Source organism: Malaclemys terrapin, chromosome 19 (assembly GCF_027887155.1).
Source record: "Malaclemys terrapin pileata isolate rMalTer1 chromosome 19, rMalTer1.hap1, whole genome shotgun sequence".
Lineage (NCBI taxonomy): Eukaryota > Metazoa > Chordata > Testudines > Emydidae > Malaclemys > Malaclemys terrapin.
Genome location: NC_071523.1, coordinates 2,859,737 through 2,920,684, shown reverse-complemented (window position 1 = coordinate 2,920,684; position 60,948 = coordinate 2,859,737). Strand labels below are relative to the sequence as shown.

Genomic DNA, 60,948 nt, shown 5'->3' with positions numbered 1-60,948 from the left:
CTGTTCTTTCTGCGGATACAGACTAACACGGCTGCTACTCTGAATCCTCTGGTAAATTGCCCCTGAAGCCCTGAGCTGGCCACAGTCCGAGCATCGCCCCCTAATAGAACAAATCCACACAACACTGCACAGCTTGTCCTGTGGACTTAATTCTTTCCACACCACACACGGTTTTTCTTCCTTCTCTTGGCACTTTTATTTATTTTTTTAAAAAACAAAACAAATTAGTCTTTCAGACTTTGCGCTGTACACAGAGATGATTTTTTGCTAAGTTTATTTTCTTCCAAGTGTGGTCACTTTAAAAACAGACAAATAAATAAAAAAATACTATTAAATAGCTGTATGTGGCTTTGGAAATGTGCCATGAGCCTCTAAAACAAATGCACTCTAGGGGAGGAGTTTGTTTGTAAATGACAGGGGTTTTTTTGTTTGTTTGTAATATGCTAAGACTAAAATTCAGTGCAACAGATGCAACTACAGTGCAGGTAAGTTAACTATACAAAAGTCATTCATTCTAGTGAACAAGCCTTTCAGTACAGTTGCTATAGAAACTATAAGTCTGTATCTCTACTTTGTTTACATTGTACAATGTGAATATAGTTCAAGAATATTTACAGTACTTTGCTTGTCAATCAGAAACACTATAACTTAATGTCCACTATTAACACCATTGAACAAATATATATATTTATAAATATCTTCCAGTCTATACACAAAGCAGGAAATGTATGTCTCCATTCAACTGACTAATTTCTGAGAGTCTCGGACTTACAGGGTAGTGACTGGGCTAGTGTTTGTATTGTCTCATCAGCCAGTTTATTTTGCCCAAAACTGGCTTTTGCGGCCTGTAAACATACCACTCCTGCTTCTCAGCTAAACCGTCAATGCAAGGGTTGCTTGTGGTGGGAGCAAAGCAAGACTGGATTTCAATTCTGGAGTGTTGGTTTGTTTTTAACAATGAGCCGAGGGGGTAGGTTGCTGCTGGTTTTTCAGTAGTGAGGCTTCCCTGCCCACATACTCTGCAATTGACCTATAAGGCAAATATTGCCAGACAAAAAAAAAAAAAAAAAAAAAAACAACACACCACCACAGTAGTTTTTAACTCTCCCCAAACCCCTCAAAAAACCCAACTCCCAAACAAAAACCTCATCCCACCCAAACTGTACCCATCTGACTCAGAGGAAATGATTCATCCAGGTGAGGGAAGTATATTCGTCTGGGGACAGGTTCAGAAGGACTGAGAAGCTGCCACTGGATGTTCTAAATCCTGGGAGATGTGGTGGTGACCCCAGAAGGCAGGTCCCCCTAGGACTGTCCACGTATCACTACAGCCCTTTCAGAGCTTCTCCTGCAGCCCAGTTCAGGGGTAGCTACTGCTCAGAGTTGTAGAGGAACAGAACGAATCCATTAACATTACAATCCTTGCCCACTTCCCCCCTAGTCTCCTCTTCCCCCAACCCACTGGGGGTTTGAAATTTTAGACTGTTTGAGACATTAAAAATCTGCTTTTTTAAATACTTAATAAAGCAACAGGCTTTCTTCAGTGATTAAAACCCTTGAAAGTATTGACCTTTAAAAACTTCTCGTTAAAGAACCTGTTGCTTCATTAAATAAGGGAGCTGCCTCCAGCTCACAAAACTGGAGGTGGTTGGTTGGTTGAAAACATTAGTTGTAGTTTCTGAACCGATCATCTTTGAAATCCTGGACGTGAAACCAGCTAAAATTGTTCCTAGCAAATGTGTGTCAGTATATTGCTGGCCAACCAGGTGGCTGGTGGGGGACTCTGGAGATGGAATAAATGCACCCGACCCCCCAAATCCCTCCTGCCTGGTTTCTGTACAAGCATTAAAACACTCGGGAGAGAAGTTCAGCGGCTGGAGCAGAGGGACGAGCTGCTGGCTTGTTAGACCTGCGAGTCCGCTCCCAAGCTGTGGAACTCGTCGGGCGTCTTGTCGCTCTGGCTGGCACCGCCCTGGCGGAACCCGGAGGCGATCTCGTCGAAGGTCCGGCCCCTCGTCTCGGGCACCTTGAAGTAGGTGAAGATGAAGAAGAGGATCAGCAGCGCCGTGAAGATGATGAAGACGTATGGGCCGCAGAGTTGCTGAAAAGGAAGAGCCAGAGAAGCGGTGAAGTGCTGACAGGCATTGGCACAGGGCTTGCCTGGTGTGGGGTGCTCAGAGGCAAATCCTTAAGCAGCACCCACTGCCTCCTGATCTAGTAACTATTTCTATGCAGAGAGTGTAGAACACTCTGGAACCCGACCCCGGGCGAACTTTCCAACCCGTCCCTCCCAGTGCAGGGCAACAAATGGCTCTGCTCCAGCTCTGCCTGTATGATGGAGCTAGGCAGCTTTGTACCTAGAGGGCCATGTACAGAGCTGCTCCTGGGGTTAGAAAGGCACCAGCAGCACCTCAGCTCAGTCCCTGCCTCACGAAGAGGAGCTGCACACCTGCATCTCCCCCGCCCAAGTAGCTTGGGGAGCTCCTCATTCAGAGCGAAGTCTGACCATGAGCCTTGTGCTCTCACAGGGCCCTGGTCAAACCCATTCGTGTGGAAAGCAGGAGATTTTCCTGGCTGAGCAATGCTGAGCTGTTCGGGTTGGGTGGGCCCCTTTCAGCAGGTGACCTGGCCTGTGTCTTTGTACCATTCACTGTGAGTGAAACTCAGCTCCGGGCATGGAGCCAGCACATGGCTGAGGCACCCCTGAAGCCTTTGAGGCACTGGGCAGAGGCAGAGCCGTGCCAGACTCCTGCTGGGGAAAATACACATGGGTCTTTCTGGTTAGCTGGAAGGCGGCAGGGTCGTGTGGTGGGCACTGCTGGGGGCTCCGAAGAGCTGGCTGCTATCCCTGGCTCTGCTACGAGTCCTTTAGTCTCCCTGGGCCGTACTTTCTCCATCTGTACAACAGGGATAAGGATAATGACTTTCCTTTGCATGGGGCTTGCAAGAGATCCATGGATGAGACAGTCCTACTTGGCTAGCGTCATCCAACGCGCTGCTGCTCATTGGGTCTTTACAGAAAGCCAAGGAACCAAACTGAGCCAGGCTAAGTCTGAACTTCTGGATGCTAATCAGTCTCGGTCTTACTCGCTCACCCCTGCACTGCCCCAGCAGGTGTCTGCATCCATTAGAGCTTCCTTCTCTAGCCATTTGCCAGCCTATCTGGCTGCAGAGAGAGATGGGCCCAAGCCCCACTGCAGATGTGGATGCAGGGAAATCAGGGATGTGGCTCAAAGCAGCCCCATCTCCTTAGCACTCGCAGAGCTGGAGGAGAGGCAGGGCAGGGGAATTACCTCCACATACTGGAAGCCCATGCCCACGATGAAGTTGGAGGTCCAATTGGACAAGCCGGCGACGGCAAAGGCGGCAGGGCGAGGGCCTTGGCTGAACAATTCTGCCACGATAAACCAAGGGATGGGGCCCGGGCCAATCTCGAAGAAAGCCACAAACCCAAAGATGGCAATGATGCTGATGTAGGACATCCAGGCCATTTGGTCCTAGGACAGGGAAAGAGAGAAGAGTGTTATTTGCTTCAAACGTACGTGGACCCTGCATCTCTGGTACAACCGTATTCCAGGGGCACCGAAACGGGTGTGAGGGGCAGGGGGCTTTGGCCCCACCACTTTTAGGAAGTTTCCTCCACTCCTGCCGTATTCCTTTGACAAATGATCTCAAGGCGCTTCCCTCCAGTGCTGGGCGAGCCTGGCGGCAGGTGTTTTGCGGCGCCAGTGCCTTGCAGCAATGAGCACGGCCATCCCAGGAGCCAGCGCTCTCCAGAATTACGACCCCATGGAGGAAGAGTTTCTTGAAATGACATCAGGGATTCAGGCAGCGCTGATTGGCCAACAATGTGACATCATCCCCGCAAGGTCTCCCTTTCCACCAGCCCTCAGAGTAACCACCCCCTGGGGCTGATGAGTGCTCAGTGCCCCATCCCCTCCTTTCTTGGGTTACTCAGGAGGGGGTTTCCAGGTGGCCCCAAACCAGTTACTCTGAACTCGGCGCACTCACTCACCAGCAGCACCAGGGCGATGGTCATGAGCACTGCGCAGCCAGCCATCCCAGCCAGGCCAACGAGGTGCAGAGTCCTGCGCCCGGCTCGCTCCACCACAAAGAGCTGTCAGACAGAGGGAGGCAAGCACTGTTCAGCACATCAGACCCACGTCCTGCCCCACCAATACCCCACCCTGGGGAACACGCTCATGCTCTCTAACCTGACTGCAGCCCCACCTTGTGCCTCCAACAAGGGGCAAAGTCAGTCGCCCTATAAAGGCACCCAAGCAACTTAATGTGAGCTAGGTAAAAATTGGCAATGCCGTGGCAATGCCAGGGTGCCTAGGATGTGATGGAGCCCAGGAAGCAGCTGGTCTGTTGGAGCGGGAGGAGCCGTGCTTCAGTGGGAGTCTAGTGGAGATGGGGCAGCAGACGGGAGGGAGGGAGGAGAGGAGATTGGCTGGATCAGCGTCTAGCACTAGGGACCTTTGCTTTTTATTGCTCTAGCCACTCTAGCCAAGCAGCGCCTAAGGCAGAGGAGGGCAAACTGCGGCCCGTGGGACCCACCTGCCCAGCCCCTGAGGCTCGCCCCCCGGCCCCTCCCCCTCCCCTGCAGCCTCAGCTTGCTGCGCCGCCGGCGCAATGCTCTGGGTGGTGGGGCTGCGAGCTCCTGACCTGCTGCTCTGTGCTGTGCGCGGCTGCGTGTCCTGATGCTCTGGGCAGCGCGGTAAGGGGGTAGGGAGCAGAGGGGTTGGATAGAGGGCAGGGAAGTTTGGGGTGGTGGTCGGGGGGTGTGGATGGGGTCAGGGCAGTCAGAGGGCAGGGAACGGGGGGGGGGGGGGGGGGGGGGGGTGGAATGGAGGCAAGGGTCCCAGGGGGGCAGTCAGGAAGGAGAGGGTTGCCAGGGCTGGCATTAGACTTGCTGAAGCCCGTGGCTGAAGCCCAAGCCCCACCACCTGGGGCAGTGGGGTTTGGCCTTCGCCACCCACCCCTCCCCCGGGGTGGTGGAGCTCGGGCAGGCTCAGGCTTTGGTCGTGTAGTAATTTTGGTTGTCAGAAGGGAGCTGCAGTGCAATGAAGCTGGAGAACCCCTGATCGAAGGCATTAAACAGCCAGAGGCCGATGTTCTAATCCCAGCGTTGCTGCTGTTTCATTCCATGGCCTTGGGTAAGTCACTCATGGCCCAGTTTTCAGAGGTACTAATGCCAGTGGGACCTGCAGGGCTCGACATCTCTAACGAGGCTGCCATTAACTACACCGTGCCTCAGTTTCTCCAGCTGTGAAATGGGGGACGTTCCTCACCACATTTGGCGAAGTGTTCGGAGATTAACGGAGGAGGAGTGCTAGAGCAGCGTGAAGTAGCATCACATTTGGGTATGTGTTTATCTAATGGGGCCTTGCTCACAGCCATATCCACACACATTAGCACTGGCCCCAATCCTGCAAGGACTTACAGACAGGCAGTGGGAAGGAAGACTATTCAGCAGACACTCACCGAGACAACCGTGAAAGCTGTGTTCACCACCCCGGAGCCTATGGTGGCGTAGACGGGCTGCTCCACGCCCGACTTTTCAAAGATGCTGGTAGAATAGTAGAAGACCTACAAAACAAAGCAACACGCCATGAACAAGCTTTGCAGATCCCAGCCTGAGACGTCTCTGAGCATCTACAGGCACAGCAGGACTTCAAACCGTCTGACCAATGCCATTCACGTGGGGGGTGTGTGTGTGTGTGTTGTATATAGAACACCACAGGGCTTGGTTGTGGTGTTCAGCACAGCCCTGTGTGGAGCGTTGTGCAAAGCTCCACCAATGGGAGGCATTGTGGCCAAGTGGGCAGGGCACTGGCCCCAGGGTTCCATTCTGAGTGGGACCCTGGATGTGGCACTGTGGGTGGAGAGCTCACTGCCCTCCCCTCCTGGTACAGCCCCGTGAGATTCCCCGAGGCCGGTACTCGGCAGCTCTGCACTCACCGCATTGATCCCCGAGAGCTGCTGAGACAGCTGCAGCACAATGGCAATGAGGATCGGCTGCTGATACAAAGGGGAGCGGAAGAGCTCCAGTATTGTGACCTTCTTCTCCCTCATCATCTGCCGACTTTCTTCCTTCATCTCCTGCAGGTCACTGCTGACGTCCGTCGTCCCTCTGAGCTTCTTCAGGACTGAGGGGAAGGAGGTGGAGAGGTGAGGAACGCTGAAGGGCGCAGGCCCTGCACGGCCTTTTCCCGGGCGGGGGCAGCCAACTCACCACTCTTGGCTTTGTTCTCCTCATTGCGATTGATTAGGAGGAACCGGGGGCTCTCGGGGGCGAAGGGCAGGATGATACATTGCAGCAAGGAAGGGACAAAGGTGAAGCCCAGCAGGAGCGGCCAGAGCGACTCGTTCCCCATGATCAAGTCCATCCCAAACACCTGTGGAGAGACAGCAAGCTTAGCCCTTCCTGCGTAACAGCCAGGGGGTAAGGCCAGTTTCTCTAGTCCAGTGGGTCTCCAACTTTCGTACTGGTGACCCCTTTCACAGAGCAAGCCTCTGCGTGCGACCCTCCCTTAAAAATTAAAACCACTTCTTTACATATTTAACACCATTATAACTGCTGGAGGCAAAGCGAGGTTTGGGGTGGAGGCTGGCAGGTCACGACCCCCCATGTAATAGCCTCATGCCCCCCCGAGGGGTCCCAAACCCCAGTTTGAGAACCCCTGCTCTAATCCAACCTCCACTGTATCACCTTCACACTAAACCCAACAACCGATGGGCAGGGACTGAACCTGGCATGTCTGGATCTGAAACCGTGCGCTTCTACTGCCTGAGCGAAAGGAGCAGGCCGAGGGTTGGAGGCAGCAGACTCAAACCTCATTAGGTGGTCAGCAGGGAGAGAAAGCTACACTGCGTTAGAGACAATACTGTCCCCCACCAGTTCCTGCTCTTCCCGCCTGAGCCATGCCATGAATGCAGGAACCGTAGACAATCAGACAAAGGATAAGGTAGATCACATAGGTCTGCAGGACCAGCATGAGAACCTGGGAATTACAGCACCAGGATCACAGCCCTAGGTCTAGATCTCTCGCCCTCTCTGTGCATAGCCACTAGAGAACATCACAGGCCAAGCCAGCACACCGTACAGCACCAGACCCCAGTCTCTCTAGAGGAGCCAGACCACACAGGATAATTGAGCATCTTCAGTCCCCATGGATACCAGACCACAATGAGATGATGTGTACAGTGGACCTCATGAGCACCAAACCTAGATCTGCCCATTATACATTAGCCCCTCAAGAACACGGCCCCATTGTATTAGATGGTGCACAGACACCCCACAATGAGTGCACAATCGACAGTCACGGGGACAGTCATTATAACCATTCTACAGGTGAGGAACAAGCACAGAGAGATTACAAGACTTGCCCAAGTCACACAGCAAGTCACTAGCAGAGCTCAGAACGGAACCCAGAGCTCCTGAATCCCAATCCAGCGCCCTGGCCCCAGATAACCCTTTGTCTCCCAAAGCACCTCAGACAGCTCCAATCAGTGTTGATAAAAACTCACCAACTGGTCAATGCAACGTTAAAAACAAAGGCAGGAAACCAGATGAATTCTTGAGAAACGGACCATTTGTCAGCATACCAGGGACTGGCCAGTGCAGCAGCAGGTGCCTTGGAGAACAACTCACCTGTGCGATGAGGATGCCCACGACTATGCCGAGCTGGTGGACCGTTCCAAGAGCCCCTCTCAGCGCCGTCGGAGACACCTCACCCACATACATGGGCACGAAGCCAGTGGTGAGGCCAGAATACAACCCGACGACGAAGCGGCCCAGGATCAACATCTCGAAGGAATAAGCCACCTTGGAGAACCCCATCAGGATGGCCGCCAGGAAGGCGAGACTGTTTGACATCAGCATGGAGTTCCGTCTGGGGAGGCAAAGACAGGGAGATCAGGACCAGCTGCAGGGCAGCTGTACCAATGCTGCATCCAAGAGGCACTGGGAAAATCACATAAGCCCAAAACAACGTAAGATTTAATTCTTGGTAGAAAGAAAAGAGGAAGGTTTCCAAAGCCTAATCGTGGAAAGAGAATCAGTGACACAGGCAATAGGTGCAGAACATGTGAACGAGAACCAAGTGGAATAAAGAAGTAGAAAATGAAACACACAAAGTAGTTTCCAGTGTCCAAGCTGCATGAAATACAAAAAATTATAAACAACGGATGGGTGAAAAACTCGACTTGGTTTTCAAATACTTGGTTGCAATGATCTGAGGCTAGGGTTGCCAACTTTCTACTCGCACAAAACTGAACACCCTTGCCCTGCCCCTCCCCTGAGGCCCCGCCCATGGCCCACCTCTTCTGAGGCCCCACCTCCTGTTCACTTCATTCCCCTGTCGCTCGCACTCCCCACCCTCACTCACTGGGCTGGCTCAGGGGGCGGGGGGCTCCTGGGTGGGGCCAGAAATGAGTTTAGAGTGCAGGAGGGGGCCTCTGGCTGAGGCAGTGGGTTGGGATGCGAGGGGTCCGGCTGGGAGTGCGGGCTCTGGTGTGGGGCCAGGGATGAGCGTTTTGGGGTGCAGGAGGGGGCTCTGGGCTGAGAGGTGGAGCCGAGGGGTTCCGAGTATGGGAGGGGGCTCCGTGCTGAGGCAGGGGGTTGGAGTGTGGGAGGAGGTATGGGCTGGGGCTGTGTGTTCCAGGATGGGACCAGAAATGAGGGGTTCAGAGGGCAGGGAGGCAATCAGGGCTGGGGCAGGGTGGGGTGTTGGGAGGGCACTCAAGGGTGCAGGCTCCGGGCAGCGCTTACCTCAAGCAGCTCCCAGAAGCAACGGCGTGTCCCGCCTCCAGCTCCTATGGTGAGGCACGGCCAGGTGGCTCTGCACGCCGCCCCGTCCACAGGCGCCACCCCTGCAGGTCCCATTAGCTGCAGTTCCTGGCCAACGGGAGCTGCAGGGGCGGTGCTTGGGTGGAGCCCCCTAGCTGCCCCTACGCGTAGGAGCTGGAGGGAGACATGCCGCTGCTTCCGGGAGCCGCGCAGAAGGTAGCAGGGAGTCTGCCAGCCCCAATGTATAGTGCCGCCAACTGCGCAGTCACTGGCCCAGTCAGCGGTGCTGACCGGAGCCACCAGGATCTCTTTTTGACCGGGTGGTCAGGGTGAAAACCAGACACCTGGTCACCCTCTCCGAGGCCGGAGCCACCCACCAAACAAGGCCTAACACCAGCGTGGGGTAATAATTAAGCTCATGAGCCTTCACACAAAGTATGAGCAAAACGCTCCAAGCAGCTGTGATGAATGGAGACACTGGGTCTGGTCATGAAGGGAGAGATGAAGTTCTCCTTTGACAGCAAGCGGCAACCTGAGGACCCAAGCACAATAAGAACATAAGAATGGCCCTATTGGGTCAGACCAAGGGTCCATTTAGCCCAGTCTCCTGTCTTCCAACAGTGGCCAGTGCCAGGTGCCCCAGAGGGAATGAACAGAACAGGGAATCATCAAGTGATCCATCCCATTTGCCCATTCTGGCAAACAGAGGCTACAGACACCATTCCTGCCCAGCGTGGCTGATAGCCATTGATGGACCTATCCTCCATGAACTTATCTAGTTCTTCTTTTGAAATCTGTTATGGTCTTGGCCTTCACAACATCCTCTGGCAAGGAGTTCCACAGGTTGACTGTGTTGTGTGAATAAATACTGCCTTTTATTTGTTTTAAACCTGCTGCCTATTAATTTCATTTGGTGCCCCCTAGTTCTTGTGTTATGAGTTGTAGTAAACAACACTTCCTTATCTACTTTCTCAATGAAGCTTTGTTTGACAGGAGTGTGCACGCAGAGCTGGAGAGGCCAATAGAGAGACTCTATGGGACATGGAGATTACACACTTTTGGCCCATGTGGAGGAGATTCTGCACTTAGCAGCCCCGGCTCCAGGTTCCCCATCTTCTCAGAAGAGTGAGTGAGGTAGAGCTGCCCGAGTGCAGCTGGGTGGTTTTATGGGTAACGCCAAGGCTTAGGACCCAAGAGCTCAGTGCTCCGTTCCTGCCTCTCTGAGGCTGTGGGTAAGTCAATGAATTCTGCTTCGCTCCATAGTGCCCACTGGCTGCTGGGCGTTTTCCAGACATCGAAGAAGGGCAAGGGAACAGCCACAGGCAGCGGATACCCAAATCAATTCACGGTAGGCAGCTACCGAAGAGGGACTGAAACCCAGCAGAGCAGGGGCCTTGTGGATGAGCTCATGGAGTTGGTACCATGCATGGTGGGGCAGGACGGAAAAGGCAGAGGTGCCTGGGGGGGAAGGAGGGAGGATGAGGCGGCAGGGGCAGAGTTATGCAGTGACAAGAAGCTTAGCTCTGATGAGGAGCCAGTGGAGGGATTTCAAGAGGATTCCAATGTGATGAAATTAACAGACAAGGAAGAGGATTTAAGAGGCTGCCTTTTATACAGCCTGACGGAGGTGATGGTGTGCGCGCTTGGGAGGCCAGAGGACGACGGTACGGGAGGCACGGGGGGATAATGGTATCGCCCTACCACTTGGGGGAGCTGACTGAGATGTACCCAGATACTAAGGTGATGGGCCCCCACCAGCCCCAGGATGGACAGAGCAGTTCCAGCACACACGGTACTTACCGGCCAAAGCGATTGACGAACAGCCCAACGGAGAAAGACCCAACCATTCCCCCTACGGAGAATATGGCAACGGAGAGGGACCACAGGGTGGTGAGGGTGCCAGCGGTGATCGGCTCCTCATAGCGAGTTAGCCATGTCTGGTTGTAGAACTCTTCAATCACCTGCATCAGGGTAGAGGGAAATCCAATCAGTTAGGGACAGACCCAGGTTCACACCAAATGACATTCACCCTGCTCACAGGCCCCACACGAAGCGTAGACAACAATGAAGTCTCACTCCTCGCCCATTATCTGATCCACCCACACTCTGTGCTGAAACTTTAGAGATTTTACACATTAAGCTCCCGCCCCAAACAGAGACTCCTTAATATGGGATAGTCCAGCTAGAATTAACCAGACATTTATCTACCTATGGTTCTTATCCGGCTCTCCTCACTGTAGCAGCTGAGGATCTCACAATCCTTAATGTATTTATCCTCACACACCCCTGAGGCAGGGCAGGGCTATTATCTCCATTGATCAGTGGGGAAACTGTGGCACATAATACAAGCAACTTGCCCAAGTCACACAGGAAAGCTGTGGGAATTGAACTGGAATCTAAGTCCCAGGCCAATGTCCATAAGCACTCCACCATCTAGCCTCTCACAAGCTCAGAGAGTTCCCAGACCTGGCAGCCAGACAGGGCCATCCTTAGACATATGCAGCTGCGTAGGGCACCTCAAAATTTGGGGCACTCCTGGGTCTTAGTGTCCACCCTCCCGGCTCTTCCTATCCCTGTTCTGACCCTTCCTACAGGCTCCAACAACTACCTGCTGCAGCCTGGTGAGTCCTCCTCTGGAGGGGATCTAATAACTTAGAAGTGAAAAAGCCTCCAGCCTGCCAGGCCTATCAGCACAACATTGAAACTGTTGAAGAGCCAGTCAAGGGGTAATGAAGCCATTTGCCAACCCCCAGGTTTCTGAATTTACTGACAAAACCAGTTGTGCGTCACGGTCATATTTACTCAGAACATGTCAGTCCACAGGCCCTTAGTTTAAAATTTGCTTTAAAAATATTTCATCAGTGTGTTGCTGAAGATTATAAAAATCACATCTCTAAAAAATCCTTGCATACATTTTTAGATGCACAATCTGAGTATTAATCTTTAGCCTTAAATGCTTGGATCTTCAGACAATAGTTTTTTAAATAAATCCTTCAAAAGACCACCCTGATCTAAAATACACATTTTAATTTTAATGACTATAATACAAAAAACTTGCTTCCAAAGTCTTCCTGTCCATCCCTTTCTCCCTTCACCCCCTGTTGAAGAGAGCCCTTAAAGGGACAACACCCCTTTCCTGCTAGATAGCTAAACAAACATGTTTCTCTTTCTTTTTCTTCTATTTGATGAACTAGTTTTAAGAGAACCCTCCAACAAAATCAGTACCTTAGTAAGATAAAACCCTTTGTTGTGCCTAAAAGCTTTGGAACATTTCTTAAAGTTGGTGAAATTTCATAAACAGGTCTATTGTTACGGAGATCACACAAAGTAAATTAGTTTCCCTTTTTCTAAAAGCAATGAACATTGTTTTGAACACACTAAACCTCTGTGACTGATTCATTTAAAATAGTGTCTTTGTTTCAGTGAGTTAAATATGTAGTAATCTGGAATGATAACTTTATGATGCTAAAGAGTACATTTAAAATATAAAATCAGCTTAGAAATACTGATTAAGAAAATATAAAACAGAAGAGCTGCATCATGTATTCCATAATATTTAATGTTGCATTCAGCAAGACAGCTGACTTGCCCTTACTATGAAGTTTTTGCAAATAAATCTGACAAACTTCAGGGTGTATCAAAAAACCTGTGACTGAAATTTTTTATTCCCAAATGTAGTGCTTTTAATTAGGTACCTTCTGCATGTCCAGTCTTCACCATCTGGCATGCAGTGGAAAACATGCGCCCTTTTCTTTAGAAAGAAATTGCAGAACAGTGGTTTTTTTTCCAAATGTCATTTGCTTCATTTGGGTTCAGGGATTTGGCTGGAAGGGGGTGAGCAGGGAGGAGGAGGGAAGAGGAGGGAGACAGTGGGGAGAGGGCGGGGCCTGGGCAGAGCAGGGGTGGAGTATGGGCAGGGTCACAGGTAGAAGAGGTGGGCTGGGGAGCTAGCCTCCCCAAGCGGCAGCTTCACCCTCTGCCCATGACAGCAGGTAAGAGCGGGTTGGCTCCTGCACGCCCAGCACGCGCTGCAGTGTCCTTAGGCAGGGGCCGTATTCAGAGCCGAATGCGCTGGTGCTGTGCATTCTGCGTGAGGGAGAGAGTACGGGGGTCTCTGCGGGGAACTGTGACTCTCCGCCGCCATGAGGTATCCTTAGCTGCCTCGTCCCTCTGCCCCCTAGACTGCGAGCCCAGGCTGCTGTCGGGCATAGGGGCACCAGTTTAATACTGTGTCGGGCCCCGTAAATCCTAAGGACGGCCCTGCAGCCAGACCCAGGAATATGCCAAAGCCAAGTGCAGTGCTTTCCAAATGGAGCGAATAACTTAGCTCCCTTGTTATCTCCAACCCTGAATTGATATCTGACATGCAGCATGTGCTGGGGTGAGACACAAAACCCAGGCTCTAACCACATGGCACTTTTCACAAGAGTTGGGGTGGTGAACCTGGCAGCCCCTTTTTGGGTAACCGTCTTCTGCCTCTTTAAATTCCCCCTCCCATTTCAATGGAGACAAGATTCTCCTTGCCATGCTGCGTTACTGGGCGCTGTTGCCATGTTCCTCCCCACAAATGGCTGCATCTCACTGGAGAGTGAAGTGACCACTGCATACAGAGTCCGGACAGATACTATGGTAATGCGTGCCAGTGCAGGAACCTCAGAGAGACCAGCTACGATGTGCTGCGATCCTCCGGGAACGCACTAGAGCGCAGCAAAGTATTATCACCCCCGTTACTCAGGTGAACCACTGTGCCTACCCTTGAGCCTGCTCCCGCTCAGTAACCGAAGCGGGGAGCTCTCCCTGGCTATTAATTTACTGTCCAGTCGCTAGGGCTGTCCCTTTCCTCCCATCCCCATGGACACTCTGTTCCGGTTTGGATTTCATCTGCAGGGACAAATGCCACAAATTCCCAGGCCTCACCTACAGGCTACTTTGCTTCACCCCAGACTTGGGCCATATGCCTCAGTCACATGGCTTGGCTCGTGTCTTCCTCAGTCACAAGCTGCTGCGTCACAGAGCTCACCCCCCTGCCGGCAGGAGGCTGGACTCTCCTTTTAAACCAATGACACTTTTCCTCCACTAGATGGGAGTCACCAAACCCGTTCCCCACAGGTCAGGCCGGCATTCCCATAGCGCCACTGGGAGGAAACTGCCTGCAAAGAAATGTGGCTAGACAAGTTGTGATCTCACCCTAGTGACAGTCAACAAAACCACAGGACCTCTGAAATTGCCTCCTTGCTGTGCCTGCGGGGAAGAAGAGGCTCACCCCAGGCCAGAGCCAGGCAGGAATGCGAATGCAGAGAACGGAGAGGTTTACTAATGGGAAGGTGAATTGCCCAGGGTTCTGCATGACAGAACGTGAAATCTCAGGGAGTCTCTTATGTGGGTGGAGCTGGGGAGAGAGAAGGGCGAGGTGCCCAACACTGGGCAGAATGGCAGCAGGTTGATCAATCACATCCCTGATCCCAAGGGGGGTTAAGTGGGGCAGATGGTCACCGTGTCGGGAGGGGAGGAAAGAGGGGAGGCCCTCTCTAGGTTTGGCTAAACACCTTGAGTTGCTTTGCTGGTTCTCCCCATTTAGTTTTTAAATGTACAATTGCCGTACCGAGGCTGAGGCCTTGCTTGCCGGGTTGGTTTGATAGAGGGCAAAAACCACAAAGTAGAAATTGATTTTTAAATCTAAATCCTGACAGTGCAGGTGGCTTCTGCCAGTGCTTGATTTTCTCTCCATTTTATACTCTTAGGCACCTCCATACGTTTGAGGGCCTGGGCCTCACAGCTTCACCCCCCCCCCCCCCCCCCCCCACACACACACACACAGTCTCCCTAGGGGTTTTCTACACTGCAACAGAGAAGAGAAGAACTTTTAAAAAGAGGAAACAGTGTTTGTGGAACTCCAAAGATTGCCAGCAGGACTCCGAAGCAGGCACAGCAAATGTAACTATGGGTCATTTTTGCAGCAGACTAGATTTCAAGTTGACAGTGTCCCTTTAAAAATCAGACAAAATCCAGTTTCTGACTTTTTCAATTGCTCTTCTCAAACAGAGGAAAAGCACCCCCACCCCCACCCCAAAAGGGACCAAATTTGATTCCAGTTATAAGACACTGGATCCTTCACTGTATTTCAGCCTACAAAGATATTTCTTCTGAAAGTGCCATACCAGCTGAAAAACAGCCCCCCAACCTGAAGCAAATACTCATCAGCAACTACACACCACAGAAACACTAACCCAGGAACCAACCCCTGTAACAAACCCCATTGCCTTCTCTGTCCCCATATCTACTCTAGTGACACCATCATAGGACCCAAATAAATCTGTTGGTCTTTAAGGTGCCACCAGACTCCTCGTTGTTTTTGTGGATACAGACTAACATGGCTACCCCTCTGCTACAGGGCTCTAATGGAAGTACAGGTGCACGTCTATGTGCAAGAGCCCGTTTCATTATCACATGTTCACAATCTCCCCTTCCGTGCATTTAATTGTACTTATCCATTATGGACCTGATCCAATGCTCCCATTGACTTCAATGGACTCTGTGTAATTACAAATAGATTGCAACAGGCCAGTTTGGAAACAAGTTTCTTCTCTCCTGCCTCTGGCAAGGTCTGAGTTCAGGTTCTGCGCTTCCCCTCCTGCAGCTGCCAAGAAGCTAATCCGCAAACAGCTTAAGGCATAGGAGGAACGCGTGTGCTGTTCTGTTTCAGAGGGGCTGCTCAGACCTGGCAGGAGAGACATTATAAATACTTTGGAGAGAGAATTGAGGAAAACTGTGATGTAATTTGAGATCCCAGTGACCTCTGATCTGCATCAGAGCTTGGGCTATTCCAAACCCTGCCGCCATGTTAGGAGGAAGCGCTAGGCTTAACAGCAGAAGACACCGCCTGACTGATCTATTAAAGGATGAAAGGCCCTATTCCATGCAGCATGATACTTCACACAAGGCATGGGGAAATGTACGGCAGTGGCAATCCTGCACTCACTGCTAGGCGGTTGGGGGTGGGCTATGAACTGGTTGAAGTTTGGCAGAAAATACTGTGGCGGGCGGGCGTGTTTAGGGAGGGGAAGGGTGTCCTTGCTGTATCAAGTAAGGGAAAGGGGGTCATGGAGCTTGCTGCAGGAAGGGGGAGGATTACTTGGGAGTTGGGGTGACTGCTACTGAGGATGGGGGGGCAGGAGAGTCACTGGGGAGGAGGAGCCAGGTGAGCAGGGCAGGTGCTGGGGCACTGGTAACCTGCCTGAGGCATGTGTTTGGGTGGGAAGACGTTTTTGGCCCTGCTGGGATGTAAACAGCCCAGGGATGAATTACACAAAGAAATGAAAATACAGGAAGCGGATTTCAGTGTCAGCAACATACAGGCGAGTTTCCAGTTCTCTGCACAACACAGGGAGGGGAAGACCCTTGAGCCACCCTTGAGTCAGCAGGAGGCTGTTGCTGAGGTGCTGCAGGGCAGGGTGTCTTTGGCAATTGGCCTCCACTTACACACAACAAGAAGAAAAGAAAGTCAAGTTTTGCTGGAAAGCAACCAAGCCAGTCCGAGCAGGGGCATCAGGGTTACCCTGTTATCGGTTGTGAAGGCAGGGAAATTAATACATCTCTCTAGTAAACCATCAGGCTCTTTCCACGGTTGCAAAAGGGCTGCAGGTGGGAGAGGAGCAGTGAGGTCCGTGTCCTCAGGAACTGCTCTGCAACTGGAAAGAGGGGCACACTGGGACAGAGGTGAGCAGTGTCCCACTCAGCTTTCCTGCTGCACCACCTACAAAATCCTTGGTTTTAAAGCTTTGACTCCACAGGTCCCATTTGCTGTGGGGACTCTGCAATTTCAGGGGACCCTGAAGTGAAGTGGTGTCTGGTGAACATCACCCCGAGGCATCCAGCGAGCAAAGGAAAGGAGGAGAAGCACCTTGGATCTCTGCACTCACCCCCCCCTTTCAGTCCACATGAGCTGCATGACCAATCACCCCCTCTTTGCCGTTATCCCAGTCATGTGTCCATGGCCCCCTGCCTTAGGACTGGGCCTCGGCTGTCTTTTCCTTCAAACCCAGCCCTCCAAAGCCTATTAGCCCCTCAAAGAACCACAAATCAAATGGACAAAGATGAACTCTGAAGAGACCATTTTTGGCCTAACAGCAAGATGCTCCGCTTCCCCACTGTGCACCTGGGAAGCGGATGGCTCACCTCTCCCCACCCTGACTCCTGTTCACTGCCCCAGGCCCGTTCTGCGAGCAGCTACAGCTGCCTGGGGGGGCCTCCCCAGCCCCCACAAACATGTGATGGAAAATTTGTTTCTGAAATTTGGGGTGTTTGTAAAGAACCAGATTTCATTTAAAACCAAAACCTTTTAGTTGCTAACCCCCCCCCCCGAATTCTCTCCCCTCCCCCCGCTGATACCCAAAACATTTTCAATAACAAAAATGGAGTTTTTTCCCCAAATGAGATTTTCTGTTTTGTTAAAAAGCCATTTTCCAAGCAGAAAAATGATTCAATGGGAAATATTCTACCTGTGAGCCTCCCCCAGCCCCCACTGCTGCTGCTTGTGATCAGCCGCTTTGATTGCGCAGTGTCCAGGGCAGCCGTTCCCCTACATACTTGTCAAAGACCTAGTCCAGCCTGTATTGACACATGCCCCCACCCCAGGAATTAGGTAGAAGCTATTTGAGCAATGGGGGGGGGGGGCAGGAAAGAGAGGGGGGGATCTTAAAGTGACAGCACAGCACATATTCATCCCCCAGTGTTTGCCCTGAAGATCTGCAAGGACTTGCTCTCCTCCGGCACAAAGTAGGTTTTTGGAAGTCTGAGGGCCAGATCCCCAACTGGGGTAAGTCAACATTGCTCCATTTGTACCACTAAAGCTACCCCATGAAAGCCAGCCAATTACAGCTGGTGGAGCCACACTGATTTGCACTAGCTGAGGCTCCAGTTTATAAATATCTCACTGAACTGTTCCAGGCGTGAAGGGTCTCTGCTGCTGGAGCTCCTCCACCACCTGACTGTGTCTAGATGTAGAACAGCAGCTCTCTGCTCCACCAGCTATTTTACTCCCTCATCCGACTATTGCTAGAATACCTGTCATCCTGGGCTGGGGTCCCCTGGAGAGCAGGGACAATGCTTAGGTTTGCCAACCCTGACCGCCCACGTTCCCAGGCTGTCCCTAAATACAGAGGGTCATTAATAAATTTGTTAGTCTCTAAGGTGCCACAAGTACTCCTGTTCTTTTTGTGGATACAGACTAACACTACTGCTACTCTGAAACCTGTCTTTAAAGAGCAGCAGTTCTCATTTAGTCTCCCTGTTTCTAGCGCTCACCCTACCCTTGCAGGTTGCCTGGTGAGTCAGGTTCTGTAACCAACGCGGCTTTGCTGCTGCACGGCTGAAGCCTGTGGGTGTGTTTATGGGCACAACAGTGCCAGGAATCCAAATTGCTGCAGTCATTGCCGGCTTGACCATTGTTCTATGCTCAAAACAAGCTCATCAGGTAGGGTGACCAGAGGTCCTGATTTTTGGATCTTTTTCTTATATAGGCTCCTATGGTCACCCTGTCATTAGGAGCTTGGGCAACCCGGTGTGCAGGGTGCGACACAGGCCAGCAGCTCCCCAGGTCAGCCCGGAGGCTGAAATCTTTGAACACAGCTTGGTGAATAAGGAGCTGGTGGAAGGGGGTGGTCCAAGGGCCCTGCAGAGCAGAGGCCTGTATTATCCGAACAGGTACAGCACCAGCAGGTAGCACATGGCCCATTAGCAGGGTTTGAAACCCAAGACCTTCAGCACTGATCTCCACCTCTTGAGCCAACGAAGTAACTTCCTTGGTTGGCAGCTGTCATAGGCTATTATCCTCTAGCAGCCCAGGCACTGGGGCAGAACGGTGGGCACGACCCACACTTTGCCAGTGAGTTAAATAAGCTTGTGCCATGCTCTGTCCAGGGGGTTCAGCCCCAGTCTCTTCAGGTGAGAGGGGGCTTCGGTCTCAATAGCCCATTAAACTCTTGGCCAGCAATGATGCTGGGTTTGTCCCGTGGGTATCTGTCCTTGAGGGATTTGCTTATTCACTCCCCAGCCGTCACCAATAAGAACGATCATATACTAGGAGCCGAGGCAACAGTCACACCAACTGGCTCCATATCCCAACCCCGACCTGTCCAACACCCCGACCTCGTCGCTGATGGGGGACTCGGGCTGGCCAGTGCTGTGCAGTGGTTTACTGGTACTCTTCCCCCTCCCACCCCCGGCTCAGGTTGAAGGCATCAAGGCCGGCCATGGGGAAGAAAAGCTGACAAAGTTCATGCCCCACTATCTCATCCCTGGAGTGCCAAATGCAACGGAGTGGCATGGCACAAAACAGCCCCCTGCCAGGCCCACCAAAGGGGGAGGGAAGTAGAGAGACCCCATCCCATGCCTAGGGAAGAGGAGCAAGCCCAGCTGCACCTGGGCCCCCGGCCGCTAGCACCAGCGAACAGCCAGGGCTCTCACCGGGAAAGAGCTACTGAGAGCCCAAGCAGCTGGGAGGCCCCTCAGCAAACTGCTGCTGCTGCTCCACATCCCCCCCTTCTCCTTGACACAGCCCTGACCTCTCCTCTCCCCCTTCCCAGTGCTCCCTGCTCTCCTAGCAACAGGCGCTTAACCCTCACTCCCATCTCCCCCCACCCCAGGCACTGGACCCCAGCACAACCCCTCCAGCTATCCTGCCTCCCCACACCCCAGCAGGCCTGGGAAGTCTCCTGCCCCATGATGCGCTCATGGCAGAGCTCCTGAGCCCAGCGTGTGGGGTGGGTGCAGAACTGGCTACACAGGGGAGTGGCTGGGACACGGGCTCTGCAGATAATTTTATAGGGTCAGGACACACACAAACCCAGGGAGGGTAATTAACGTCCATGGGTTTGGTTAAGTCCTGCTTCCCTCCTTCCCCACGGGGCAGCATTTAACCCCCAAATGCATCATTTAAATCAAAACCAGCCAAACCCTCTTCATAAGGAATGTATTACTCAGACTTCCCATGGGCCTTTGTGCACGCCTTCATGGGATTAGTATGCATGGCCTGTTGGGGACGCACCCCACCCACCCACCCTCTGCAAAGTAGCATGGATGGGCTATGGGGAATGTTTCCAAAATAACCACCCTGTACGCCCTGCCCAAGGCCATGGGTAACCTATTGGGAATTCACTTCTCAAATGCATCCCTTTCTGTGTAAGTGCTTTTACTTTATCTCTGCAGGGTCAAAGAACAACCCCATGAGCTGCCAGGCTCACCAATGACCTAGAAGAAAACAATAAAGTTTGCAGATGATAAATTGGACGAGTGATAAATAATGAAGAGGACAGGTCACTTATCAAGCAATCTAGATCACTCAATCATCTGGGTGCAAGCCAAATATGTATTTTAATGTGGCTAAATGTAAATGTCTACATCTAGGAACAAAGAATACAGGCCCTACGTACATGATGGGGAACTCTATCCTGGGAAGCAATGACTCAGATTTGGAGGTTATGGTGAATAAACCACTGCAGGATGGGGGTATTTCTGCTGCAACCCCAGGCTTCTACAGTCCATCCTAAGCTTTCACCTCACACCCTCCCCTGTGTGAAGTACCAGATAGGATTGCTTCTAACAGTCAGGCTGCAGGTGCCTTTGTTAATGCCCTTTGGCTGGAAGGAGCGAAGGCCTCCTGGGGGCAGGGCAGTGGCCAAACTTTCTTGCTTAGTAGGAATCTGTTACAGGGTCTCTTCACTGCAGCTGTAAGCCGGAGCTCTTACCTGTCATGGCCTTGCACAACTGCAGAGGTGGATTTACCAGTGGCACAGGGCTCCTAATGACAGGGGGCCCCCCAAAATGCAGGACTAATCTCATCTGTCAACCTGCCCCCAAGTCCCGGCTGGTGGCGCAGTAGGGCTCAGGCAGGCTCCCTGCATGCTGTGACTGGTGGCCCCACACCGCTCCTGGAAGCAGCTGGCTGCTGGCACATCCCTACATGCTCCATGCCCCCCCCCCCCCCGGGGCACACAGACGTGCCAGCAGCAGGACTAAGGCGGCTTGCTGCCTGCGCTGCCTCCCTCTCTCCGCACCTCACTGCTCCCAGAAGCGGCTGGTTTGTCCCCGCGGCCCCGGGGGCAGGTGTCTCCAAGCGTTGCTCCCACCCCAAGCGCCAAATTTGCAGCGCCAATAGGCTGGGAACTGTGGCCAATGGGAGCTGTGGGAGTGTGCACAGAAATCCCCTGCTCTCCCCCCTCCCCCGGAGCCGCTGCCAGAGGGGTGTGCTGGTTGCTTTGGGAGCCGCACCACCCAACCCCTCCTGCACCCCAAGCCCTGTCCCAGCCCAGAGCCAGCACCCAGACTTCCTCCTAGAGCCCACACCCCTCACCACCTGCACCCCAATCCCCTGCCCCAGCTTCATCCCAGAGCTCAACCCCTGCACCTCCTCCCACACCCCAACCTGCAGCCCAAAGCCTGCACCCCTCACCCCCTCCTGCACCCCAACCCCAATCACAGTACCTCATTTTATTTTCATGTACTCCCTATTACTTATAATATAGGAGGAGGATGAAGAAAAAAAGAATGAAAACGGGGAGATGAGAGAATGTTCTTTTTCTTGGTTAGGTCCCAGGGGCCCCCCCAAAAATGAAGCTGTGCCCAGGGCCCCACTAACTAACTCGCCACTGCACAACAGCCTTTCAGCACAGGCATGTTGGCTGGGCTGGGTCAGAGCCCAGGTTCCGGTTCCACTTCCCCGCCGGCTGGTAGTCTGCCCTCTTTGCAATGAGCCCTCCAGAGCTTTCCCACAATTCCTCTCATGTGCCCAGCAGGACAAACAAGTTCTCCAAGAATCAGAGTGGCTCAGCTCGCTGCAGCATGGAGACCCATGGGGTGCACCCCCACGTCCTAGCGACACACACGGGGGCGCACAGCACCAGTGAGGACTAACTCAGGTAGGGCTTTGCAGCAGGGCTGCTCGGGATTGCTCCTTCGCAGCCATGCCCTCCCTCTCCTGGGGCTCTGCAGGACAGGGGAGGCTGCCCCTCTGCTCTCAGTGGGGACGGATCTGCAGCCAACAACATCCCCCAGACTCCCAGTGCTCTTGGTGAACACCGAGCATTCTGGGCTGCCACTGACTCCACTGGGAACAGCCGGCGCTTCAGCATCTCACTGCATTCAACCCCTCGTGCAGAATCACTCTCTGTTCAGCTGCATCGCTGAGGAGTAGTTCTAGCACCCAGCCAGTGCTTTCGCCTCTTCGGAGAATTGTGCAAACACTAGCTCTGCTCTTGCAAGACTGTAGCCTACAGGTGGGTGTCAAAGGGGTTAAACCCCCCAAACTAGTTTCCTGGCTCACAACTGTACTTTGCATGTTGCAATGAAAAACATTCTTGCAGTCTCCTAATTAGCTAGATAATCCATTTTCACCTCAAATTAATATGGATCAAGTCACTACAAATTTCAATACTGTTGACAAAGATTAGCAAGTTTTAAAAAGGAGCTTTTTTTTTTTAACCTCTGAGCTGTTTCAGAGTAAAGGGGCCTTGTTTGCAATTCAAATGGTGCCACTGTGCAGCTGGCCTGCTGATCCCTCCTGCAATAGGCTTAATATTCCTGCAGCACAAATTCTACCTCTGTATTTTTAATTATTTGGGATTGTTCACAGATGCTTTGATGTTTTAATTCTCTCCATGGCCCTGGAATGCCTGGTCCTTTTCAAGCTGACCGGCAGCAGTCAGTTCAAGGCTGGTCTCTTGTCTGCCTTAGGGCAGTGGGTGTGATCATCAGGGTGGGGGTGGATTGTCCTTCATGGTGGACAAAGATGTTTCAATTTGAGACGTTGGGGCCCTAAAAACAGCTACGAGTCTGGCATCTGGGAGAAACAGGTCAGAGCTTTTTCTAAAAGTTTCTTGAATCTCCGGCATACACATTAGATACCAGAATGGAACAGTGATAGGTAGGATTTTCAGAGTCACTTACGTGAATTAGTTCCCAGCTCCTGTTGACTGTCAATAGGGCTTTGTCACTGGGCACCAAACACACAAAGGTGTCAGAACCCCACCCCACCCTTGGGTGATGATCCACTTAGAGCAGAACCCCATCCTGGTTTCTTTGGCATTACTTCCCCCTCCCCCCCCCCATTTCAGGGCACTCTCCCCCTGGTCTCCCAGGCTCCAGTCCCCAACACTCGTAGTGTCCTGCACTGTAGGATACAAGTAACCCTGCTGAAGCTATTGGGAGTTAGTTGTATTCTGCTAGGAGATAATTAGGTACCTTGGTGCAGTATTTCCCGACTGATTCCACCGTCACTCACACCAGTAAGAATCAGGAGTGACTCCAGTGAATTAATGGAGTTCCATTAGAAGTGTGAGTGAAAGCCCAATATTTCGGACACTGGTATCGCTACCCTGAGCATGCAAGCTAGCTAGAAAGGGAGGTTGGGCAACGTGTCATCCCCAGCCCTCAAGGACAGCGGGTTAAATGGAATCAGGCTTTAGAGCAGGGGCAGTCTGGTTTTTGTCAAGGTCCAGGCTCCAGAGAAACATTTCTCACAACACAATAACCATAAGTAAACAATTAAGATTTTGGGGTCCATTCAAAAGCATCTGGCGGTCTGGATTTGGCTTGGGGTCTGCTGATTGACTACCCCTGCTTTAGAGGATCCCTTTTCACAGGGAGTCTCTTCCCACCCTGGTTGCAGTAGTCTCAGCATGAGGATGCAGATCTGGGGTATGACGCAGCTGGCCAAACACTCAGACAGCTGATCTAGAAGGGCAGTACAGGAAGGCAGCAGACAAGGGTAAGAGCCAGCAATAAAGCACATAGGTAATCCCCATTATCAGCACCTGGGCAGCTGGAGAGATCAGGTTCCCTGTGCTGTCAAAACTCCCCCTGCTTCAAAGCAGCCAAGATTGTCTTTATCCCAGCCCAAAGGCATCACACCAGCAGGACCTATAATCTAGGCAATGCTCAGTGTTGTCCAGACCTGCTCTTAGCTGGCACTAAAACTCCTGAATCCCATCCCATTACAGGCTTCTCCATCACTGTCCCCAGCGGAGGTGGGAGGGTCCCAGAATCCAAATGTCAAATTGAACAGCCCCTTAGCCAGAGCACCATGAGCAGAGGCCACCCGGGTGGGGAAAGAGACATGCAGAGTCACATGCCCCTGCAGATTTGCTGCTTGGTTTGTACTGAGCATGCTCAGTAACACTGCTGAAGCCAGCTGCCCTCACTCTGCCCCCCCCAAACCCACAGGCATGGGTCCTCCGCCCACGAGCCAGAGTCTGCTGGCATGGGACCAGCCAGGGGTGTCTAACTGCAATGTAAACATACCCAAAAGGGCCCCAAATCCAAGCCCTGAGTCTGAACTAATTTGGGAATGCTCAGATCTGCATTGCTGGGGCCTCTCTCATTAGTCATGAGAAAAGGTCAGTTTATGTAATAACTTCCCCAGAATTCTTTAACAAAACAGTAAACAAAGAGGAAACTTTAATGCTCCTGGGAACAGCCAAATAACGGCTTAATAAATCTCATTAGAGTTGGTAAGCTGCTTAACAGGATGTGCTATTTTAGCTGAGCTTGGAGGGGAGGTGTGGTGGGTAGTATGTGTAGGTGTGTGTTTTCATGTGTGGAGTTGTTTTGGAGGGTGCAAGTATTCACATATTGTGTTGCAGCATTCAAGTGTTGTGTTACAATGATGGATGCGTTACTTTGCGTGTACACACCTGCGTGGCAGTTTGTTTCCAGGTGTGGTGTTGTGCTGCAGTTTGAGAGGTTTCATGTTGTGGAGTGTGCAATGGAGGTGTGCTGTGTGGGTGTGTGCCTGTGTGAGGACGCGCTGCAAAGCACAAACACAGGGGGCAGCAGGAGTACAGCAGAGAAGATTTGTACTTACACCAAACCTTTCACCCTTACCTTCTGCGGGGCGTTGATGACTCCAGTGTTGTAGCCAAACTGCAGGGAGCCCAGCACTGCTCCTCCCACCGCCAGCATCAAGCGAGCTGTCATCTGCTTCAAGAGAAACAACATGCAATCAGGGTGGGAAACACTCTTCTCTCCAATGCAGGACTGTGGGGGCAGCCCCCCATCCGGGGCACCCACCTGGCCCCTGACCTGAACCATTCTAGGATCCAGTACTCTAGATCTCAACCAAACAGCAGCTGTGCACGTACAAGACTTGTACACCCGCCCCTGTCCCCTTCCCATCCGCAATGAGCCAGGAGAGTTAAGGCTCATCTTTTCCTGGCTCCCAGCGTATCCACTACAGAGCAGAGCAGTGCTCCCACAGCTTTCTCCCTACACAGAAAAGTAGCTCCTTGCAGAGAGCTTGCAGATCGGGGCATGGTGTAGCTCTTCGTGAATTAAAAAAATCCAAAGTCCACCCATGCAAGCTCACAAGTTGCAGTGGAGTTGCCCTGATTTACATGAAGAGACAGGTTTGGCCCACTGAGTTCATATCCCATAAAGGTTATCCCTTGTTAGCATTTCATTACTTGTTCCATCAGTGCATTTATCGATTAAATCCACCCATTTTCTAAAGCAGAGTGTCGCACCAGATCTTTCAGGGGTTAATATATACGTAACATTAGGAAAAGTAGTTTCCTGGGAAAGATGTGGGGCCTGAATCTCCTCTCACTTAAAAGGATACAGGCCTGAATGAAACAATCCAGGACCCTCAGCACCCCTCAGCTGGGAGCCCCAATCACCATACTGAGGCTGTGGTCCCTTCTTGGGGAGGCAGCAGGTTTCAGAGTTAAGATGGCTGGGGCTACTGTTTCAGGCTGTCTGCAGACTCAGGCAGGCATTAGTCATTTATTAATTGCAATCGCACCAAGAGGCCCTGGTGATGGACCAGAATCCCACTGTGCTAGGCGCTGTACTAACAGAAGAGACAGTCCCTGCCCCAAAGAGCTTACAATTATAAGGAAACTCGGGTCAAGTTTTCCCACTTTTCTTTCAATCCACAGAGGCGGATTTTTTTTTTTTTTTTTTTTTTTAAATGAACATTGAAATGTTGTGACTCCAGGGCACTAGGCCATAGGCACAGGCCTGCCCTGCCCTTTAATCTGGGTGTGCAGGGCCAGGTCTCTATGCAGCTAACCAGTATCACCAGGTTCTTTGTGACAGCCCTTTGTGCAGCTGCGGTGCAACAGATGACGCACATTGTGGATGAATGCCTGACGACTAGGGTTAGCGGTGGTCTACAAGAACTGCATCACGCCATTGCGGATGTCATTGCTTGGTTACACTATGCACATGCTAAATAAATAGTGATACTATATTGACCTCCATGGAGTCACTCTGGTTTTAAGCTTGTGTAGGTAAGATAAGAATCAGGTACAGGCATTCACTAGTTTAAATCTCTGCAAAGCTAAGCACCACAAATCTGTGACCTTGCACCCCATAATACTTTATAGAAATATGCTTAGAGTATATATGACATAACTGGAATACATTTTATGCTGGATATGCCATGTAGCATATCTCTGCAAAGGTTATGATCTACTGAGTGTGTTCATCCTATTTGTATGAATGTAACATTCTTGTATCTGAAACTAGGAATATAAAATATAACTGAGGTCCTATTGTAGTTATGCAAAGTGTGGGCCATTAATGGTTGTTTGGAATCTTGATGGCTCCCATTAACCAGGACAATTGGTTATAAATGGCTCTGTTTACTTGTAAGTCTTCCTGTATGTGCTGGCAAGTGGGTAATGAAGTCTTACAGTGACATGTGATCATGTCACCTGAACTGGAATCCATCTTTAACCTGGTGCTTTTCCATTTAGAAGGAAGTGTGGGAACCCAGAGAGGGACAAAGGATTCCCACCTTGTGTCAAAGACACAAGGGGGTGGAACAGAACAAAGGAGGCGGCCATCATGAGAAATCCCCTAGCTACCACCTGAGCTGGAACAAGGACTGTACCACGGGAAAGGATTGGGCCCAGACTAGAAGGAGGCTAGTCTATCAAAGAAGCTTATTGGAACATCTGAGGGTGAGATTTACCTACATTTATTTTCTTACTATATTAGGTGTTGACTTGTGTGTTTTATTTTATTTTGTTAGTAATTTACTTTGTTCTGTCTGTTATGACTTGGAACCACTTATATCCTACTTTTTGTATTTAATAAAAGTCACTTTTTACGTGTTAATTAACCCAGGGTATGTATTAATACCTGGAGGGGGGCAAACAGCTTTTCAAGCTTTATACAGGGTAAAATGCATTTATTTGGGGTTTGAACCCCATTGGGAGCTGGGTATCTGAGTGCTGGAGACAGGTGCATTTCTTAAGCAGTTTTCAGTTAAGCCTGCAGTTTGTCGGGGACATGGTTCAGACCTGAGTCTGATGTGTTTGTAGCAGGCAAGCGTGTCTGGCTCAAATAAGACAAGGTACTGAAGTCCCAAGCTGACAGGGAAAACAGGCTCAGAGGTAATCCCAGCACATCAGGTGGCAGTTCCCAAGGGCGTTTGTGACCCAACCCGTCACACCTACTGTTCATGAACTGGGGCTGGGACAAACAGTACATCCATTCCTGGGAGCAGCACCCATCCTCTGGAGTCAGGGTCCTCTCCTCCCAGCGGAGATGCATCAGAAGGCCCCATCACTTGAGCAGGGGAAGGGTTAAGTTAACATCAGGGCTGAAGTTTGAAAGGAAAGCAAAAGCAGGACTGCGCTTGCAGCCTGGTTCAGCCGAGGCAAACAACAATCTGTGTCAGAGTCTAGTTCACAGTTACTCAGCAAAATCCCTGCATTTATGCAACTGCTCAATGCCTACAGCTACTTGGCAAGTCCTCTCCCAATGCCTCTCTCCCCTGCCTAAGGTTAGGGTAACAAATGGAGGAAGTGAGGGGTGTGGGTAGGGAGTGTCAGCACAGGCTGGTAATTGGACACCTCCATGAATGGCCCATTTAGCCAGGCAGGAAAGTTGCTAGTAGCCCAGCCTGGTGGCTGTACCCAGAAAACTGGGATCCACTTTTCCCAGGCTGGGCTGATCAGTGTTGGAACAGCCATGTGAAATTAAAGCCCCTTTGATTGCTTCACACCCGCTCTCTGAAGCAATGTTGGTGGAGGCAGAGTTTGCTGAAACAGCCGCAGATTTGCCAAATCTCAGTGTGCCTTTGTTGGAGATCCCAAACGTTTAACCTGGGCCACGTGCATCTGATTGGGGGTAGTGGGGCGATGATCCAGCTCCACCCCAACCCCTTTATTGTACAGAGCCAGGACCCAGAGCCTGGTAACCTGGGAAGATTCATTCTGAGAGTCACAATTAACTGCAATTACTTCTCTGCTCAGGAAGGACTTGCAGGGGTCAGACCATGACCGAGCCCTGTGCACAAGACACCGGCTCCTCCTCTGTCTTAACCACAGCAACTCTGCAGAACAGCATCTGCCAATCTTGGCTCCCCAGACACTAGCACATGCCCCCTGCCTGCTTGCATCACCCCTGCTGTCCCGGAATGATCTCTCTGGGCCCTCCTTGAAACTGCCTCCTTCATTGACCCCTCCAGAGACTGATTCAGCAAGCCACCCCACTCAGGTCCCTCAGCCTTTCCCCTCTGCAGCCCGGCTTCGGGAGCCCTTTCCTGTGCAGCTCTTGGCTTAGCCACCTGCCTGGTCTCTGTCCCCTCTCCTCACAGCTCAGTTGGAAGCAAAGCCTCCTTCCCCGGCCAGGTCCCCTGCATTTCCCTGCCCCCTGTTCCGCTATGGATGTGCTGAACCCACTTTTTAATTACCTGACTTTATTACCAGTGGCTGATTTCATTGGCTATCTAGGCTCATACTTGCTACCCAATGAGGTTACCATCTCAAGTTACCCAGCAACAGTAAACATGAGGCCTCAATTAAATCATGAGATCTGCATCCACCAGCAAACGAAGGATGGAGCATGAGAGGCAGCTTATGTGACATGTTTGAATGGCAGCCCAGCATGTCAAGCTTTCCCAGAACCTCCCCCCAGACAGGTAAAATGCAAGTCTCCCAGTCCTCCAAGCACATCTGGCCCTGCATCTGGAGGGTGCTCTCAGCTGGGATGCAACCGATGGGAAGAGGAGTTTGTTCTGTTCTAAGACTCAGGCCCTCCTCGGTCAGGCAGCTTCCCCTGGATCTCAAAGGAACTTAGGACAAAGGAAGGAAACATTGCATGATTGTTGCAGAGCTCCAAGCACCACTTTTTGACACAGGGCCAGTTTCTCCAACTGCACAAAGGAGCCAGGCTCTGGGTGCAAGTGGCCAACCGAGAATTCCCCTGGCAGCAGGGGTATCAGCTAGTGTAAAGATATCAGAGCTGGGTTCTGCCCCCAGCCTGGCACAAGGGGCATGTGAAAGAGTAATTCAGTGGGGAGCGACAGGACTGAGTTCCACCCTGCTACCCCAGTCTACAGCTGATACAAGGTCCATATGCTGCCGGCATAAATTAGAGCAGCTCTAACTCATACAGGAGACAATGCAGGCTGGCTTTCAAAAATCAAGGAGCAGAAGCTGGCATCAAGAGGACCAGTACAAGCTCTAAGGCACACAAGTCCACAAGATAGACATCCCCGGTGGTGCACAATCTGCACAGGGGTGAATACTGTGGCAGTATTAAGGGATGCCATGCCCTACAGCCTGACAAAAAATAATAATAATAATAAATGGAGATATCCCATCTCCTAGAACTGGAAGGGACCCTGAAAGGTCATTGAGTCCAGCCCCCTGCCTTCACTAGCAGGGACCAAGTACTGATTTTGCCCCAGATCCCCAAGTGGCCCCCTCAAGGATTGAACTCACAACTCTGGGTTTAGCAGGCCAATGCTCAAACCACTGAGCTATCCCTCTCCCACCATAAGGGCCAGAGATACTGGGTACTGTGAGAAGTGAATAGCTCTGGGTACAGCTAGTTCTCAAGCCCAGCTGATCAGAGCTCCCCAGGAGCCATCGCCTGCAGCCCAAGCTCATCTCCCCAAACACACTGAGGGACAAGGACCTACACCCAAAGGGCTGGGGGGAGGGGATGAAGAGGACACTGAGCCTACATAGGAAGTCAACCTTTGGGGGTTCTGGACAAAGGTCTCACTTGAGTTGGGTCACCAGCTGCCTGCAGCCCTGCACCAGAGACTGACAAGGAAGGGGTGGCGCATGTGAGCGCACGCACACGCCATTCATGATGCACGGGGCAAGCGTAGAGTGGGATTCAGGCAGAAGCAGAGGTTTTCAGATAGGTTTATAATGATTCCTTTAACTGCTCACTTTGTTCCTGTCTCTCACGGGCGCTTTGCTGAGCTTATGTAGAAAGGGGCCACATCCTGTCTGCACAGGTTCAGAGGGGAAAGAAATCCCCTTCCCCAGCAATACATGCTCCCCCTTCCCACCTCGCACTCCGAGTGCCAGGCATGGCACCCAGCTGCCATGCCTGCTGCCACGCCATGCTCCTGCAGCATGTTCTGATGTACAGCCAGCGCTAGTGCTACTCCCTGAAGTGGTGTGTCCCTTTAAGGGCATGGTACCAACGTAACCCGAGAATGCCAGCAGGCAGAGGCTGAGTGCCCACGCTGTTACCCGCTGCCTCTCTGCTGACAAGAGAGCATTGAGCAGGCAGCTGCGTGCGCGTGACTGCATTTACTGTCTCCTATGTAATAAACTCCCCTTTAAAGAAGGCACAAGGTGGGGCCCATTGTGGTTAATACAGCTGCATCAAGTCCCAGTAAGGATCTGGCCCCATTATGCACAAACCACCATGTGCTCCCACCCACACTGAACTATCACGTGGTAGGATGGCTCCGGGCCTAGCCTTCCTGCCTGGCTAGATTTTTGTACTGCTTTGCTCATTGCCAGTCAAAAGATGTAACGTGCCTTTTTTTGGGTGATACCCGCAGTGATCATGAAACTATTTGCCGTGCACATCCTATGGCTGGGAGCCTGGCTGGCACCCTGGTCCCTCCCCTGCTGAAACCATGGTGCCAGGGGCCAGCAAGCAGAACGGACAGGGAGTGAGGTGAGGGGGGCAGTGGCTCATCCTGGGAGGGGACAATAGGTATTCCCTTGAGGGCTCCAGGAAGCATTATGGACCCCAAGGTTCTCCAGCAGAGCTGGCAATAGGACCCTTTTTGTTTGGGGTGGGGGGTGGCCAGAGATGGGGTTTTTTGCATCTTGTAGGTGGCAAACCTACCTGGGCCCCCAGAGATTCAGCACCATTCCCAAACCTCTCCCCTCCCTTCTCCTGAATCTTGGCTCCTTCCACACAGGGCAAACAACTATTTTACAGCTAAAGCCGTTTAAATGTTGTGGTGGCTGAACTAGATTAAATGCAGTTTGGCTGTTGCAGCTCTGATCCTGCAGGCCTGGAGCCAATGGGAGTTTTGACATGGACTTAAATGGAAGTAGGACCAAGCCCTACAGCGGATGGGGCCAGATTGGACTAATCAAAAGAAATAAGCCATTCCCATTGGCCAGCCCCATGGCATTTCAGCCTTTTTGGGCCATAACTTGGTTTTAACGCAGCTCTTAGACACACTTGTTTGTCCTGTGTGCATGAAGCCTGACTCCAGTCCTGAAAGCTGCTCTCTGTGGATGGATCACAGTGGTCCCTGCCAGCCTTAGCTGTATGGCAGGATCAGGGCCTGTCTTTTTACAACCTTAAGCAGGTCTGGAGGTGGCTGAACAGCTGTGGAGCAGCTCCCTCTGTGCCAGCTCCCTCTCCTTATCAGTGGTTCAATCCAACTCCTAGTTAATCCAATGGGAATCTTTTCCAGCAAACTGGAGCTGGACCAGACTGGTGCTGCAGAGCCTGGCACTTTTCAGCTGCAGATTTCAGAGCTGCACTGAATGAAGCCCCTCAATACCCAGGGCATGGATCAGTATCAGCACAGCACACAGTGGAGCTGCAGCACAGCAAGGCTAACTGGCCCAAGGTCACAGGAAGCAAGTGGCAGGATGTCAATGAGTGGCCTCCTCCCCGGTGCCCCACTGGCCTCAGGGCAGGCTTGAAAGCAGTCCCGCAGTTGGCCCTCCTGAACCCTTCAGTGACCTGAAGGCTTTGTTCCTTCAGTCCGGTTTAACATTGAATCATCTGAATAGGAGAGCTCCAAGTCCCAAATTCAAGTCTACAAAAGTTTCTCTTCCAACTCCAGCCTTCCTGCCTGGGTCCGTTCCCGCATGGCCAGGCCAGACTCTCTTCCTTCTACAGCTGTGGAGTCTGCCCTCTCTGGCTTCCAGGCTCAACCCCATCCCTGGTCAAGGGTCTCCTGCAGGAGCTGCTGACTGCCACCCACAGCTTCCTCTAGTTCTCTTTCTTAAGATTGCATCATTCCCTTTCTGCAGCTTCCTGCTGCTCCTTATAGGGTAATCACCTGACCCCTGGCACAGGTGTGCCTTCTTCCTAACTAGGACTGGCTAGCCCCAGGCTTCTAGCCCTTAAAGGGTCAAGCCATCCTATTGTTACACACATCAGGACCAGATCCCTGAAGTCATGACTCCCTGCCCCATACTCTGTCCAACAGGCAGCACTCCTTTCTGCACAGCTGATTTCCCTTCGTCCCAAGGCTATTTTGCCTAGATTGCTGACAGAGAGGACAGCTTCCCCCTACAAAAGCTACAGTGCGTCATCACTGTGGACGTGAAAAGCAGTGAAAAGCAGCTCGTGTTTGAACATCACCTAACACCACTGTTATAAAAGATTGATCATTTTTTAAAAGGCCAGTAGTCGCGGCCTTATGTAAAGCACACAAATCATTCCCCCTCCCCTTTAAGAAAGGTCCAAGAGGCAGACCCTTCTCCCCTGCTGTCATGGAATCAGCTCCTACCAAACAGAAGGACTTTCCTTCTGCTCAGTGCTGGAGCAGAGCAGTTCACACCAGCCTGAAAGTCTAAGACTATTTCTAATTAGTCATCATGCTTTGCACACCTTGAATGACCAGGCAACAATAAATGGATCTGCAGAATGTTGTACTATGAAACATTACGTCAATAAGATTGCACCACACTGTTTGCATAAAACTAATGATTTGTACAGTGATCTTTTATGGAAGGAGACTGTAGCACAGGTAGGTCCTTGAGGGGTTTAGAGGTCTAGTACAGTCAGGTACTGTACCTGTTCTCACAAGAACTTTACCCCTCATTTAAAAGGAATTTGATCCATACACACTACACTATAAATTCACCTTTCAATGCGCTTTCTCCCATTACATTTGGAATCACACTGATCTGCGTTCTCTTCAGCCAGATGTGCCTTTCCTCTTGCAGGACTGTTTAAATTATCAGTGGCTGAACATCTAACAATCTTACACCATGGCCAAGATTTTCAGAAGTGACTAGCTATCTTAGAGCACCATAAAGGGGCATAGTTTATGGTAAGTGTGTGCTCAGCACTTTGAAAATCAGATCCCCTTTAAGGTATTTCAAGATGGGCATCCAAAAATCACTAGCCACTTTTTTAATTGGGCCATAGCTTAAATATATAATACATGGAGTATGTAAAAGAATTAACACCTTCGATTGTTAAACCTCAAAATTTTAAAGCTCAATTTACTCTTCACTATTTATGTTGCATGTTATGTTTTTACTTTTTGGATTTCTATCTTCTTGGATAGTGAAAATTATCCAGTGAATGTCACTTTTGTTTAGAGACAGTTTCCATTCAATTCCATTCTCAGGTTTTCATGCAGGATTTTGCAACAGTTTAGGTTGCAGTCAAGGCAGAAGAATATATTTGTTTTTTTAAACTTTTCATTAGAATTAAAAACCCCTACAAGATACTAGAAGATTTCTATTGGTTGCCTCTTATGGAAGTCTTGTAGAAGTGAATAGAAAATTAATTTTCTACAGGGTTATTTTAAAACCCATCATAAGATCATATAAAATGATCTGTTACAGAATTCTAAAGGATGGTTCAAAACTCCTATGAAAAGGATTTTGTGCTTTATTAAATTCTGCAGGTATTGAGACTAATTTTTTTATAGAACCAAATGAAGTTTCTACCTAAAATTCTATTGTTTTTGTCTCCAGGCAATTCTTATAGCATTTCCTATAATACAGTCTCCACCAATAAATTTTACAAAACCTAAATTTTGGGTTAAATTTGATCTGTATCTCTTTCAAAGGTTTAATGGTCAGATCAGGCACCCTAAAGGTTATAAGTTTAGCCAAATCTTACCCAGACATCTGGAGTCTGCAAAATTGGGAATGAAATTCCATAAGCACAGCCTCTCCCATGGTATTTTGCCACTTCCTGCTTCATGGACTAGCCTGAACCAGGACGTGTAGAGACTCACAAAGAAGGTACTTTTAAAGGTGTTATTTGTAGCTTTTTTGACTCTCACAAAAGGTTCAATTAGGGCTAAAATTAGTTGAGAGTCTGAATGGACTTGTTTTATCCCAACTGGATCATCCATTATCTCAAATTTAGAGCCACCCAACAAAATCTTCTCCCACTGAGTTAAGACTTAAGTTTGTCTAGTTGATAAACAGGAGTATCCACAGCTGATTGTCTTTCTCTACGGTGGTTTCACTTGTCTTTCCCCTCCATCCTTTTACCTATTCATTCCTCTCACAACTTCATTTAAAAGGGCTGGGCCTACAATTAAGACACAGGAAATAAGGAATTCTTTAGTCCTGGAAGGGAATTACAGGCGTTTCCACCTTTGAAATGACGGCGGATAGAAAGTGTAATGCAATCTGCTCCATAACATGACCCAGTCAGTTGCAGCGTATCCTGTAACATGATCTAAAAGTAGCAGGGCTCTGTCTGAAGGCTACTGATAGCAGGGCTGGAAGGAAGAGGAAGGTTACAGCATTTTGCAAGCAAAGCGGTGGGCCCCGCCCGGCATCAGAGGGTGCTGCATTGCAGCTGTTCAGTGGAGGGTGCATCCGTCAGATAGTCATTATATAAAAACAGTGGTTTAGGATTATCGTGCTTGGTGCTTTGTAAACAGACTAAAACTTGGTCTTGTGATGTACATTAGAAATACAGTCTGAGCTGCAACCCCCTACTCAGGTATGTAATCCTTCCCCCCCCCCCCCCCCCAAGTGGTCCCTCAAGTTCCTGCAAGTCAGGGTTGCACGGTCCTGTCCAGATCATGCTACCTGAGGAAGGTTTCATTGTCAAAGTTACCATGTCCAGGGACTTCCCTCCCCTATCTCTGCCCAGAAAGCATGGGAGCTACTACGCATTAAAAACGCAATCACTGGATCTTAATACAGAGAACGGAGAGGGCCTTGATTGATTAGAGATCTGGCTGGCCCAGAGAGAAGCCGCACCCCGGCAGGAATGCGGTGACTAGCCCTTGCAGCAAGCCCAGGTAAGGGACAGATGCGGAAGAAGGGCAGCCTGGGAACACCTCCCCAGCCGTGCCCCTGTATCCCCGCCGCGGCTCTCCGGCCCCCGGAGCAGGCAGGGATACAGCTGCTGCTGCAGGTTCGAGGCGAGGCTCCCCCGCGGCCCCGCTCGCGCCCCTTCGCCCGCTGAGAGGGGCTCGTCCCCGGCCGCCAATGGGGAGCGAGCTCCGGCGAGGCCCCGCCCCGGGATGCTGGGCTCGCGCTCCCCTTTGGCCTGCATGGCAGGGGCTGGCGCCCCCCCCCCCCCCCCCCGCTCCCAGGCGCGCAGCCGCGGGGCGGCCCCCGCACGCCCGGGACATGCCGGCAGCCTCCCTCCTAATGGAGGCGGGCGGGACGCTGCAGCGCGCCGCGCCAGCCATGAGCAGCCCAGCCCGGGGAAATCCCACCCGAGCCCGCGAAGTACCCGCGAGACAGAACCACCCCCGGCCCGGGCCGCTGGGAAACCCGGGGCACCCCCGGGCCCGAGTGGATGCGGGGCAGCGGGTAACGGGGTGCCCGGCTTAGCGGGTGCTTGCCCCGAGCTCTGGGCGCTACTCGCCCCCAGGTCCTGTCTCGAAACAGTTTGAAATGGACCCCCCCACCCCGAAATGAAAGCAGCATCGAGGGGTTGAAACGATCAGCTAAAGAGAGCAGGAAACATCCCCTAAACACGGAGCGGATCGGGACCAGCCTCAGGGGTTATCTTAGGTGAACCGGCCCCTTGTCCCCCTTTGGGGCTTCTACAGGGAAATGCGACCTACTGCGGAGTTACACCCCCCTGGCCGAGATCCGAATCTGGCGCAGTGTGTTGGGTTTCTGTGGTCAAACGGGCAAAATTCCCTCCGTCCCAGCCGTTCGCCTCCTCCAGGCTCTGCCCGGGAGGTGCTCCCGGCTGTCACGTCCCAGAGCAGCGGTTCCAAACCCACAGCTTGGAGCCCAGGGACGCTCCGCTCCCCACCCCGCCAGCAGCTCTCCTGAGAATGCACACGAGCGCCGCGAACTAAATACGGTAACGCGCCGATCCCAAACACGTTCCAAAGCTAGGGAGAAACGAGGGAATCTGGAGACCGTGTTGCACACAAACTTTACAAGCATCTTGACCCAGAGGAAAAACAAACACAAACCACCCAGACTGCCGGAACAGCATTGCAAAGAGGGGCATTGCTTCTCCTGGGACCTCACTGCGTTGTCACAAGACCGGTTATTTTAAAAGAGATGGAAGGAGAGGGTAGAAGCCTGCTGGACTGAATCCCACGCCCCGGAATCTGGTATCCCCTTTCATTGCACAGTGTGGCCTAAAATCTGCTTTAGGGACCCGACCGTCTAGTATGCAACTTGAATTCATTCATTGCCAGTTGACTCAAGTTACCCAATAGGATTGTAAGTGCTAGTCTACACATTTATCTTCACACAAGAGCTGCCAGATTCACTAACATCATTATTTTAAATCAATTTGGTTAAACTGGTTCAACCCCCTTTGTGGACACTGGTAATTCAATTTAACTCAGACTTACACGGATTTAATTTAAATGAGCAAGAAATCAATTTAAGTTAAATTGATGTAAGCCAGATTTATACCAACAAGAGAGGCTACATAGGGGTTCGCATGGATACTCAATATTTAAACATGCACCGTTATAAACTCAGCCTAGTGCAGCTAGCCCGGCCCCAGACATGGCCCACATGTTCGTTCCATGGCCATGGTTTAGCAGCTGTAATGTGGAGTAGCACCACCCAAATCAGTTACACCAGGGCAACGCAACAGGATGAGCCTGTGAAATGGAAGGTCACCAGGGAAGATGCGAGCAACTGGGGGACGATTTACTCAGTCAGGCGATCCGAGACCCATAGGAAGTCAGATCAGAAGAGACCACACGTTCGAGTCTCAGTCCGAATCCCTCTGTTGCTGGAGTTGGGCAGGGATGGGATTTTTCTGGTTTTTGCTTTGGATCCCCAACCCTTTTCTTCATTATAAACCTACTCCTTTTACCTGTGTAATCACAGACCAATACTTTTGATAATAAGACCCCAAACAAACTGGCTGCGGATTGAAGAGGGGGAAAGAAAAACAAGAACTAACGGGTTAATTAATCTGTTTAGTGTTTAAGAGCTCAGCATTGGATGGTACTAGGTATGGGCCAAGCACAGAACAAAGAGATAGTGTCCCTGCCCTGAAGAGTTTACCTACGGGGCTCTTCCACCAAGCAAATAAAAACAAAGGGGGGGGGGGGGGAAATCCTTTTAACACAGTCCTGCAAATGTACCAAAGAGAGGGAAAGTCAAGCCTGTGTGGGGATTAGATTATAGGAGATTTGAACCCTGATGCGAGGCCCAACTCAAGGGAAAATTTATTAGAAATACACACATACTATTTTTCCCCGTAAGGCCTTACTGTGATTGTATAATTTGTTGGTATCCTTGGCGGAGATCACATTTCACTTTAGAGACCAACAGTTTAACTTTTCTTATCTGAATCAGTTTTAATCTTAAAAGTCCTGTAGCCTTTTAATTCGGAGTCTTTAAACATGGAGTGAAATCCTAGTTCTAGTGAAACACTCGATGGGATATTTGCCATGGACCTCAATGTCTCTGGGACTGGATCCCTGCTCTAGTTCAAACACAAGTTACAGGCAGGAATCACCACCAGGTGAAATTCTCGGCCAGACGAGATGATCAGAATGGTCCGACCCATTAAGTAATGAAACGAAGTAGACCGATCGATCAGGACTGCCAGGCCCACATGTTCAAAAGTACGGAGTCAGGACCCACATGCTTAAAAATCATGAGGTTCCCCCCATAAGAGCTTTGGGGGGTTTATTTGCCTTCTAGTTTCTAAACCTTTAGAGGGGACCTGGTCTCATTCCCAGGCTTTTCTCCATAACAAAGGGTGCTCGGAAAAACCATGTAAAACGGAAGTGGAAATTCTTATTGAAACCCTCGATTCCAGGAGGTAGGGCTTGAAAAAAACCCGACAAGTATCAAGAAAAAAAATCCCCGGGAGTTGGCAACAGGGCAAACCTGCCAGGTGCCCGAAGCACAGCATCCCCTCGGCCCGACTACCTGGAAACGCGGGGGGAGTTTTCTGGGAACGGCCCCGTCCCGACCCGTCAGGCTACAGCCTTCCCCGCTGTGCCAGTGTGAGCTTTGGGGTCACCAGTGCCCGGTGTCCGCCAGGCCAGGCCCGAGTCTAAGGCGTACACAGAAGGACCGGGGTATTTTAAGCAGCTGGACACAGACCGGCTACAGGGCGCGGGCATCCTTCCCACCAAGCACAACGTTTCCACGGACCACCCCCCCCCCCCCAGTCCCTCCCCAAGGCTCCGGAGCGGATCCCCGTCCTAAGCCTGCAACTGGCCCTTTTAACCCACACCTCGGACGTGGCTTGATTCACTTGCGTCTGGGACCCGGCAGGGAATCGCTCCTGGGCCCCCCCAGCCACTGGTCTGTTTCGTTATTTTAAACACACCATCGCCGCTGGAGGCTGAAAATTTTCCACTCCGCACGCTGCTCAGACCGGGATGGGCTGCGCAGTACGTGCAGTACTGCCCCCCCCCGTGCCAGCGCCCCTGCCCGGCAAGGAGGGATGGGGGGGTCCCAGGAGGGAGCCGAGGGGACACAGCCGGGTCCCATCGCTGCCAGCGGGGCACCGGCTAAGGGAGCCAGAAGCAGGTAGCGGCTCCAGCTCACAAGGCTCCAAGGCGGGGGAAGGTCATTTTTGTTTCCCGGTTGTAAAACAGCCGCCCAGGACTCGCCCCCCGGGGATGCTCCATGGGGGGGGGGGGAGATTCAAGCGCTTTCAGCCCCGCCTCGGCCCAAACGGGGTCCGGCCCGAATGGCATTGAGCCCTCTCCCAGCCAGGCCGGGGGGCAAGCGGATGTCCCCGGCAGAGCCGCCCTCTCCCTGGGCGCAGACCAGCCGCCCTGCCCCATACATCCCCGTGCCATGGGGCTCGGCCGCGGCGCGTCCCCGGCCAAAGGCAGACCGCCCAGCGCTGCAGGCGGGAGGATGCGCGGAGCAGAACGCGCCTGGAAAGCAGAGACCTCCCCCGGCCCGCTCGCGCCTCCCCCAAGTCCCGCTTCCCTCCAAAACGGCCGTGCACACGCACCCCCACCCCCGCCGGAAGGTCCCGGAGCCGGGGAAGCTCCCCCGGCCCCGCCGGCCCCCTAGTCACCTTGCTGCCCGACTCCATGGTGCTGCGTCCGCGCGCTCTCTCCAAAGGAAGCTACGCCGCGCCGAGCCCAGCCGGCCCCGCTACCGCCGTGCTCCGGCCCCAGGCGCCGAGCCGCGCCGCGCCGCGTCCCGTGCGCACAGCGAGTCCCCGGGCGGGCTGCTGCCTCTGCCGCGCGCCGCGCTCGGAACGTGCTGTACAAAACCTGCCCTCGCGGCTCATTGACCCGGCTTAAGTGTGTGTCGCGAGCGCCCTCCTGATTGGCTGGCCCGTGAGGGACACGGGGGTGTGTCGAGGGTGTGTGCTTGGCTGAACGGAGGGGGCGGAGACCGGGTCCTGAGTGGCTGGCCCGGCTGTCCGTCATAGCCCCCGGCCCCACGCTCGCTCCGCACGGCAAGGGGCGGGGAGCGGATTTTGTTCCCATTTGTAATGCACCGACTGAGCGAGCTGCAGGCTGCGCGGGCCCGTCTGGGCTCTCTGCCGGCCCCCAGCCCTGATCCCCCAGGAGCTCGCTGCAGAGGCGAGCCTGGAAACACGAGGGCAGCATTGCAATCCCCGAAGCTGTCTCCTTGCCGTGCAGCGTGCTCCTGGCCGGGCCTTCCCCAGCTCTTCACCCGTCCTAGGGGCGCCCGCTTGGCCTTTCGCTGGGAGGCCAGCAGCCTTCGACTGTCCCGGCCGGGCCTGGCCAGAGACAGAGATTGAAAGGTGCTGCGCTCCTCCCATGGACACTCTGTCTCACACACACACGCCACAACCGCCTCATTTATAACAGGGTCCGTCCGGGGCAAAGGAACAGGGCCTGCAATTCATTCCTTGCTCGTACCAAACTCCTCCCTTTGCCATTCACTCAGCCCCTGGCGATGTTGTGCTGGGGGGGGGGGGGGGGGAGAATTGCCAACTTGAAACGGTGTTTTCACACTAGGGTTTCTCCTGTTGTGTTTTCATCCCTCGGTGACTTCGCTGTTGTGAATTTTCGGCCGCTCACGGCACTTGCTGAGCTGAAAGATGGAGCTGGCTCCTCTGCTGAAAGGAGATTTTTGCTCCGTCTGCTGGAGGCTCTCACACCGGACACTGACTCTATTCCACACTTTTCCCCACCCCCTTGCTCCGGGTCCCTTCCCCAGCAGAGGGAAAAGAACGGAGTAAAGTCACCCACTGTTGACTAACAATCAATCTTGCCAGGACCGCAGGTTAAATACTAATATAAGAAAGAGAGACCGCAAAAGAGCTCTTGGGCATGTCGTTTTGATTGGCATTTTGAAATCTGCTACAGTCGGCCTTGTGCGTGACTAGGATCACTGGGTAAACATGAGAAATGAATTTTAATTTCCTGTGGAAATGTTTTAGCTCTGTAAAAAGTGAATACTAGCAAATTGATAAACGCGAGGACAAAACAAAGTGATGGCATCAACGCGCTTTCTTATAACTGTAAAGCATTAAAAAAAAACACAACAGGAACCTGCATCTACTATAGTCGTGACCACGGATAAAGGTGGCAGTGAATTGCCAGATCTCATCAGATCTCTGACAGCAGTCCGCACCAGATGAAGGGGCAATAAACGCCATAGTGGGCAATTTCTTCCTAATCCTAACCCCTCTTATACAAACAATTGTTTATCCTTTCTAATTGTTTATCCTTTCTAAACATTGTGTGCGTTTTTAAACCTCGCTAATATAAATCTGGAGACATTCTACTACCCCGTCATCCCTTTCAATGGAGAGAGATCCCCACTGGATTGCTTACCACATGCTGAACCTGTACATCAGGGCAGAGAAGACTAAAATCCAGAATTTCCAGTTCCCAGGAATTTTTGTCATTTTTGAATTTTGTTTCGGGTGGATTCATGCAGAAAACAGATTTTTCTAAACTTCTCAGAACTGAGGATTCCAAAAATTTCATTTAGGAAACATGGAAACATGTTGTTTCCAAAACACTTTTCATCCTAGCAACTAAGTGATCTTGACATGATTGATGCCAGTGTTTCACTGCTGCCCCTATCTAAATAGCAGTCACGAAACTGACAAGAATCATATCAATTTCACTCCAAGAGATTCCAGGATCTGCGCAGCCCTGCCATGCAGACTGCCTCAGTGCTGTGGACCCCAGAGCTTCCAAATTCCCTGGCCAGCTGGCTCCCCACTCTGCCTGGCTCCCGCATCCTGGAGGAGAAAGACCACATGGTGGAGCGGCCCCGGAGCAGATGACCATGGGGTCCCCAGCCCTGGGGCTGACTGCATGGTGGCAGTCTGGAGCCACAGATCCTTGAAAGCCCTGAGGTCTTCAGAAGCCCACTAGGTGCCCCGGCTCAGAACCAGGCAGATTTCTATCCACACCCTGCCTGCGGGTTGACTAAATAGTTTTGTAAAATATTTCAGGTTTGACAAATCAGCATTTTCTAATGCAAATTTCTGACCACTTCTATGCAGGACCCTGTTATTCTCCATGCTAATCAACCAGATCTTTGCCATTGTCTGCAATGGGTGTAGGCTCAGCCCCTTGGAGTGCCTTCTAGCTGATCAGGTCACATGAGACGCAGACTCTGAAATATCTGCCTTTTGCATCTGGGCATCTTGAGCCAGATTACTTTAAAATCTTGGGCCAGCAAATCTTTGTGAAACACGAGGAAGAGAGGGAGGGAGAGGAGACCTTTTCACAGTGTGTATGTGACAGGATGCATGTACACTGACTCCTCCCTTTTTCAACAATCCATGGACCTGCCTGTCTCTTGCATGGACGTAAAAGGTGTGTGTGGGGGGGTGGAGTATTGATCTGGGGATTACCCTCATGGCACAAAGAGATGACAATCTTTGTTTGTTTCCTTGGGAAACCCTGCATTTCTTCCCTTTAAAGGAAGGTGGTAGGAGATAATCATGGAGAAGTGCTGACGGAGGGATAGGGGCTTTGTAAATACAGAGGCAATAATCCCCCTTTGTGCTGAGTAAGGCTGGTCCATCAGTGTTTACAGGGGGATTTAAGGGATATTTGCTAGTCCAATCCTTTGAGTGGGTGGGTAGACAAGCTATTAATAATGATGTAGAATGCATACCTTTCTAACTGCTAGTCCAGGTGTGCAGAGACACCAGCCAGATTTTTCAGTGTCAGTTGGTATATGTGCAATATGGGAGGGATTCGATATTCCATTTGACAAAACAAAATCTGGGCTTTTCCCTCTCTTTTTGGATTCAGTGCTGGTGAAAGGTGTTAGCCTGGCAGTGCTGGAAACTGGACTCCTCTGTCCACACAACAGGGACAGGAGCACTGCAAGCTTGTCTCACTATGCCACCCCCCACCACCCCTTATTCTGATCTGGAAGGGTCGCTACTGGAGGTGAGAGGAGGTTTCCATGCAGGGCCGGCTTTAGGCCAATTCCACTAATTCTCCCGAATCGGGCCCCGCGCCTGAGAGGGCCCCGCGCCCAGTGGCAGGGCCACTGGGGTGGGGGCAAGTGGCCGAGAATCCCTTCCCTGGCTAGAGGCTCCTTTTTAATTTTTACTCACCTGGCAGCGCTCCGGGTCTTCAGCAGCACTTCAGCGGCAGGTCCTTCACTCGCTCTGGGTCTTTGGCAGCCCTTCGGCAGCAGGTCCTTCAGTGCCACCAAAGACCCGGAGCGAGTGAAGGACAAACCGCCGAAGACTACGAGTGCCGCCCGGTGAGTACAAGCCCCACATGTTTTTTTACGTGGTTTTTTTTTTTTTTTCCAGTCATCCCTGCCGGGGCCCCGTCAAAACTGTTCGAATCGGGCCCTGCACTTCCTAAAGCCGGCTCTGTTTCCATGATTCACTCATCTTGACCTTTCTGCTGAGATTGGTAACAAGAGGGCCAATTTTGATCGTTTCTATGACACAGATCCTTGAGATGAGCTACCTTTCTAAGGAGCTACACTCAAAGAAGCCAAGTCAGCAAAACACTAGCTAAATACAGCTGGAGCAGTGTGGGCTAATGGGTGGAGTAATGGACTAGGATACAGGAGAGCCAGGTGCTACTCTGGGCTCTGCTACTAGCCTGCTGGGGGACCCAGGCAAGTCATCTCACCTCTCCGTGCCTCGGTTTCCCCACAATGATATCGACCTCCTTTGTATAGTACTTTGAGCTCTACTGATGAAAAGAGTTAGGCATTATTATTATTAAGTTCATGCTCAGAGTTAAACACACGCATATGTGGTTAGATAAACTGGGGCCAGTGTCTGCAATTTATTTCACATATGCAACATAAAAGCTTTCAGATTTCAGCCTCTAAAGTTGAACTATGAACGTGGGTCATTTTTCGATCACTGACCTAGAAGTGGAAGGCTCAGTTTGCCAGTAGCAGTCCTATGATCCATTCAGTTGCCCTGAGCCTGACCATCTCTAATGAATTACCAGCTAACATTTATGTAGTACATTGCTTATAAAGATATACACCGGACAGGACCCAGCAGAGAAGGCGGCTTTGGTCACCAGGTGTATATCCTCTTGCAGGCAGACTGGTTATTCATGCTCCCATGTAGTGACTTAGCGGATGCAAACATATGTAAATAAGAAAGAATGAATCACTAACTCTTATCAGAATGTGTCTGGACTCATCTAGTGAGCAATATGTAAACTCAGAGGGATATATATGGAAATCTGACATTGGCACGTCTTGCCCAAAAGAGGACTGGTCACATGACTGACAGTCAGGCTTCTATAGCTCGATCTCTACCAGCATACCAGGAAGTCGGCTTCATTCTATTTCCATAGACGCAACACCTTGGCATTGCAAAACAAAGTCTCTGGCTGTATATTCCAGACACACCTGACACTTTCCACTTCCCTCTGCCATAACAGTATTCCCACTCACAGTCCTTCCTGCCTGTTAACAAATGTTTTGAAACACAACAAGAGAACAAATATCTTGTGAAAGTTTTTATGACATTATAGTCTTAGTAATGCTGGTGAGCACTCAGACAGCTTTCACCTGGCCAGAGCTCCAGGAGGACATTCACTAAACAATTCTCCCTTGAAAGGTAGACAAGGTAATTTAGTACTGGTGAAAGAGATCAGATTGACAGGCCTGGTGACTGACACTGTTCATCCACAGAGGATTTGTAGTCCTGAAGTGATTGCCAACAAACTCGAGGTAATGGACACAATTAGCTGCTAGTCTGGACACTGACTTTGATTCACTCGCATTAAAACAGGATCACAAACTCTAGTCTGAACATACCCAGAAAAAAAAAAAAGTGGCAGTAAAGCTTCCCCTGCCTGAACCCTGATCTGGACACAACTCCTCGATGAAGATGGGCACTTCCATCTCTGTGGTACAGCCAATCCACCAGGGCTGGAACAAACCCCCACCTACTTATTTATATAGGCCCCTGAATAGCCATTACTAATCTAGACTGAATTAGAACCAGTGACTCTCAGGTAAAAACCCATCACATCCCATTACCAACCCCTCAATTCACACCCCTTCTAATAAATAGTTTGTTTAAAACAAATATGTTTTCTTTTAATGAATGGATCTGACCGCTATTAAGTGCTTGTCCCTTTGGATAAACTTGTTTAAAGCTATAGTCAGATGCTTTAGTTCCATTTGAGCTGATATTTGTACAGTACTGTGTCCAGTTTTGGGCCCCAAACTACAAGAAGGATTTGGAAAAAATGGAAAGAGTCCAGCAGAGGGCAACAAAAATGATTAGGGGTCTGGAGCACATGACTTATGAGGAGAGGCTGAGGGAACTGGGATTGTTTAGTCTGCAGAAGAGAAGAATGAGGGGAGATTTGATAGCTGCTTCCAACTAACTGAAAGGGGGTTCCAAAGAGGATGGATCTAGACTGTTCTCAGTGGTAGCAGATGACAGAACAAGGAGTAATGTTGCAGTGGGGGAGGTTTAGGTTGGATATTAGTAAAACCTTTTTCACTAGGAGGGTGGTGAAGCACTGGAATGGGTTACCTAGGGAGGTGGTGGAATCTCCTTCCTTAGAGGTTTTGAAGGTCAGGCTTGACAAAGCCCTGGCTGGGATGATTTAGTTGGGGATTGGTCCTGCTTTGAGCAGGGGGTTGGACTAGATGACCTCCTGAAGTCCCATCCAATCCTAATATTCTATTATTCTATTTTATGATTCTATGATATAAAGCCCAGCAGAGACTTGTGGTGGCGGTCTTCACAGACCAGATCAGCTTCCAGACTGCTGCACTGGATAGCACAGTATGGGGAGGGGGTGAGCAGCCTTCAATGGTGAAAGAACAGGTTCAGGACTATTTAGAAAAGCTGGCCAAGCACAAGTCCATGGGGCCAGATGTGCTGCATCCGATGGTGCTGAGGAATTGGCTGATGTGATTGCAGAGCCATTGGCCATTATCTTTGAAAACTCGTGGCGACCAGGGGAGGTCCTGGACAATTGGCAAAAGGCTAATGTAGTGCCCATCTTTAAAAAAAAAGGGAAGAAGGAGGATCTGGGGAACTACAGACCAGTCAGCCTCACCTCAGCCCTGGAAAAATCATAGAGCAGGACCTCAAGGAATTCATTTTGAAGCACTTAGAGGAGAGGAAGGTGATTAGGAACAGTCAACATGGATTTACCAAGGACAAGTCATGCCTGACCAACCTGATTGCCTTCTATGATGAGATAACTGGCTCTGTGGATGAGGGGAAAGCAGTGGATATGATATACTTTGACTTGAGCAAAGCTTTTGATATGATCTCCCACAGTATTCTTGCCAGCAAGTTAAAGAAGTATGGATTGGATGAATGGACTATAAGGTGGATAGAAAGCTGGCTAGATTGTCAGGCTCAACAGGTAGTGATCAACAGCTCAATGTCTAGTTGGCAGCCGGTATCAAGCAGAGTGCCCCAGGGGTTGGTCCTGTTTGTTCAACATCTTCATTAATGATCTGGATGATGGGATGGATTGCACCCTCAGCAAGTTCGCAGATGACACTAAGCTGGGGGGAGAGGTAGATACGCTGGAGGATAGGACTAGGGTCCAGAGTGACCTAGACAAATTGGAGGATTGGGCCAAAAGAAGTCTGATGAGATTCAACAAGGACAAGTGCAGAGTCCTGCACTTAGGATGGAAGAATCCCATGCACTGCCACAGGCTGGGGACTGACTGGTTAAGTGGCAGTTCTGCAGAAAAGGACTTGGGGATTACAGTGGACGAGAAGCTGGATATGAGTCAATAATGTGCCCTTATTGCCAAGAAGACTAATGGCATATTGGGCTGCATTAGGAGGAGCATTGCCAGCAGAACGAGGAAAGTGATTATTCCCCTCTATTCAGGACTGGTGAGGCCACATCTGGAGTATTACGTCCAGTTTTGGTCCCCCCACTACAGAAAGGATGTGGACAAATTGGAGAGAGGCCAACGGAGGGCAACAAAAATGATCAGGGGGCTGGGGCACATGACTTATGAGGAGAGGCTGAGGGAGCTGGGATTGTTTAGTCTGCAGAAGAGAAGAGTGAGGGGAGATTTGATAGTTGCTTTCAACTACCTGAAGGGGGGTTCCAAAGAGGATGGAGCTCGGCTGTTCTCAGTGGTGGCAGATGACCAAACAAGGAGTAATGGTCTCAAGTTTCAGTGTGGGAGGTCTAGGTTGGATATTAGGAAAAACTATTTCACTAGGAGGGTGGTAAAGCAGTGGAATGGGTTACCTAGGGAGGTGGTGGAATCTCCATCCTTATCCGTTTTTAAGACCCAGCTTGACAAAGCCCTGGCTGGGATGATTGAATTGGGAGTGGTCCTGCTTTGCACAGGGGATTGTACTAGATGACCTCATGAAGTTTCTTCCAACCCTAATCTTCTATGATTTTTTGTTCCTCACATACAGATCAGCTTGCAGTGGTGACCTCAAGCACACTGATATGTTCGGAGGTGTCCATCTAGTAACAGTAGACCTGGGAGTCAATGGACACTTGAGCTCTCTTAGGTGACAATGCTATTAAATTTTTAATGCTGCCTCAGGTCAGATGACTTGCACCATTCTGGCTTACTTTGGTTTCAGAAGCATGGGTGCCACTCACATTTTACACCAATGCCAGACATCTACATTGGGGGGTTGCACTAGTGCAGCTATATCAGTGAAACAATCCCAAGTGTGAGCAAGCTCTTAGAAACCACAGCACAATGAGAACTGAAGGATCGCTAGCTAGCTAGAAATTTTGTGGGTGAAATAATAGACAAGCCAACACTATGCCTCCATAATGGATGATATTCATAACAACCAAAGTAGAAACACACCCACGCATGATTGTTTTGGTGATATTGTACTGTGCACGGGGGAGGCATTTCCCCCTCATTTTGGAGCAAATATATTTTGTCCAGCACACGTAGGGTTAGTTCTGTAATGTAAAGCTCACATCCCATATATTTTATATAATAGGAGTTATCCATTCCATTTCTAGAGTTAAAGTCCTTGCATACACCGCTATGTTGCACCCGCACTGCCTCTGAAAAGTTTGTCAGTTGCATGATTGCCTTTGGCAGGCAGAGAGCTATGTTGGAACTCCTTGTTTCTGTGAAGAGGACAATAAAGAGAGTTAAAAACAGTCTCTAGTGGAATGACTTCTTGTTATTCCCCCGCTTATTGTTTCTAGCAGGCTTCTCCAGAAGAGTAGGAATGGACAATCTCTCCTTTTAAAGAGCAAGTACTAAAACAAAAACCATGAAAGAGCTTATCTGGTACATTTCACCCCTGCTCCCCAATAATTTGCCAGTGTGTAACTGAAGATGTTCCCTTGAATGAGGCGAAAAAGGAGTTAATTAACAGGTACTTATCGCTGACGTCGGCCATTTCCTTCCCATCAGTTCAAATCCACATCCCTCCAGCTATGGTATCCACCCCCACAAAGGCTCTGAATCAGCCAGCAAACCTCTCCATGCCTCATGGAAGAAGACATAAGCTCATGTTATAAGCACTAAGGGCTTGTCTAGGCTTAAAATGCCAACATTAAGCCCTGCTGTAGTGCAGACATGCCGACGCCAGGGCGAGGGGTTCTCCTGTCGCATAGGAGGAGGTCGTACAGTGTTTAGGTTGCCGGATGCTGCCTACACCAGGGGTTACATCTCAGAGGGGTGTGGATTTTTCATAACCCTCAGAGACACAGCTATACTGATGTAAATTCCTAGTGTAGCGCAGGCCTACGCAGGCTCCTAGGGCAGGAGAGAGGGTCCCGAGCAGTGGTCAATCATGTAACCGGGGTGTGACATAGATACAGTGATCTCACCCACAAAGAAGGCCTCTTCACCTTCATAATGAAAATGCATCAGTTCCCAGCAGAGAAAGCCTGCAGCTGGAGCAGCACAAGCCAAATTCTCTCTGACTTGCACAGTGTCTGTCTGGAATAATTCCCCTGAAGTCAGTGGGGTTACTTTCTATTTGCACTGCTGAGACTGACAGCGGGATCTGGCCTCATCGCTGCAAGGACAGGAGAAGGGATAGAACACCATGTGTGTGTAGGAGGGGACTCTTGTCTGTGCAGCCCACTCGCTAAATCTGCGCTTATCAGATGTGGCCACTAGGTAACTCTGCCACACATCAGGAGACAGGACTAGAACTCTTATCTTTCAGCTCCACAAACAGTCCTCTGTCCCCTGAGCTAAAGGAGATCTCCCTTAGCAGCACTAGCAGTGCTTGTAACCTCTCTTCCACCATTAACTCACCAATACACACAAAGCCAGTGCATTACACGTAGACCCCAGCAGGTGCCCCTCAACCCTCCCTGCTCCTGCTCCCTTTCTCGGTCTCTCTCTCACCCGAGTTAACAGAGCCCCTTCAATCTCACTAGCCCACCCAACGGCACCTGCAGCTGTTCGCACATTACACACCGTGCACACCATGGGCAGCGGCGAGGTCCCACTGCCCATTCACATGTGGCCCCACTGGTCCTCCATCATGATGGTGTGCGGGGGGAAAGCTAAACCAAAAAAAGCCACACTTATAACAGAAAAAGCATGTCCACACAGGTATGACTAGGCCTGTATAGTTATATCCGTGGCCACATCCTAATGGAACAGCTATCGCACCGTGACTCTGCCACCATAAACCAATAGTGTGGACACAGCCTGCACCGACAGAAGGGGTTTTCCCATCAGTTTAGGAACACTGCTTCCCTGAGTGACAGCAGCTAGGTCGATGGAAGCATTCTTCTATCACCACAGCTGTGTTTACACTGGGGGGGTAGATGGCCGTAGCCATGGTGACCTACATTTTAAATGTTGACCAGGCCTATCTAGCCAGTAACATTTTCCCCTGTAGCCAAGGCCTTCGTTGCTCCTGCTAAATGTGTAAAACACCTGAGGATCTGCCAGTGTCCAAAGCGTTACACTCAGCGGCGGCTCCAGGCACCAGTGCACCAAGCGCGTGCCTGGGGCGGCAAACCGCGGGGGCGCCCTGCCGGTCGCTGTGAGGGCAGCAGTCAGGCAGCCTTCGGTGGCATGCCTGCGAGAGGTCCACCGGCCACGCGGATTCGGTGGCAATTCGGCAGCAGGTACGCCGAAGCCGCGGGACCGGTGGACCTCCCGCAGGCGCGCCGCCGAAGGCAGCCTGCCTGCCGTGCTTGGGGCGGCAAAAAAGCTAGAGCTACCCCTGGTTACACTGTCCTGGGGAGAAGGCCTAAACTTTAGGTGACTAGTGATTTGGGTGCCTCCATCCTTTGGGGCCTAACCCAGAGACACTTTAAGGAGCCTGATTTTCAAACAGTGCTTGGCACTCACCCTCTGCAAACCAGGCCCCTTTATGGAGCCTCACACTGGGCAGCCAAAAATCGCTCATCACTTGGGAAATGTTAGGCCTGAGATAGCCACTGCAATTGGTTAGCTCAGTGTGAATCACACCCTTTTTGCCAAAGGCAAAGCCCAGATTGAGCTAATGTTATTTTAAAAGTCACATTTTTTCTGTGTAGACATGGTTTAGAATGGACATCTAATAGGGCCTTAGGCTTCAGAGCTGTTAACCTTCAGGCCTGGTCTACACCTAAAACGTAGTCAAGTATCAGGGGGTAGCCGTGTTAGTCTGTATCTACAAAAACAACAAAGAGTCTGGTGGCACCTTAAAGACTAACAGATTTATTTGGGCATAAGCTTTCGTGAGTATAAACCTCACTTCTTCGGATGCATCCGAAGAAGTGAGGTTTATACTCACGAAAGCTTATGCCCAAATAAATCTGTTAGTCTTTAAGGTGCCACCAGACCTAAAACGTAGGCCGATCTAGCTATGTCACTTAGGGGTATGAAAAATTCACCCTCCTGAGAGACGTAGTTAAGCCAACCTAGACCCCCAGGCAGACACCACTATGTCAACAGGATAATTCTTCTTCAACCTAGCTATTCCCTCTTGGAGGGGTGGATTAACTACAGTGATGGGAAAAACTCTTCTGTGGCTATAGCAAGTGTCTACACTCTGATGCTAAGTGGCTCAGCTGCAGCACCATAGTGGTGCTGCTCTAGCATCTGTAGGGTAGACAAGCCCCCAGTAAATATGCACTGGCTTCAAAGGGGAGGGAAGGGAAATCAGCTCTGCCCAGTCTGGCTTGTAAAGCAAACAAAACAGACTCAGGACACCTATGACACACTCAGACCTTCCCGTTTGCTTCCTGGAGTGCAGATGTCAGTGAGGCTGGAATATATGTGAACAATCCTGAATAGACTCAGTGAGGTAGGGGTGTGTGTAGGGGAGGGAAGTATGGGGATTGGTTTCACAGCACCTTTGCTGCTACTGTTGTGTAGTGGGACAGCTTTTTGGCAGGTGGGGCAAATGGTATGTTCATTAGATTCTGGCCTCTTCTCCACAAGTGAGAGGTTTCCTGGGTTTGAGGGTCCATTGGTTGCATGCCTGGGAAGTGCTGAGTTCTGGACAGTGGACTCTGGGGTAAGGATCAGTTTGGAAAATCCCTGTTTGATCATTAGATGCACCTGATCCTAACAGTGCATCTGGGTCTGGAGCAGAGCCAAAGAGTCCCTGGCTTGCGAGGACAGAGTGAGCAGGCATCTGAGTACCATGCCACGTCAGTCTAATTGTTACTGGCTTTACTGATGTATTTAATTGATTTGATTTAAATGCACTCGTTAGTGTGTAAGGACAAGTGCATTACAAATTAAACCAAATTAAAAAATACAAATATGAGAATGTTTGTACTGGGTCAGACCAATCATAGAATATCAGTGTTGGAAGGGACCTCAGGAGGTCATCTAGTCCAACCCCCTCCTTAAAGCAGAACCAATCCCCAATTTTTGGCCTAATACCTAAATGGCCCTCTCAAGGATTGAACTCACAACCCTGGGTTTAACAGGCCAATGTGCAAACCAGTGAGCTATCCCTCTCCCCCAATCTAGCTTAGTATCCTGCTATCTGATAGCGGCTGATGCCAGATGCTCCAGAGGGCGTGAACAGAACAGGGCAATTACTGAGTGATCCATCCCCTGTCCTCCAGTCCCAGCGTCTGGCAGTCAGAGGTTTAGGTTTTGCAACAGTGTAACGCTGTTGCAAAAAAAGCAAACATCATTCTGGGATGTATTAGCGGGAGTGTTGTAGGCGAGACATGAGAAGCAATCCTTCCGCTCTACTCTGTGCTGACTAGGCCTCAACTGGAGTATTGTGTCCAGTTCTGGGCGATACATTTCAGGAAAGATGTGGACAAATTGGAGAAAGTCCAGAAAAGAGCAACAAAAATGATTAAAGGTCTAGAAAACATGACCTATGAGGGAAGATTGAAAAAATTGGGTTTGTTTAGTCTGGAGAAGAGACGACTGAGAGGGGACATGAGAACAGTTTTCAAGTACATAAAAGGTTGTTAAATTGTTTTTCTTAACCTGAGGATAGGACAAGAAGCAATGGGCTTAAATTGCAGCAAGGGCGGTTTAGGTTGAACATTAGGAAAAGCTTCCTAACTGTCGGGGTGGTTAAGCACTGGAATAAATTGTGGACTCTCCATCATTGGGGATTTTTAAGAGCAGGTTATACAAACACCTGTCAGGGATGGTCTAGATAATAATTAATCCTGCCTTGAGCACAGGGGACTGGACTAGATGACCTCTCAAAGTCCCCTCCAGTCCTATGATTCTATGACACCCAGAGCACAACATTGCATCCCTGACTGTCTTGGCTAAGTGCCATTGATGGATTTATACTCCATGAACTTCTCTAATTCTTTGTGAACCCAGCTATACTTTTGGCCTTCACAACATTCCCTGGCAACAAGTTCCACAGGTTGACTGTGTGTTGTGGAAAGAAGTACTTCCTTACGTTAGTTTAAAATCTGCAGCCTATTAATTTCGTTGAGTGATCCCTAGTTCTTGTGTTATATGAAGGGGTAAACAACACTTCCTTATTCACTTTCTCCACATCATTCATAATGTTACAGACCTCTATCATATCCCCCCTTAGCTGTCTCTCTTCCAAGATGAACAGTCTCAGTCTTTTTAATCTCTCCTCACAGGGAAGTTATGCCATATCCCTAAACATTTTTGTTGCCCTTCTCTGTACTTTTTACAATTCTAATATATATTTTTTGAGATGGGGTGATCAGATCTGCAAGCAGTATTCAAGATGTGGGTATATTTATATGTCATATATAGGCAATATGATATTTTCTGTTTTACAATCTATCCCTTTCCTAATGGTTCTAACATTCTGTTTGCTTTTTTCACTGCCGCTGCACATTGAGTGGATGTTTTCAGAGAACTATCCACAATGACGCCAAGATCTCTTTCTTGAGAGGTAACAGCTAATTTGGACCCCATCATTTTGTATGTATAGTTGGGATTATGGTTTCCAATGTGCATTACTTTGCATTTATCAACATTGAATTTCATCTGCCATTTTGTTGATCAGTCACTCAGTTTTGTGAGATTCCTTTGTAACTCTTTGCAGTCAGCTTTGGACTTTTTACCCTTTTCCCAGTCGTTTATGAATATGTTTCAGAGTAGCAGCCGTGTTAGTCTGTATCCGCAAAAAGAAGAACCGGAGTACTTGTGGCACCTTAGAGACTAACAAATTTATTAGAGCATAAGCTTTCGTGGACTACAGCCCACTTCTTCGGATGCATATAGAATATGTTGACCAGCACTGGTCCCAGTACAGACCTCTGGAGGACATCACTATTTACCTCTCTCCACTGTGAAAACTGACCATTTATACCCCTTGTTTCCTATCTTTTAACCAGTTACTGATCCAGGAGAGGACCTTCCTTCCTATTCCCCTTTTCAAAAGCCATGCTGACTCTTCCCCAACAATCATGTTCATCTATGTGTCTGATCATTCTGTTCTTCACTATAGTTTCAACCAATTTGTCTGGTACTGAAGTTAGGCTTTTTGGCCTGTAATTGCCAGATTGCCTTTGGAGACGTTTAAAAAAATCAGTGTCACATTAGCTATCCTCCAGTCATCTGGTACAGAGGCTGATTTAAGCGATAGGTTATGTACCACAATTTCATATCTGAGTTCCTTCAGAACTCTTGGGTGAATGCCATCTGGTCCTGGTGACTTATTATTGTTTACTTTATCAATTTGTTCCAAAACCTTCTCTACTGACACCTCAATCTGGGGCAGTTCCTCAGATTTGTCACCTAAAAAGAATGGCTCAGGTGTGGGAATCTCCCTCACTTCCGCTGCAGTGAAGACCAATGCAACAAATTCATTTAGCTTCTCTTCACAGGCTGGTCTTCCTTGAATGCTCCTTCAGCACCTCCATCATCCAGTGAGTGGCCCACTGACTGTTTGGCAGGCTTCCTCCTTCTGATGTTCTTAACATTTTTTTACATGCTACAAAAGCAGTGGAGTTAAACTGCCCCATACAACCCACCTTCTCCAAAAAGCCCTGGGGAATCGAACAGCTCCTGCAGTGTGTCCTGAAGGTCAGAGAACTTGGGCTCAGATAGACAGAGGGCACATCTGTTCCAGAGCTGGAAAGTGAAATCCCCAGCTCGAGGACACATACCTGCATAGCATAGCTCTCATTGAGTCAGTGTGCTACAAACAGAAATGTAGCAGCAGTGGTGTGAGTGGTGGAGGGCTAACCACCCTGAGTATAAGAACATAAGAATGGCCATACTGGGTCAGACCAATGGGCCATCTAGCCCAGCATCCTGTCTTCCGACAGTGGCCGATGCCAGGTGCTTCAGAGTGACCCATCCCCTGTCACCCAGTCCCAGCTTCTGATACTGGTATGTACCCATCTGAGATCAGGTATGTAGTGGAATGGCTAACCCCTCACACCACTGGGTCAGAGCTAGTTGTCTCCTGGAGCTGGAAATTACACCTTCCAGTTCCACTGTAGTCACACCCTAAGGGCATGTCTACACTACGAAATTAGGTCGAATTTATAGAAGTCGATTTTTAGGAAGCGATTTTATAGTCAATTATGTGTGTCCCTACTAAGCGCATTAAGTCGGCGGAGTGCATCCACAGTACCGAGGCTAGCGTCGACTTTTGGAGCGTTGCACTGTGGGTAGCTATCCCACAGTCCCGCAGTCTCCGCTGCCCATTGGAATTCTGGGTTGAGCTCCCAATGCCTGATGGGGCAAAAACATTGTTGCGGGTGATTTTGGGTACATGTCATCAGTCACCCTTCCCTCCATGAAAGTAATGGCAGACAATCATTTCGCGCCTTTTTTCCGTGCAGACGCCATACTGCTTTCAGCAGACGGTGCAGTAGGACTGCTAACCATCGTCATCCAACCACCGCTTCCACTGCAACTCTGCTCTCCTGCTCTCCTGCAGACGCCATACCACGGCAAGCATGGAGCCCATTCAGCTCACCTCTGCTGTTGTGAGCATTGTAAACACCTCACGCATTATACTGCAATATGTGCAGAACCAGAACGTGCAAAAGCAGGCGAGGAGGCGACGACAGCACGATCACGATAGTGATGAGGACATGGACACAGACTTCTCTCCAAGCACGGGCCTTGGCAATTTGGACACCATGGTGGTAATGGGGCAGATTCATGCTTAATGGCATGGCTCATGAAGCCATACAAAGGCACCCTGGACAGTAGTAAGGAGCTGTTCAACTATAGGGCTGAGCAAGTGCAGAATGGTGGTAGAATGTACATTTGGATATTTGAAAGCGCACTGGCGCAGTTTACTGACTCGGTTAGATCTCAGCACAACCAATATTCCAATTGTAATTGTTGCTTGTTGTGTGCTCCACAATATCTGTGAGAGTAAGGGGGAGATGTTTATGGCAAGGTGGGAGGTTCAGGCAACTCGCCTGGCGGCCAATTTCACACAGCCAGACAACAGGGCAATTAGAAGAGCGCAGCAGGGCACGCTGCGCATCAGAGAAGCTTTGAAAGCCAGTTTCATGACTGGCCAGGCTATGGGTGTGACAGTTCTGTTTGTTTCTCCTTGATGAAAACCTGCCCCCTTTGTTCACTCTACTTCCCTGTAAGCCAACTGCCCTTCACCACTTGCAGAGGCAATAAAGTCATTATTGTTTCAAAATCATGCATTCTTTATGAATTCATCACACAAATAGGGGGATAATTGCCAAGGTAGTCCGGGAGGGGTGGGGGAGGAGGGAAGCACCGGGTGGGGTTGTGGATGGGGGAGGAGGGAAGGACAAGGCCACACTGCACTTGAAAACATATTGAATGCCAGCCTTCTGTTGCTTGGGCAGTCCTCTGGGGTGGAATGGTTGGGTGCCTGGAGCTCCCCCCCCCCCCCCGCATTCTTGAGCATCTGGGTGAGGAGGCTATGGAACTTGTAGAGGAGGGTGGGCGGTTACACAGGGGCAGCAGCGGCAGTCTGTGCTCCTGCTGCCTTTCCTGCAGCTCCACCAGACGCCGGAGCATATCAGTTTGATCCCGCAGTAGCCTCAGCATTGCATCCGGCCTCCGCTCATCATGGTGCCGCCCTCTCTCATCTTGCTCCCACCACCTCTCTTCTTGCCCCCGCCACCTCTAATCTCATTCATCCCTCCTGTCCTCGCTTTCATTTTCTGCTTTCCTGGACTCTGACATTATTTGCCTCCACGCATTCTGCTGAGCTCTTTCAGTGCAGGAGGACTGCATGAGATCAGAGAACATTTAATCACGAATGTGGTTTTTTTCGCCTTCTTATCTGTGCTAGCCTCTGGGATGGAGATGATAGGGGTAGCGTTGAAACATTTGCAGCTGCGGGGGGGAAAAAAGGGAAAGTAGTATTTAAAAAGACTCATTTTACAGAACAAATTAGAGGATTGGGCCAAAAGAAATCCGATGAGGTTCAACAAAGACAAGTGCAGAATCCTGCACTTAGGACGGAAGAATCCCATGCAACGCTACAGACTAGGGACCAAATGGCTAGGCAGCAGTTCTGCAGAAAATGACCTGGTGGTTACAGTGGATGAGAAGCTGGATATGAGTCGACAGTTTGCCATTGTTGCCAAGAAGGCTAACGGCATTTTTGGCTGTATAAGTAGGGGGATTGCCAGCAGATTGAGGGACGTGATCATTCCCCTCTATTCGACATTGGTGAGGCCTCATCTGGAGTACTGTGTCCAGTTTTGGGCCCCACACTACAAGAAGGATTTGGAAAAATTGGAAAGAGTCCAGCGGAGGGTAACAAAAATGATTAGACGGCTGGAGCACATGACTTATGAGGAGAGGCTGAGGAAACTGGGATTGTTTAGTCTGCAGAAGAGAAGAATGAAGGGGGATTTGATATCAGCCTTCAACTACCTGAAAGGGGGTTCCAAAGAGGATGGGTCTAGACCAGAGGTTCCCAAACTTATTTGGCCTACCGCCCCCTTTTCAGAAAAAAAATTACTCAGCGCCCCCCTTTTCAGAAAAAAAATTACTCAGCGCCCCCCTGGAAATCTACCTTCTTTAAGCGAACAAACAGAAAGATGCAGTGACAAATTTGTGTCTTTTATGTATCTATATTTCTACCTACGTCCTACAATATAGTAAAGAAAGATGTGTTATTAGAATATCGCCCACGACATCAGGTAAGATGCGTAAGATGGCAAAAGACAACCAAACTAAAATACTAATGAAACTAATAAACTGGGTTTTGTTCTTTGCTCAGCATTAGATATATGTATTTGATATTAAACTGTCAAATATCAAACTAAATTTATCAAGAAATAATTAATTAAAAATAATCAATATGCAATTAAAAATCAGTTAATAGTTTTAATTTAGTTTGCCCTTATTTAAATAATTGTTCCTTATTAACACATGCCTTATTTACTAATTAACACAGATGATTCGATAGATATAAATAAATGTTAATAGTTAACAGTTTTTTTACGATTTCATTCCCGTTTTCGTTAATATTGTAATAAAAAATATGACAAATATATTGACTGTACACTTCAAATAGTACTGTACCGACACAAGCCTGCTACGATTTTATTATTAGTAAGCACTAGAGACACAGAAACGTACGGTAGATATGTAAGAAAATGTATAAAAATACTCACGTGTAAATTGCTGTTTTATTGAAACAACAATAATACAATTTGCTTTGTATGTGATCCGTAATCCGTAAAGATCGAAGGTATTGAATATGAATAAAAAAATTTAAATACTTTTTGCACTATTGTTAACTGCTTTTTACACAATTAAGAAACAATCTAAATTAGATTTCATACATGTCGCCTATTTATAGTATCGTATTGTAAACAAGTCATTACACGCACATATTCCTGCCGATGCATGCTGGACCTCCCGACAATGCGCGACACGCTCGCCTGCCAATACTTGCTTGTTAAGAGCTGTTGGCAGACTTGACACCTGATCGGTTATAATTTGTGAATTTATTTGGAAAATAAAGTAATCACTACAATTTTAACTCTATGTTACACAACAGATGAAACATGTACGAACGGTTTTTCAAAATTTTCTTATATTCTTTCTTTATGCTTCCACCGCCCCCTTATTTCTATTCAACGCCCTCCAATTGCACCCGAGGCTACTACTGCCCCCCTGGATCGTTCCAGCGCCCCCCAGGGGGCGGTATCGCCCACTTTGGGAACCTCTGGTCTAGACTGTTCTCAGTGGTAGCAGATGACAGAACAAGGAGTAATGGTCTCAAGTTGCAGTGGGGGAGGTTTAGGTTGGATATTAGGAAAACCTTTTTCACTAGGAGGGTGGTGAAGCACTGGAATGGGTTACCTAGGGAGGTGGTGGAATCTCCTTCCTTATTGGTTTTTAAGGTCAGGCTTGACAAAGCCCTGGCTGGGATGATTTAGTTGGGGTTGGTCCTGCTTTGAGCAGGGAGTTGGACTAGATGACCTCCTGAGGTCCCTTCCAACCCTGATATTCTATGATTCTATGAAAGAGGAATGAAGCGAGGGCCCTTACAACCTGCAGGGAGCGCTCTTCTCCCCTGGGGTTGTGCATAGGCTGGATCCTAGGGGAACCCAGGCCCAACTGAGGCAGTCAGCAAAACAAACAGGGGGAGTGAAATTAACATGAGCTGAAAACAACCACCACCAAACCCTGATTGGACTGAGGCAGGCCTCTGAGCTGCATTGAATTCCCCCCTTTCCCCGCGTTCTCTATGCAGAAGAGAGACTGCCAGTTAGTCTAGAGGGAAAGGGCTGAATTCAAGGGGGATAAAACCCCCTCTCATTTCCCATGGGCAGGAGCGGCGCCAGAGTTTTTGCTGCCCTAGGCAGCAGCTCCTCCTTTGAGTATTCGGCGGCCGAAGACCCGTAGCAGAAGGACCCCCTGATGCCAAATTTCCGCCGAGGGCAGAAAATTTCCGTCCCCCAAATCCTGCCGCCCTAGGTGACCGCCTAAGGTCGCCTAGTGGAAGTGCCGGCCCTGCCCATGGGGCAACAGCTGGAGGCTTCTCACTGAGGCTGTGTTGGATCTAGACAGCTGGGTTCACCTTCTAGTGACTGTCCAATCTGTACCAACATGTCGAATGTTGGGGTAGGGGGAAAGAGGGCACCCCTCCCCCGAGAAGGATAGACAGCAGTGCCCCCTCCCTCAGAAGCAGCAGCCGGGGAATGGCCACACTGCGGACTGCAAAGGACCTAGCCCTGCACAGTCCAGGGCACAGAAGGGAGGCCCAACTGAAATGTATACCCCAAATTAAAAAACACAGTAAAAGAACTAAAAAAGAGCCACTGTGACTTAATAACCATGTAAAAGAAGCAGTGAGAGATAAAAAGGCATCTTTTAAAAAGTTAAAGTCAAATCCTAGTGCGGTAAATAGAAAGGAGCATAAACACTGCCAAATTAAGTGTAAAAATGTAATAAGAAAAGCCAAAAAGGCGTTTGAAGATCAGCTAGCCAAAAACTCCAAAGGTAATAACAAAATGTTATTTAAGTACATCAGAAGCAGGAAGCCTGCTAAACAACCAGTGGGGCTCCTGGACGATTGAGATACAAAAAGGGCACTTAAAGACGATAAAGTCATTGCGGAGAAACGAAATGAATTCTTTGCTTCAGTCTTCATGGCTGAGGATGATAGGGAGATTCCCAAACCTGAGCTGGCTTTTGTATGTGACAAATCTGAGGAATTGTCACAGATTGAAGTGTCACTAGAGGAGGTTTTGGAATTAATTGATAAACTTAACAGTAACAAGTCACCGAGACCAGATGGCATTCACCCAAGAGTTCTGAAAGAACTCAAATATGAAATTGCGGAACTATTAACTATGGTTTGTAATCTGTCCTTTATATCGGCTTCTGTACCCAATGACTGGAAGATAGCTAATGTAACACCAATATTTTAAAAGGGCTCTAGAGGTGATCCTGGCAATTACAGACTGGTAAGTCTAACGTCAGTACTGGGCAAATTAGTTGAAACAATAGTAAAGAATAAAATTGTCAGACATATAGAAGAACATAACTTGTTGGGCAAAAGTCAACATGGTTTCTGTAAAGGGAAATCATGTCTTACTAATCTATTAGAGTTCTTTGAAGGGATCAACAAACATGTGGACAAGGGGGATCCAGTGGACATAGTGTACTTAGATTTCCAGAAAGTCTTTGACAAGGTCCCTCACCAACAGCTCTTACGTAAATTAAGTTGTCATGGGATAAGAGGGAAGATCCTTTCATGGATTGAGAACTGGTTAAAAGACAGGGAACAAAGGGTAGGAATAAATGGCAAATTCTCAGAATGGAGAGGGGTAGCTAGTGGTGTTCCCCAAGGGTCCTCGGATCAATCCTACTCAACTTATTCATAAATGATCTGGAAAAAGCGGTAAACAGTGAGGAGGCAAAGTTTGTAGATGATACTAAACTGCTCAAGATAGTTAAGACCAAAGCAGACTGTGAAGAACTTCAAAAAGATCTCACAACACTAAGTGATTGGGCAACAAAATGGCAAATAAAATTTAATGTGGATAAATGTGAAGCAGGGGTAGGCAACCTATGGCACGCGTGCCAAAGGCAGCACGTGAGCTGATTTTCAGTGGCACTCACACTGCCCGGGTCCTGGCCACCGGTCCCTGGGGTCCTGGCCACCAGCTCGGGGCTCTGCAGACGCCAGGTGCAGACAGGGCAAGAGGGGGTGCAGCTCAGCACCCCACCTTAAAAATTGTTCTAGCGCAGGGGTCGGCAACCTTTCAGAAGCAGTGTGCCGAGTCTTCATTTATTCACTCTAATTTAAGGTCACGTGCCAGTGATACATTTTAATGTTTTTAGAAGGTCTCTTTCTATAAGTCTATAATATATAACTAAACTATTGTTGTATGTAAAGTAAATAAGGTTTTTAAAATGTTTAAGAAGCTTCATTTAAAATTAAATTAAAATGCAGAGCCCCCCGGACCGGTGGCCAGGACCCGGGCAGTGTGAGTGCCACTGAAAATCAGCACGCATGCCATAGGTT

General features: G+C 50.0%; 1 protein-coding gene across 1 annotated transcript; it reads right to left on the bottom strand.

Annotated features, from left to right (window-relative positions):
• Positions 1–1,813: 1,813 nt before the first annotated feature.
• On the bottom strand, positions 1,814–39,370 carry SLC2A1 (solute carrier family 2 member 1). Its single transcript, XM_054009323.1, has 10 exons — positions 39,215–39,370; positions 24,671–24,763; positions 10,595–10,755; positions 7,658–7,898; positions 6,239–6,401; positions 5,965–6,152; positions 5,488–5,592; positions 4,016–4,117; positions 3,294–3,497; positions 1,814–2,101 (listed from the first exon to the last, which is right to left on the bottom strand). The coding sequence occupies exons 1-10, from the start codon at positions 39,230–39,232 to the stop codon at positions 1,904–1,906; spliced, it is 1,473 nt and encodes a 490-aa protein (XP_053865298.1). The 5' UTR covers positions 39,233–39,370; the 3' UTR covers positions 1,814–1,903.
• Between the last annotated feature and the right edge of the window lie 21,578 nt (positions 39,371–60,948).

Excerpts from the sequence above, each read along its gene's own strand:
- SLC2A1 (XM_054009323.1), bottom strand. Across the intron at positions 6,402-7,657 it reads TGGGCATCCTCATCGCACAG|GTGTTTGGGATGGACTTGAT; the intron begins GTGAGTTGTTCT and ends GTCTCTCCACAG. Across the intron at positions 6,153-6,238 it reads GGAGAACAAAGCCAAGAGTG|TCCTGAAGAAGCTCAGAGGG; the intron begins GTGAGTTGGCTG and ends CCTTCCCCTCAG.